The following is a 72,089-nucleotide window of genomic DNA, read 5'->3' on the forward strand; positions in this document are numbered from 1 at the left end:
TTATTTGCTTTCACTTTCATCACTACTGTGAGGGGGTTTAGTGTAGAATAAGAAGACAGTGCAATTGTGAGATCCAGAGATAGTTTTGTTGGATTTCTTAAGTGCTTAAGCATAAGCTGAACTGTATGTTTTAGCTATCCACCTTTTCCACTACATTATTTTGAATTTTGTAATCAGCTCAGCATGACAATAAGTCAAAGAATCAGAATGTGAGATTCAGCAGTAGATCTACAATGAAAATTGTAATTAATAAATGAAAGGCTGCAACAGAAATCTTTCTGGGCTAGTTTTTAACATCTTGCTAATGTGGAAAACCTTGCTGTAAAATAAAAATCAAGCAATGGTACATTGTTATGCTAGATTAAATATATCTTTCAAATAATTTTCTTAGGGCCCTACATAGATAGTATGTCTTGACATTTAAAGTGCGTAATCTTTTCATATTTTGTATACTTCAAAATGTCTTTTTTAATTATTCAGACCACTAACATCCACAGTACAGTGTTTTCAATGGCTTTTCTGAATTGTAATATTGGATATGCTATCAGAGAAAGATTTTAGGTAAAACTGAACAATTTAATATTTTTTAACTTACTAGAAAATCTGTTACTAAAATACCCCTATGAGCAATGAAAACCTGTCTGCATGCCTTTTTCATGCAGACAATAGTGCAAACACATCCAGATTATGAAGGATTAATGCCAAGGACTGAAAAAAATTTCAAAAAATTGTAAACTAGTCAGTTCTCAAGACAGTGCACAATTTTAGCCTAAATCAGAACTGATTAAGGTCACTATAATGCTTACATGTTCTAAATGGAAAACACAAATCAGATGGAAAATATTCTTCTTCAGGAGGGTTCATTCCAATTTTAAGGAAGACTTGAATGATCTGAAATTTCCAGTGGATAACTTGCTGACATTGATAGAACAGCTGATGTAAATGCTAATTTTATACCAGAGTTCTGAGAACATTTAAGACCTATTATTTTAGAGAGTTTTGTACATTCATGATGATGTCAGATGGCACTCAGAAAATAGGCCTTCTCTTTTCTTGGCTACTTTTTAAAAAGCGTATATTTAAATTAACTTTAGAATTTCCAATGATTTCAGTGGTACAGAATGAGACAGCTAAGCTGAAAAAAAAAATCAATTAAAAAAAAAATCAGTAATGCAAGAAAAGGATCATAGGCAAATGGTCGATCATATCAAGATTCCTTTATAGAAATCTGCCTAAAATAGTACAGTGCATACATATGAAAAATAATTAAGAGATAATAGAGTTGTAAATAAATAGATAATCTAGTTGTAAATAACTGTGACTGAGCTAAAAGATTGGCAGAGCCCAGAACTGAGTGATGTATAAATATCCTACCCCTTCTTTAGTACTGAGGAATGCTGCAGCACAGGGGTGGGAAGATCAAGAAAATTACCACCTAATCCATGTTTTCCCAGTTATTAGGTGCTTGATCACCAGAAACAGACTGATGTGGACAAGAAAGGCAAGGTAAATCTTTCACTTCTTAATGTGCAGAAGCCTCAGGCACTGGCAGTGAAGCACCATCTGAGAGCTGAGGGTAACTCCTTCCCACTGCCTCTGTCTGCCAGCTGTTTCTATCCTTGTTGGAAGCTATCATTCCCACAGCAGGGTCAGTGGAAGGAATTGCCTCATTTGCTTCAGCCAGATATGGAGTCAACTACTTTATTTTACAGGGCCTTCAGAAGTAAATTCAACTTAGGAAATGAGTTTTTCACTGACGTGGATGGGAATTGCTAAATATGTCATCTCTGGGTTCATCTGCGAAGGGGCTTGTTTCCAGCAGAAATGTGATTTACAAAAACTGCTTAAGGTTCAGAGCATGGGCATAACAATGTGGCTTTTTTGTGCAGTGACATTTGAGAGTGATCTTACTGGCAGCATCAGTCTCAGCAGGCATGCACTGTGAAAACCAGTGTAAAATGGCAATTAAAAAAAACCCTAAAAATCAGAGCATTTTCTTTGTGGCTTTTCCAAATATTTTCAAATCTTATTTCCTTTGGCTTTTTTTCCCATTATGAAAGGATAAACAATATTTCAGAATATGTGAACCAAAAAAGGCACATCATATAAGAAAACTACTTCTTCAACTGAATAATACACAATTGGGCATCAAATAGTGGAGTGTTTGCATTAATTTTATTACTTCTATGATTAATTGTTTCTAGGAACATACTAGAAGAATTATGAATTGTAACCTGTTATTTAGATTTATTAATCATTGCAATTTTCATGCTATTGTGCTACCAATATTCCTGATAATAAATATATCTAGCATAATAAATTCCTGATCTTTAAAATGATCATTCAAGAGAAGACTCATGTCTAAAAAAATAATATTTGCAAAAGGAGGAATACAATTTTATATCTACAAAGACTAGACAGGAGAAAAAAAAGCAAATGAGCTGGTAGCAAAAACCCATTGTGTGTATAAACTATGGGAGTTATAGGGCTCACAGTTCCTCACTCCAATATTTCCATGCTTTGACAGGCCATTTGTTTATACCTTTTTGAGTAGGTTTGGCCAATATTGTTGCAAATGTTTGGTGGCATAAATATTCCCCGTCCTGGGGGATTTTAATTTTTCTTTCTCATTTCTGTTTTTAGAAATGAAGTAGTTTTTCCTTCTGCTGATCTGTAAAATAAGAATTATAACTTATAAATTCCAGACACTTTTTAACATTATTTAAAATGTACAGTATGTTGAAAATGTGGACATTTTCTAGGCAGTGTTCACCTTATTTCCAGACAATCCCAGAATCCAAGCCCCTCAGTGATCAGGATCCTGCTGCTAAAAAGACATAAAAAAGGGTCCTTGGAACATGGTATATTTAAAAAGGTAGGAGAGGAGTTGAGATGTGCAGTCACTTGAGGATTGATGCAGAGCAGCAATCTTAATCCATGCAGTGTTTTGCAAGTGCTGTTATTGTATTTGCAAAGTTCATGATAACATCTTTATAAAACAGGAAGATTTTCTCCTTAAATGAAAAACTGGAAGCTTGTAATACTACTGAATTTGCTGTGTAATGAATCATTTGTACAAACTTTATAAATGTAGCAGCAAAACTATACCATGTAATAGGAAGTAACAAGCCCTTATTTTCAGTGCTCTCTTAAGTTTTGCTATCTTTAAAAGTTCACATCAGTGGAAAATGTGAGTGACTAAGTGCAATTAGCATCAGAGTATGCCTAATTCATAATTACCTACTATGTGCACAGCAACAATTTACAAGCCCTCTATTCACTGGCAGTTTGAAAAGAACTTTCAGATAGGATATTTGGTAAATTTCAATTACACTAGAAATGCCTTAGAGGGCCAGTTACATACTGTGGTATTTACACAGACATCAAAGATTTAGCTGTTTAGACAGGGAAAACTAAGGCCATCTGTCTATTCAGATTATTGAGGAAGAGTTCTGTTTATTTCAACTTAGAATTTTGTCAATAATAGATGTCCCAGTTACAAAAAGCATTACCCCTTCTGATAATCCAAACTTCTACATTTATTGTGTCCAAAAATTGAAGTCTTATCTTAATTTTTCTTTTTTTTTTTTTGGTAACACACACTACATTATCAATAGAACAATACTGAAGAAGATCCTGCACTGTCATTTTTGCTGCAGCTTACACGAACAGAATACGTATCAATGGAGTTCAGAACAAATTCAGGTAGTGTAAACCTTGGAAAACCTTGGCTTTGAATTTTTCTGGACTGTTTTCATAATGATCAGAGTGATCCATTTTCTAAACTATGTGGATGAGTTGCATTTGAGTTTCAGAAGAGTCAGCAAACAGTCGGGATTGCCAGTAAATAAACTGCTAAGTTAATAAGCTGTTAAATTTTTGGGAAAAAAAAAAAGGAAATAAAAGAAAAAACTGAAAGAAACCAAAGTAAAAAGTTAGTCAGCCAGGTGTTAATTACTAATACACAAATATTGCATAAAAAATAAATATTTACATTGCAAAGTTTTCAGGCAGAAAACTGTATCTTGCCTTTATTAGAGGTCACATGCTTTCATCATCAGTGTAGCTCAGTAAAGTGAAATATGAGTCATTACTACTTTTATAGTGGAAATCTGACCCTAAATCCTTAAAAACTGAGGGAAAAGAAATCTGATCAGTGAAATAATCGAACCTTAGTCCTTCCCAGCCATCCATTTGTCCTTGCGATTGCATTTTTGATACCTCTGTGTGCTTGCTTCTTTAAGGAAAGCCTCCTTTCACAACTAATTTGAACGTGGGTGACTTCAGTTGCATTGTTATAAAAAATACTAACTAGAAATAAATAGGCCATATCCAATTGTAGGTTAAGGGAAAGGTGCTATGAATCGCACAATCTGTGATATCCAGGCATTTTGAACTGTACAGATGCTGAGTGAGTGTATTTCATGATTCTTTGTAACCCATATATTAACACGTCCTTTTCTGTGTAAGGAAGTAGACAAGAATCACAATTATCCACGTGTCACACAGTGCAGATTTTCTTCTTCAGCTGGAAGAATATCACTTAAGTTGATAAGTATATTTATTTTCTAAAAAGACACATCAATAAGATACTTAAAATTTGAAATGTGCCGTTTCCATTAATATTGCTTTCAGAATAAATGCTTGCTAATATCAGGGATTAAACACTGAAAATATTATAGAAGAATTTGGTTCCCTGTGTTCCAGCAGCCTGTACTCCTCCATGAGGTTTTCTTATCTTTGGCTGGTACAGTGGGAGCTCCCTTTTCATAAATATAAAATTTCCCAGAAAATGAGTGAGAAAGAGGGAGAAATATAGCCAAAATGAAGTACTTTTATTTTAGTTAAGTATATTTGTAAAATATTTTGTGGTATTTTTTTGGCCCTATTAAATCATCCAATACATTTTACTGACACTGAATGTTATCTGTAAGATCAGTATAGCTGCACTTTGAACAGAGATACTCTCAATTATTGCAGCCCAAGCTCAATGGTCATGATCAATTAGCAGGGAATTAGCATACTAATTAATATATTAACAGATGCTCTCAGTAGTACTGAACTAGGGGCTCATAACAAAATAAAAGGATATGTAAACAGATACATGTTCTATATTGTCTGTTTGTTTCTTTTACTCCCTCTGGTGATTGCCCATTACCACTTGTAGAGCCTGCTGTCTGTTTTTTTTTCATGTAGCTGTCATGCCCTTATTCACCTAGTGTGACTATTCTATTGTTTTGCTCTACTCTTTTAAATTCACTTTATCTTCATGCACTTTCCTCTGAACTGTTTCTCTGTATATTCTTGATCAGCAATGATCAAGAAAACATCATACATGAAAACACAAGGACAGTCATATCATGCTTTTGATATGCACTCCACTTAGAAGCAACAATCTAGCCCTTAGGTTTGCAACACTGGCAAAGATTTGATTTTTTTTGCAGACCAATGAATGGAGAAAGGTGTCACTGGGAACTGCATAGCACCAAGTAGATTCTTGGATGGATGAAGACCATGACAATTTACCAAAAATAAGTAGGTTATAGCTCCCTCTTCCACTGTTCTGCACAAACTCAGTGAAATGGTTTCTTTACAGACAGTGAAATGAAGACTTAGTCTTTGAAGAACTCTGTGGTCAGTGGAGTTGGCAAATTAAATCTCCAAAAAGATCTAATATCAATTTAATAAAAAGAATTGTGAGATAACATTAACACTATTCAGAAATGTTATCACTTGAAATCACAAGGAAAATCTATAGCACAAACTCCAAAGGAGGATACAGCTAGTCATGAGGAGTTCCAAACTGCCTCAGTATTCTTTCTGTTCATCAATTTCCCATCTATTGTATAGGGAAATGAGGAAAGCAGATTTCAGAATCTTAGAATAATTAAGGTTAGTAAATCATGGAGACCAAACACTGCCATGTGAACTAAATTATAGCACTAAGAGCCACATCCAGTAGATTCTTGAATATGTCCAGGGGTGGTGATTTCACCACGTCCATGGTTAGTTCATTCCAACTTGACCACCCGTTCAGTGAAGAAATACTTTCTGATGTCCAACCTAAACCTCCCCTGGTACAGCTTAAGGCCCTTTATTTTCATTCTTTTACTTCTTGCCTGAGAGAAGGGACTGATCCCCGTCTGGCTACAGCCTTCTTTCAGAGAGCTGCAGAGAGTGATAAGGTGTCCTCAGAGCCTCCTTTACTCCAGGTTAAACAGCCCCAGCTCCCTCAGCTGTTCCTCAGAGGACTTGTGCACCAGACCCTCCACCAGCTCTGTTGCTGTTCTCTGGACTCGCTCCAGCCCCTCAAAGTCCTTCTTATACTGAGGGGCCCAGAACTGGACACGGCACTCAAGAGTGGCCTCACCAGCGCTGTGTACATGGGGACAATCGCTTCCCTGGCCCTGTTGGCCACTATTGCTGACACAGGCCAGGATGCTATTGGCCTTCTTGTCAACCTGGACACACACCGGTTCATATTCAACCATCTCTTAAACAACACCCGCATGTCCCTTTCTGCCTGGCGACTGTCCAGCCACTCTGTCCCCAACCTCCATGCACTCCATGGGCATGTTGTGACCAAAGTGCGGGACATGGTACCTGGCCTTGCTGAACCTCACACAAATGATCTTGGCCCATGGATCTGGCCTGTCCAGATCCCTCTGTGGAGCCTATCTGCCCTCCAACATATCAACACTCCCTCCTAACTAGGTGTTGTCTGTGAACTTACGGAGGGTACACTTGGTCTCCTCATTCAGATAATCAATAAAGAAATTAAACAGGACTGATCCCATTGCTGAGCCCTGGAAAATCCCACTACTGACCAGCTGCCAGCAGGATGCAGCACCATTTACCACCATGAATTTTGTACCCATTTGTTCCTAAACTAGTCCTAGGAGCTGTAGAATTTAACCCTAAGATGAAGAAATACGGCCTCTTCTAGATTCATATACTTTTCAAAGCAGTAAAAGCAATGAAAGAATTCTTCCTAGTGTTTTTGTATGAAGACCATAAATTCTGTTTGAACTAAAAGTGTAGCTTGCAGTTACTCTTGTAACTCTGTCCAGATTTAAAAAGCTAATATAAAGCTAAAAGAAATATACCAAAATAAATATCACAAGTCAGAGTCCCAGGGTGACAAGGACGCAGTAAGAGGTAAGAAACTTAAGAAACAAATATATAAGTAAGATCTAATTGCAAAAGTATTACAGTAATGAAGCTATCAAGTTCTGCCTTCTGAGATAGGAGCAGAGTTGAATTAATCTGCTAACTGACCTAAAAAACCCATGAAATTCTTCATGTCATAAATTTGTAAGGGTCTACACAATTTTGTTATCTCACCCACTTCTTGTCAATCTATGTGCAATCTTTCTAATTTTCCTATTACACAGCTTGGAAACTTTTTAGAACTTAAGACAAACAGTTAAGAACCTTGAGGAACTAATAGAAGGTTGCTGATAAAAAATAGGATGACATTTCAGCTTTCAGCATAATTGAAAACCACTGAAACTGCTCTGAGATTTTAAAATGTCTCATTATTATGCTGTGTCATTTTTGTTTGTTTTTCCTCTTTTAAGCTTTGGCCAGGTCCTGAAGCTGAACAAGCTTTTGTGGAACATAGCTTAGGTTTATGACATATTTTATAAGGTGTAGTGAAGTGCATTATAATTATACGATTTGTCAAGTGAAAACTTTCAAAGCATGCTATTCTTGCTTGTTATTTCAAGTTCTGCAATTTAGACCATATGTGACCTAATAGCAGGGATTTGAGCATAAATATCCACTTACTGTAGCCTATTTCTAATTAGTTTTGAGATGCGTTGAAATGCTAAAGAACATCACAATGCCCTTCAGAGATATAAAATAGGAAGCATTGCTTGCAAAGGAAAATATCCAGCTTGCAAAAAACCCACAAACAAACAACAAAACCCCTCAAAACCCCCAAACAATAAAAAAACCACCCCAAAACAAACAAAACAACCAACAAGCCTCAACTAAAAAACAACCCAAGAAACCCCTCAAAAAACAATGGAGATTCCACCTCTACCAGCAACAGCTCTCCTTTCAGTATAGAGATATGGTGAAGAATCTTCCAAAAGATGAGTCTTTCTTGTCTATAGAAGTGGCATTCAAAAGCTGGATGAAAAGAATCCTCTAAAATCGATGTTGACAAACAGCACATGAACAGTGCCAGAAAATTATTTTTAGGCCCATGGGTTTGCAGAATTGGAGACCTATTAAGAATACTAATGCCCTGACCACAGATGAATATATGATCTGAAAGAGAAACCTTGCTCTCCAGTAAGATTTTTCTATTCTACTTTGGGATTGGAATGCTCTGTATTAAGCACATCTCTAGGGCATACATAAAATGTTTTCTCTTACCAAAGACAAGATTAAAATGGCTTCTTCAAGACTGCTACAAAGCTTGAAGAAAAACCAAACCATATATATAATATTTATGGATATGCAGCCTAATTCCTAGGTTATTATGGAAGAAAGATAATATGACTGATAACATGACAGTATTAATTATAAAAATGAGACTTACAAATTAGGTAAAATCACAGATGATAATTAGGGGCTCTGAGCGCAGGAAAGTCCAGTGTAACACTGAATCAGATTGATAGGCTGTGCCAAGGAGCAGAATTCCAGAGATTCTTCTGTGCTCAATATTTCTTATCAGGCAGCTCTAGGTACCTTGCAGTTCACAGTGAATTTGTCTTTTTGAGGCAGGTTGTGGGATGGGGATGTCCTATTTTTGAACATCCCCTGGTGTTCTTTAGTCTGAGTTTCTGACATAGACTTATGAAAAATGTTTTGAAGTGATCACAAGTATTAGTGATATAGATTATGCTATTAGCCTTGCTTCTCTCTCTTGAGATACTATCCAGGTTTTTTTAAACTAATATGTAGCATAAGTAGGTCAAAAGATGAAGCGAGAATATTTCCATTAAGTTTTTCTGATAACCTGGTTGAATCCATTGTTTCTCAAAAGGAGACATTTGTATTTCTTTTATGCAATACAATATCTTACAAATATTTTATAAAGTCCGGATTCTAAAATGCAGTATGAACTGGAAAGCAAGAAGCAGAATCTTTTCACAAAATTTGAAGCTTTTTAAATACAATTCAACACTTGGTTCACAATACTTCTCATTGAGCTTCTTTAATGACTAAATTTCCAGTATTCATTACAGTAATCCTTTGCATTTTCTGCACATCTCTCTTTTTTTTTTTTCTTACCTTGCTCAAAAGGACATGGAACAGGAGATAAGCAATTATATGCTACTATGGTAATTTAGTTGACATTAATTCTGAAAGCAATTTACAGCAATTGTAATGGATTTATTGTGTTACTGGTATTCAAATAAATTTTATGTTGTTAACCCAACAATCAAAGCCACTTTTGTGTCTTAAGGCTAATAAGAATGACCATGCAAAAATGCAGCTCATGCGAGTCTTTGTAATGTCTTACGATGATATGTACTTCTTGATTTATCTTTTGATTTCTTGTCATTTCCCCCTGCAAGGCTGACAGCAAATGTGATGAAATTGCAGGGCAACACAAAAGTGCAGACTAATGGTGAAATGTAAAGCAACAGTTTTTCAGGTAAAAATCTCTAGTTAAATTGGTAGATTTCTCACTGAAATTTACATTTATCTTGATTTTTCAGTCAACATTTTTGAGGAAAAAGTAATTACACTTCATGACCTGATATACAGAAAAGTTAATGCAGTAAACAACACAGCAAAACAAGCCTTTCCAAAATCTCATAACAAGGTATTTCACTGGGCTATGGGTAGTAATAACTTTACTGTGGAAACAGCTGACTTAGCAGTTGCAAAATGCATTCACACATTCTTTTGCTTGAAATGAGCAAGGTGGCCAGAATGCGTTTTGTATGTTTCACTTAAGCTTGCCCAATGTCTGGCCTCAGCCTCATAAAACAGGTAAAAACAATAGTGAAAACAGGAATGAAACATGGGGTGATTGAATTAGCAGCTAGAGAGTCTCAGAACTTCCTCCATGTAGCATGAAGTAGGGAAATAAAAAGTTAAATGCAAAATGGAAACAAAAGAGGACTGGAAAAAATTCTGCCCATTTAATGTAGGAATGAAGATCTTTCCTTAAAAATATTGCACAAGACTTCTGAACAGATTACTTGCTTTTCTCTCTGGAGACTATTCTGAAGTGGAATCATTTTCTCAAAATGCAAAGGGTTTTTTATTTTTAATTTCTAAATTTTAAACAAAATTATCATCACAGATCATAAGGCAATGGTCCTCTACTTTAAAAATGTAATGTTAAAATGTTGAAGTTCTTCTCTGGCTATTATTTGTAACTGTGTAGGCCACTGAAATATTTTGTAATAAAATGATGATGGTTATATCTGTTCAGTTGAATAAAAAGTGCCAGGAAACACTCACAGTTACTGACTGTCTATATAACTAAATTATGAGGAAGGTTCATGGCGCATTTTTCATCCACAATAGCTAGTTTACTTTATGACAGCTCCTGGTGAGGTTCAGGGACTAGACAGACCAAGGGTCATTCCAAACAGGTTTTTTGTCTTCAGCTGCATAATTTCTCATAGGCAATTTTGGACATGGGCGATTGAATGCCAGCTGGCCTCATTGCCAAAAGAACAATCTCAAGCATCTTTAATTTACTGCTATTGACATAGCAATTCTGACTATCCAATAATTTTTGCCTATGAGATGAGTTCAAAATCAGCTGTTACCACAGGGATGATAGAAAGTGTCAGTTTTACAGATTTGCCTTCTTGCCTTTCTCCAGGTCCCTCTAAGAAGTGAAGTTTTCTACCCCTACTCATACCAGTCTTGAGCTTTCATAGCTTTCCCACTTCAGGACTGAAGTTTGATGAAAAATGGATTAAAATTGCTTACTTGTGATTAGCAGTCAGTACAAAGCAATGTTACAACAACTTCCTTCTTGGCAAATGCTGCAAGTGCTATTGCACCAGCTATGTCCTTTAAATAAAAAGCTCTGTTAAGAAATGGGCAAAATGTTAAAATGTAATATACCCCCGCAAAACAACATTGTACACACTTGTTGACAATCAGTTTTGTGTGTTCAGACACAAACTGAATAAAAAAACCCACTGCATCTCTTCAGAGTTGCAGCAACAGCAGAGGTGCTAGATGTCTTCTTTTAGCAAGGAGCATTGGGCCCCATTGTTTCTGGTTTGCCCTCCTCTTTCCTCAAGTCTGCAGTTTCTTGCTCAAGGAAAACTGTCTTTTTTATAAACCTCAAGTTTCTGAGTTCTCTTTACCATGAATCTTCTACAAGCAGGGGTAGGTGTTCAGCATTCTTTTACCAGTTACACAGCCAGGACAAAATTACTTGTTTGAACAGCCTTTGTGGGTTGTAATCATGAGCCTTGTGTCTGTAGAAGAATGCTGTGAGACCTTATCTCCTGCTGCTTGCTAACCATGGAGAAAACACATTTGAGCATATGGATGGATATTTTCACCCAGTATTCCTCTATTTCATGGCCATAAGGATGTGTACTGAGTTCAGTCCAAATATCACTGCAAGCAAAACTTGTTAAAACAAAGGAAAACCCAAACATACTCAAGTAACACCAGTAATGCTTCCCTAAAGTATTTTTTAAATGTTTCACAAAAGAAAGGATTGGAGAATTTTATATTATTTTCAGCACTCAGTTGCCCAAAGGAAGAGGTGAAAACTCTATTATTTATAATTTTTGAACTGGAATGAATAAAGTGCCAAGAGAGTAAGTGTAGAGAACAGTTTAACTTTGAGAATAGGATGAAGAACATGAGCTTCTCCATTTCAAATATCTACAATTTTTGACATAATTATTACCAAAAGTGAATTTTTAGTAGAATATTAAAGTATTATTTTAAAAGATTCATTCTGACTAGAGACTCCTGGAGTCCTAGAAATTATAGTTTTGGAAATCATATGAAAAATAAAATTTGATTTGGAGCAAAAAAGGAAATCAATATATCATACAGAGAGTTTAAAGTTGCTTTTGGTGCCCTCAGAGGTATTTATGCTTGCTAAGAACTTTATTTCTTTCAAGTAAGTTTTGAGGGTATAAGATGAAAAGGATGATGGGAGGATGATTTCTCAGATGTCTGGTTGCTTATAATTCATTCTAGGTTTATGTGCAGGTTTCGTTATGAAAAAAAACCCCAAAACATGTACCTACTTGTGTATGTAAAAGGAATCTGGATTGTGGTAAAAAACTTATATTGTGGTAGAAGGTAGTTAATTTACACTTCAAGATGCCTAGGAAAAAGGTATAGACTGAAAAATGAAACAGAAATGCTGAAAGATCAGTGGCTATCAACAAGGAATGCATTTAAAAAAACCAAAAAACAAAACAAACAAAAAAACCCAAACACCTCCAGAAAATTAGTTCTAGAATGTCTATGATACAGTAATGTAGTATAAACCATGAAGTCAGTAAAAGGGAAATTGCATTATGTTAAAAAAATTGGAATAAAGGCAATATGGTTAGACTAGAGGTTTTCAAACAGCATCTTGTGTATATCATAGTTACACTTTCAGACACTGAGGCTGCTTTCATCTGTAAATAGGATAATGAAAACAAACTCCAGTAGGAAAAAATTATACTACTGTCACCAGGTCCCTGAAATATCTTGGCTTGTATAGTGATGATGGTGTTACTCTGAATGTCAAAGATTATTTTAGCTAGGGTTCTTGTTGCTATTTCATTATAATATTTTTGTGTGTGAGTTTGCCCAGCTGTTTCCTTGACAGAGCACTTGCACAGCTGAAGTAAATGGGTAAGCCAGTTCAAGGGAACATCACCTTAGCACCTGTCCTTTATATATTTGTTTGTACACATGAGTGTAGTTCCTTATTGCCTCTCACAAGTCAACACAAACAGTCAAAGACAGACGTATCTTTTTTGTAAGGTACACTGAATCTAGTGTAAAAGCCTCTCTTGCTCCCAGTCTTCTCATTTCACTTGGAAAATGAAGTGTAATACAATTTGAAGTATCTGTTTCTCTTCCTGCAAGCTGTGATACATTATTTTTGCAAGGCAAATTAATGGTGGTAGTATAACTACCTCTTCTACATCTTCTTAATGCAATATAGAGGAATGAACCATGTCACCTGAAGGCCAGGATGTGACATAGAGGCCACACATTGATCTACTAATAATTTTGTAAATTATGAAAGGACACAACATGAAATCAATGAGAATGTCACAAAATAAGTAATATAAAGTGATACTGGATGGAGTACAAACTTTAAATATGCCTGCATATAGTTCCTTATGAAAAGTAGGGTTATTTAATATATTTTGTGGATATAATCTACTTGGACTTCAGCAGAACCTATGACACTGTGTCCAACTGCATACTCCTGGAAAAGCTGGCAATCCATGGCTCAGATAGGTCCACTCTTTGCTGGGTTAAGAAATGGCTGGATGGCTGGGCCCAGAGACTGGCATTGTATCTAGGTAGCCAGTCACTAGTGGTGTCCCCCAGGGATCTGTGCTGAGCCCAGTCCTGTTTAATACCTTTATTCATGATCTGTATGAGGGGATTGAGTTTACCATTAGCAAATTTGAAGATAATAGGAAGGTGGGAGGGAGTGTTGATCTGCTGGAAGGCAGGAGGGATGTGCAGAGGGACCTGGACAGGTTGCGTGGATGGGCCCAGTGCAATGATAGGAGGTTTAACGAAAACAATTGTCAGATCTTTTATGTTTGCCACAGCAATGCCCTGAAGCACTACAGGCTGGGGACAGAGTGGCTGGACAACAGGCAAGCAGAAAGGGACCTGGAGGTGCTGGTCAACAGCAGCTGAACATGAGCCACTGTGTGCCCAGGTGGCCAAGAAGGCCAGTGGCATCCTGGCCCGTATCAGCAGCAGTGTGGCCAGCAATAGTGTGACGGGGCAGTGATTGTTCCTCTGTACTCAGCAGTAGTGAGGCTGCACAACAAATCCTGTGTCCAGTTCTGAGCCCTGCAATTCAAGAAGGATATGGAGATGCTGGAGATGCTCTGTGTCCAGAGAAAGACAACAAGGAGTGACTGAAGCATCTGGAGCACAAGTCCTATGAGGAGCTGGGGTTGTTTATGTTGAAGAAAAGGAGGCTCCAGGGAGACCTTATCCCTCTCTACAGTTGCCTGTCAGAAGTGGGAGTCACTCTCTTCTCCCAGACAACCAGCAATAGGAGAAGAGGACACAGCTGTGCCAGAGAAAGTTTACATTTGACATAAGGAAGAAGTTCTTCACAGAAGGGGTGATTGGGCATTAGAATGAGCTGCCCAGGGAGGCAGTGGAGCCACTGTCCCTGAAGGTGTTTAAGAAAAATTGAATGTGGCACCCAGTGCCATCGTCTAGTTGACAAGGTGATGTTAGGTCATAGGTAGGACTTGATGGTCCCAAAGGTCTTTTCTGACCGAGCTGATTCTGTGATTCATCAATATGTACACTTACCACTTGAAAATGGAATTGAAAGTCTAAAGCCTTGACTGTGAAAGACAATGAAGTCAGACACAGATTTCTGCCTAGCACTGCAAGATTAGGGGAGGGGGCCAATACTTACAATAACTGCTGAGGTTTTAATTAAATTAATCAAAGAAGAACAAATATGTCTGACACAGTAGTGAGTGATGCCAGAAGAACTAGGACATTGCTAACAAAAAAAAGCAGATATAGGTAAAGCCAAATAAATAAACATATCAATAAACATACCTGGAGTTCTGAACCGCTGACTTTGTTTCCAAACAATGACTGTGCCACTCTTCCTGTTTCTGATGGAACTGGTGACTGCAGAAAAGGAAGTTCTCAGAGGCAGGGTTTAATTAAAATTCTAGGCTTATGTTTTATTCATGTTGTCATGCCCTTATTAATTCTTTTCTAGATCAGGTCCTTGTCATGAACATATCCTGATCCTTCCTGAGCCACTCATTTTCACTTCCTTAGCACAGAAACTGAGGTCTGGAGGAAAGAGGGAGAAGAACCTCCCCAAAAGCAGTACCTTAGATGATTGCAAAAACAGGAGGTAGTTAGGGCACGCACACCTGAACCCAGGTTTCCCAGATGGGAAGCATTATTGTGAGATAGATGCAGGTGTCTTACATTACAAACAAAAGGTCAATGAGTCTGATTATAGTCTGGATTACCCTGAGTCATCTGACCTGTTTGAGTCCAGGAAAAAAGTCCACTGCAAATACCCATAATATTGGAAGGACTTAAACTTAGCAACAACAACTATTTTTGCACTAGAATTGACTTTTTTTCTTAGAATCCATAGTTACATTTAAAGGGAAATTAAGATTGAAAATGAGTGTTCTTAACATAGGACATACATGCAGCTTCAGACTAAAAATTGATTAAGTCCCCAGAAAAAGTTTCCAAAATTATTAATGCATGTGATTGCAAGGAGGAGGGAGTAAAATTCTGTTAGCGAGAACCTCCATTCACACACAACTTAGAAGATTACCTGGCTTTGCACGTTTGGCTTTACTGCTTGTTTCAACAAATTAATGAAAGGGCTGACTTCATTACTGTGGTTCTTTTAATTTGGCCACAGCTGTTGTGCAGAAATTCTGATGCAAAGGGCTTAGGAAAGATTACCAGCTTGTTAAAGCTGGCCCTGCAGTCACATGGATCAGACTGCAAAGTACCCACTGAGGCTGTGCTTTTGTGAGCCTATCTACTGCTGTTGAGTCAGGAAGCATGTCTAGCAGTAAATTCACTGATTCCCTGCTTACTTCTTGGGCCTTCCATGACTGAAGAACATTTTATTAGACAGTTTTGAATAAGAAGTCAGGAAGTGATCTAACAAAATGTTTAAATATAGTTTTTGTTTCTGACACCTGATTGTTGGTCTTTAGAAGTGATACTCACACATAAAAAGGCAAGTATGTGCTGAAGGGCTTTTTCAGGACTCTCTACCCATGCTATCCTTGATGAGTTTTAACTTGACACCTCTCTACGGAAGAGGATCTAGGAGCCAGGATGTGGTACCCTGGAGAGGAGACACCCTGAATCCTCCTTTTCACTACTGTTGGACTCATTAATGTAATTGCGTTGAGACTCTATAATAAATGGCATTTCAGTGGAATTGTTAATGTATTACAGAAGTGTCTTGATCAACTCAGTAGGAGAGTTATGCATTATAACCTGCCAGTGTGGAAGGAAAAGCTTTAAATATATTTGCAAATATGCTTTAATTATGTGTCATATCTTCCATCTTTTCCTTTTCTGGTTAGCTCACGCCTGTTTGTGTTGGCAATCCAATTGTGTAAATCTCATTACATGGACTAAATTAATCCAACACTCTGAAGCTCAAGCTGTTGATAGGTCTAAAGAGAAAAATTCTGGCAGCAAAGAGCAAAATATCTCATTTTCCATAGCAGAAACACACGGCACCTGCATTACCCAAGATCTTTTTCCTTCAGGCTGGTAATTCTTCCCTGTAATAGTTGCAAGTGTTATATCAGTATGTATCAGAGCAGGCCTTTGCAGGTGCCTTCCAGACCATTTCTCCATCAGAGCGTGTTCCAGCCTCTCCAGGGAAGCAGCACCTTCAGTGACAAATGGGCTGGGAGCTGACACTGAGTTCTTACTCTTTCAGTCTGGCTCCTGCACAACTGAAAAATTAAAGTGGTCCAAGTCTACAGTGTCTGCCAGGCCCTTTTACACATTAAAATGTTCTGCTCATCTCTCAGTTTCATCATACAACTGTGGACCCCTTGGGGTATAGCAAAACAAAATTCCTGCTGGAGTGATACTGGGATATTTTCAGCTCCATGGCAACTGGGAGCTGAAACTCAGGTCAGAAACCATATAAGAATAATTTGTTGTCTTTTCATTTTGTTCTTTTAACTTTTACTTACACATATGTTTTCTTGCAGTGTGATTTCATGGTTTACCACAGAACCCTGGGTTTCTCTCCTGAAGATGTCCTCCCAGGTGTGTCAATCACCCCTCCTTTCCCCACCCTGACTCTTGCTGAGCACTGCCTGTCACTCCTGGCATTCCAGAAGTGTGTGGAGTGACTGGGCAGATTCAAAAGATGCCCTCCACCCCCAGGGGCATTGGGCCATCCAGATGTCCTTTGTCCCTTGAGACCTCCTCTCCCGTACCTGGTTGGTGGCTCCCTGTCCCTTCCCCCAACCCTCCCCCAGGTAAAAGAGTTCTGGTGGAGCTGTTGCTACATTCAGAGGCCTGCGGGCCAGAATAAAAGCTCTGGATTAAAACCCTCCATCCTTTCGTTCACCATAGCCTTAAAGGCTTCTCCAGCAGGGGAAAACGTGAGGAGTGGATACTCTGCAAGAGAAAGCTCCATCCCGCTGCGACCTGAGCTCTGGCTTGCCTGGACTTCTCTCCACGCGCCCAGCTGCAGCATCCAGCTAGCCAAAAGTGTCTCTGGGTTGAAACACCACAGTTGCTGCTATTTGGTCAAGCAGCAGGGGCCAGACAAGCCAAGGCACGTCCCATTCTCAATATTGGTAATATCAATATTTGCTTCCCCTGCTTCTTTTGTTTGCCTGCTGTTTCCCCCAGAGTTATGCCAAAGAGCAGGAGAAGGCAGGACTCCCAGGAGCAGAGGACAACTAGCAGTCTGGAGGACAGTCAGAAAAATGGAAAAGGAGCCCTTGAGATGACAGCAAGGGCCTCTCAATGCAGTAAGATATTCTGGGCATTAAGTGCCCTGTTAGGGTGTTTAAACAACACACAGCATTTATATCTAGTCTTGGCCTTCACTTTTGCACGTATGGATTGATCAGGAAACTTGTCTCAAAAGTGGAATTCCCTAGAAGTTTGAAAGGACTCAGGCTTGGGTTTTGGAAAAAGACTAAATGGAAGATTAAAATCCAGCTTGGATTTCCTGAATGCCCATACTCAGGGAAGTACTTGGATGTAGCAATATTTTTTCAGTGCAAATAAAATACATTATCATTGTGGAAGCTCCAGCCTCAGGTACGTTTGGGTAGGGACTTCTCAGTATAAATAAAGAGCCCTGTTCCATTTCAATATTGAAGCTGGAACAAGAGTATTTATTATATTATCGTCTCTATTACACATCATATTAATAAATTTTTGAAAGCAATGGGAACATGAGAAAGCCCTCCAGGAAGGAATTTTTTGCATCAGGGCTAAATGATGTGAGAAGATTTTAGAGATGCCAAGAGGCCCTTCTTTTTTTGTACATATGAATGCTCAGTGGTAGACACATACTCTGCCAAAGTAAATGACCTTTAAGTAAACTAAGAAAACAACATTAGCAAGGGAACTAAAGTGTTGCAGACACCTGAAACCTATGAAGATACACACAGAAAAGTCTTTTTTTTTTAAAAAAACCACATTCTTTAGCTGAGAAATGTCCACAAGGATCTGTGTGTGTAAAACATCTGTATAAGCTGAGCATAAATGACTATGAATTCTTTATTTATGAAAATGTTTTTTTAATGAACACTTAAGTGTGGGAGGGTTTTGTAGAAGTTCCTTTCTGCTTGAAAAAGATACCACAAGGTGGAACCTTCTGAAGAAAGTACCTAACATCTATATTTAAAAAATAAATTGCCATTTAATAAAGGTGCCTGTTATGGAGCATGTAGTGGATGTGAAGGAAAAGAGCAACTGGATCTAAGCAATAAGATGGGGAGGCATAATGTAATCTTTGGCATTTATCCAATCCATGAGCGAAAACATCTATATATTTTCATTTATGACAACCACTCTAGGAAAAAGCATATGTGTATAAATTATTAATGGAATCAGGGACAAACAGAGAAATAAAGAAAAGCAAGAGCCACAGCCTTGAAGAAAAATGTGGAAGAAAATACCCACTATATTCCTATCAGTCACACTGACCCCTTCACAAACTTGTAAATTATGTCAACCTTTAAAAATTGATTGCTTTACTTTCTAGGTAATTCACTGATATGTGAGTTCACTGGACACAATACCTTTATAATAGCCATTAATTTTCATGGAAAAGAATACTCTATGTTCTCTGGAATGCACTGCATTCATTTTCCTTAAAAACCTGTCTTTTTTCCTAGTGATTGCCATCTGTTTCTAATTTCTGACATTCTGTGTCGGTGGCAGCGACTATTTGAGCTTCTGTACACAATATGAGCTAAGATAGTTAATATATATTTTATATAGTTAGGCCATTTTTCTAAAAGCAATAAATAAAATTTAACTTTTAAAGTAGATTATAATATACTTCTGCTGATGCCAGTTGAAACAAAAGTAGGAACTGGAGACCATTTACAGGTCTTGCTGGGAGCAGTCTGCACATTCTGCTTGCATGTATGCCAAAATTACAAAAAGTCCTTACAATGTCAACCTTTGTTGTAAGAACAAGAGAAGAAAAAATGCCTATATCAATATGCTTTGCAAACATGGACCATTTTTTTTAAAGTGAATAGCATGCATAACTAAAGGGACCAAGTTATGTTTTGCTCCTGAAAGAAAAGATTGGATACTTATTAAGAAAACTCCAAGATTTTGCACTTTGGTCTTTGAATCCACTTATGCACTTTTTTAGTATCTATTTTAACATAAATCAGATTTTTAAAGAATCACACTGTAGCAGTTTTGCGGCATAAGCTTCTCTCTAACCTGGCTTTGATTTAAACCGTTACAAAAATCACAAATTTCTGGCTTATTTAGAAGGATGAAATAGCTTGACTAGCAGGTGGGCTCTATCCCAGGGTTCCTTGTCCCACTTAAAGGTTTTGTTTTAATGCCAAATGGTAAAAAAATAATGTTCCTTTATAATCCACATGCCATCAACTTTAAAGTAATGACATCTCTACCGACTAACATATAGAGTCAAGCTTTGAGGAAAACAGTCCCCTTCCCAAAGAGCTGTTTGCATGTCTGCAGATTCTATAAGAAATTCTAAAAGCTAAAGAAAACATTTCAACCATATTAATGCTGTTTTTTTGGAGGAGTGGGTGAAAGAATTTATCTCTTGAAGAAAGGTGGCCAATACTTCCAAAAAACCCCGCCTGTTCCTCTGTCGAATGAACCAAGAAATTGTGTCACTTTGGGATGTCAGGTGTTCAAAATGCACTGAAATAAATGGAAACAGTCCAATTATGAATTTCCAGGTTGGCTCAGTAGAGCCTGTTTAATACTGGTATCTCACAACATCTACAATCTGTTCACAAACACACATGAAAAGAAAAAAAAGTAAAAAACAAAGGACAGAACAATGTCATACCTTCAACTGAAAACATTTGACTTGTTCTTACAAGTATATTCATTTTACACAGGCCTAGAATGCCACAGATGCCCTATTTTGATGTGCTGATGGCCCTGAATGCACCTCTGTCTCCCACAAAGAAAAGAATTCCAAGGACCTTCTGCAGGATCCTCTCTGGCACCTCTTCCCAATGTTCAGGAGCACTAAAATATTGCTCTTTGTATGAGGGCAACAATGAGCAGGATGGATAATATGCATGGGTTAGGAGATAATAGGTGCTTGCCAGCACACATATTTCACTTATTTGCCCCAGCTTGACAATGAGAGTATTTTCTTAACCTGCCAAGATATCAGTTTATCTTGGGTTTCCTTTGAATTGGGATCTGTATAGTATATTTTTGGAGAAATACAATTGTAGCTAAAAGAAATGTTTGTTTTTTTCCTTTTAATTACTGACTATGAATACATCAAGAGATTAAATAATGTGGAAAGGGAAGGGATATCTAAGTTAAAGAACAATGTTGGCACAAGAACTATTATGCATAATCCAGCCAGGAATTTGGTCTGGAAACCATAATAATTCAAATAATCAAAGCAATCCTGTTCTGTAATTACTTTCCTGGGGCTGTAGCATAGACTAAAAATCTGACCAATTTTAAGATACATTTATGAGCAGGATTAGATGAAGTGGCTTAGGTAGCAGGGGACTTGAATCAATGACGCAAGAAGTATTTTCCAGTGCTGGATCATATGATCGTAAATTAAACTACTGTTGCTCTACCTCTCTCCTTCAAGTAGCAGCATGGAGCAAGGAATTTTTATGTCTCTATGGTCACTTCTCTGTTACTCAATATGTTGTGAGATTGAGTTATCCTGGATAATGATAGTGGAACATGCTGGCCAGACCAGATTAAGGCTGAATCTGGCAGAAACTTCTGTGTTGAATCTCCTGTATCCATATTCCAAGCAAATAAATTCTGACAGACCAGAACTGAGCCCTGGAGCCTGCTGGTGTTGGGCTCCTGAATATTCCAGGTTGCATGGAAACTTGATGTGGGCAAAACACTTAATGGTGTGAAGCCACTACCCCATTTGATGCACTATCATGTTCGAAAGCACTCCAGAGCTTGGTGTGGAGACCTAGGCAGCTCTGCAGGGCTGACCTTCTTAGCTTTGGCTTAATGCCTGCCATGCCAGAGGTTGGTAACTCAGTAAACAACAACCCAGTTGTGCCTGTCTTTCCCTCTTCCAGCTCTGAATTTCAGGAGCTGTTTTTGGCCTGAAGCAGGGCTGGAACTGACCTGCTGTGTGCAGCTACTTGGCTGTAATGAACCCTCTCAAAACACAGTCTGTTGCAAAAATGGAACACAGACCCCAGTGCTGTCCTTCAGGTGATAGAAAACCCCTGGGTCCTTCACAGATTTTCCTGGTGTCCTGTGAATCATGCTGGGAATAGACAACTTCATGGTCTACAGGTAATTATGTAATTCCCACAACTGTGATACACCTATTATGCACCATAATGCACACAGTATTTAAAAGCTGATTTTAAAGACATTCAGCTCCTAGGCAACATCTTAAATTTGGTTCTGACCAGTGGCAGAGTCTTTCTTTCTCTGCTCCAAGTTATTTTATTTTGATTTTTTCCATTTAGTAACATGGGATGTATGGGTACAAATATGGGGGAAGTATAAACAGCATGCATAAACATTGATTATTTTTCTTCATTCTCTCTCCTGAGGAAATGAAAATGAGAGCTTTTAAAGCTTTTTTTGGGGGCCCTGATTTTTTTTATTAGTGATGAATAAGTCAGTATTTTCTGTATCTATTTTTGAGCAAGAGCAGAATTATTTTGTCTGATATTTTATAAACCTATTCAGCTAAAGGAAGACACCTGACATAGAAAATTTCACATATGTGGTTTACATTTGTAAAATTATAAATCTTTACCCATTAAAACGTGGAATGTACCAGAAAATCTGACAGTCCTCCCATACCCATTTTTCCCTAGCACTTCCCTCAGTTTATTCCCAGTTATTATTGCTCAAAACTTCAAAAGAATGTCCTTTTCTCAGGAAACCATTTTAGTGTTTCTAAAGGTCTTCTTTATAACACAGTAAGAAAACTTAATTTTAAAAGCATTTCCCTGGAAAGAATATTTCCTTTCTACAGTCAGTTCCTCCTCATGGACAAAAGTGCCTGGAATCCTTGAGAACCCTGGCCCTAGGACCAGGAGAGAGATACTGAAAACCCAGGAATTCCCAGCCCTTCCATATGGCAGAATTGCTTGTGAAATCTGGATCTTGGAAATTCAGAGTTCTTGAACATGATTTGACAAAAGAAATACTTTTACTGGCAGAAATCCTTGCTGGCCCTACTTTTACTGGCAATTCAAGGCACTGGTCTGAACTGTCCAGGAAGCAGGTGACTGGAGATTTTCCCTCCTGTCAAGACACACAGAGCTGGTTATTTATGAGATTCAAACTGAAGAGTAAGGCTGTATGTCTCTGCCTGGGAAAGCAGCAGATTAAAGGTTATTTGACTAGAAATATTAGGCAAAGGTGGTAGATGGACACACTCCTTCCTGTGGCTGGTCATCCTTTTCTAAAGACGTGAGTGCTAACTTCCGTCAATAGCCTCTCGGTCCTAGGTCACAGACCTGAAAGGAATTCAGCCTCAACTTCCTAGCTCCCAGAGAAGTACCTCTAGGAATGCAGAGCAAGGGCAACCTCCAAGGACTGATATGACAGGAAAAAACAGTCATGTGAGAAAGGATCAGGGTTGTCCTTCTCAATGAATGGCAGTAACTCCCTGGTGCTACTCTCCCATGTGAATCTCTTGCCACTACATTATTTGATGCAGTTGCTTTCAGCTGGGGCAGGTCAGAAAGCCTTGAGTGGGTCTCCAAGGTTGACTAATGCCTGATACAAACCAATAGTTGGTGCATTCTCACAGAAGTAAACTTTAGAGAATCACAAAATCTGTTGGGTTGGAAATGACTTCTGAGATCATCAAGTCCAACTTGTAACCTAACTCCACCATGTCAATTAGACCATGGCACTAAGTGTCACATCCAGGCTTTCTTTAAAACACTCCAGGGGCAGTGACTCCACCAGCCCCCTGGGCAGTCCATTCCAATGTCTAATATTACTGTCATCCAATCACTCTAATCACCCAATGTCAAATCTTCTAATGTCTAACTTAAACCTCCTCCCCTGTCACAAATTCAGGCCATGTTGACACCTGCCTGGGAGAAGACATTCCTTCCAGGTAGTTGTAGAGTGATAAGGTTACCCCTGAGCCTCCTTTTCTCCAGCACAAACACCCCCAACTCCTTCATAAGACTTGTGTTCCAGACCATGCACCAGCTCTACTGCCCTTCTCTGGACTCGCTTGACCACCTCAATGTCCTTCCTGAACTGAGGGGTCCAGAACTCTGCACAGGATTTGAGGTGCAGCCTCACCACTGCTGAGTAGGGGGGAACAATCACTGCCCTGCTCCTGCTGGCCACACTATTGCTGATACAGGACATTGGCCTTCTTGGCCACCTGGGCACAGTTGGCTCATGTTTACCTACTGTCAACCAGCACCCCCAGGTCCTTTTCTGCCAGGCAGTTTTCCAGCCACTCTGCCTCCAGCTTCTAATGCTGTAGGAATTTGGTGTGACAAAAATGCAGTTCTTGTGACAAAAAACCTTTAGCCAAATCAAGTCCCTAAATCAGACTTCGGCAATGCAACAGGAAAAGAGTTGCAAAAGATATGTCTAGTTTTTCATCTGGCTAGGGTCCTCTCTTCAGTAAACAATAGGTTAGTAAAGCTAAAATTCTCTAAGCAAACCTGATGGGTTTTTATACATTTCCAAAAAGAGGAATTTTAATATGTGTGTCTAAGTGGCTTCATCTTTGGTAGCTCATGAAAAATGATAGGTGGATGGTTAGCAGCTGGTGCCAGAAGCAACATTCTTTCTTTTCCTAGAAGCTGAAGATTTAAAGATTTTCCCATCAGAAGGATTTATGCAAGGATTTATGGATCCTGAAAAAGTTGGCTTAACTTGTATTATTCCTCTGTCTTTTGGACATTTGGTTTTAAATAACTGGTGTTTTTTTTAATATACAAATATAGTGAGCACTTCTCCATGAAGTCTATGAGACTTCAATGTAAGCCTTCTAGTTATCTTTTTTTAACACTTTTGCATGCTTGATATAATCCTTATTACTGAAAATTTGCTAAATGACACAAATTGCATACAGTAGTAATAATTCATTGATCAGTAATGAAACCCAGTCACACTAAATCCTACTTGTTAACTAGAAATGGTTAGTATTAGGAAATTGTTATTCAAATGAGTTTCCTTTCTCTGGCAGCTGTTTTTGTTTTCCCTCAACTGAACAACAGTGATGAGCCCTGGGTCCATTTTGCTATAAATTATATCTGAATTATGTCTTAATCTATTTATTTTTAAAATGATTGCTTTCTTGTCTCTTCTGAAAAATTTGAAAAAGAAGTAAAACCTCTAAAAATCTTACAAATTATGGCAACATGAAATTGAGTCCATGAGGGGAGTGGTTTCTATGCAAAGATTAACTGTGGTTAGAAGTTTATCACAATTAGTATCAGTAATGCAAAGAGAAGAATTGCAGATAGACTGGGAAAACCCACTCATTTTCATGAATAACTATCCAACTTGGATGTTGGCAAATCAGACGACCCTGTCGTAACTCACCCTATTAAAAAGCTGACTGAAATAATTTCCAAGATACTAACTGTTTTTGAGAGTACACTAGGGAATAGTGAAGTTCAAGAGGTTGAATTTTAGTAAATATAGAGCCTATGTTCAGAAATGGGAAAAAGAAAGTGTCAGAGGTTTTAAGATGAATAATCTTAACTTCAGTTCCTGAAAAAGTGCTGGTACAATAATCAACTAAGCTATTTGTAAGCACTTGGAAGATAACAAGGAGGTAAGTAACAAACATGGATTTGTTGAGAATAAACCTCTCCCAGCTTTGTTTCTTCTTATGATGCAGTAGTAGGGGTTGTGGATAAAAGAGAGTCAATAGATGCCAGATACCTGACTTTACTCATAATTTTGACAGTTTCTCATATAACATTCTCATAAGCAATGTTAAGAAACTTGGTCTTAGCAAACTATAGTAACATCAGTGCAAGACCAAAGAATAATGTGTGATGAGAGTAAAATTATTATTTTTATGAATAGCACCAAGTTTGGATGACACTCAATCACACTAAAAGGAGTAGCACACAATCCTTACAAAATGGAAACATAGCCAAAAAGCTAGGATGTAAGTGAATACATACTCAAGCATACTGAATAGTCTGTGTAAATAATCTGATCAACAGATTGGGCAACAATTCATGAGAGACTCAGAAGGTTATAAAACATCACAAAATCTGCATGAAACAACAATTTCATGTAGCTGGGGAAAAAGGAGAATATCATTCTGAGATGTGTAAACACAAGTTTCATCTGGAAGGTATGTCTACTCAGTATGATAAGACCACAGCAGGAGCCAATACTATGATTTCAAGGTCTTTATTAAAGGGATGTATAGAGTCTTTGGAAAAAGTACAGAGTGGAAGAATGATCAGAGGTCTAGAAAGTATGATCTATGGAAAAAATATGCTGAAGGAATTTGGAATGTTTAGACTGGAGAAGGAGTGGCTGGAGGGGGTGATAACACTCTTTAAATATGTAAAAAGTAATAAATAGAACAAACTGTTCTGTCTTTAGCAGGCTGAGATTATAGGCATTGCAGCTCAGTCCCAAGTGGCAAAACACTATCCGTGAACAGAGTGAGGACTGGAACAGGCTGTCTGAGGACATTGTGGACTCTCTGGCACTGGAAACTTAGGAGACCAGCATTAGACAATCACCTGCCAAGAAGACTTTGGATGTAGTCAGTCTTCTTGTGGAGAAAGATGTGGTGACTGTGAGGTTTCTTTCACTCTCTTTTCCATGGGCTATGATAAATATAAGCTAACAATAAAACACTGTATTTTTACCCTTTAAATTTAGCATGGGGAAAATTTTTCTGAAACAAGATTTTCATAGTATCTTGTTGTTAAAGAGACCACATTTAAGGCAAGGAAAATGGAGCAGTTGAAAACATCTAAATGTCTTCAGTGCCTGCTGTGTTACACCGAGAAATAAAACAAAACGTTCTTAAACTATAGAGTGTAGCACATAGTTTTGTTATTTGGATGTGGCTTTCAACAACCACATACTTAGTGGCAGTTTCTTACAAGCTCCAGTGATAACTGGACTTTCTTATTGAAAGAGATAGGATCTAACTGGCTAAGCGAAGCCATGGGCTGTCACTTTGGTGAGGAGACCTCTAAATTAAGAGTGACGGGGGAAGGAGATGGTAATCAACAATGACATGAGGAAGTGGTGGATTGTTAGGCAAGCAAAAGTTATGGTGTGATATGAAGCAATCCAGGAGGTTTCTGAAGTGTATTGATGATGTGGATAATCAATATGGGTATATGGTCTGCTGAACTTGCAAACAAAGACCTTCTTGGGAATGTGGAAACTGGGGGCAGCTTCTGCTGCAGCAAGCATGAAACAGAGTGGAATAAGGCAAAAAGCAGAGTCACAGTCCTGAACTTCAGGAGAAAAACGTTGACCTCTTCAGATATCCACTGGGAAGAATCCTCTTTGAAGAAAAGAGGGGTTCTGGTGAGCTGGTAGATATTCAAGAATTACCTTCTCCAAGCTCAAGAAACTTCCATCTCCATGTATTGGAATTTAGGCAAAGACAGCAGTTGGACTGAATTGCTGAGCAAGATGATCTTCATAAAACTCAAACACAAAAAGGGAGACTGGAAGCAAGGGCAGGAAGGAATATAGAGACATTTCAAGTGTGTAAGGAAAGAGCAAGACAAACCAAAATCCACCTGAAGTTGTGAATTTAGAGCTTTTTAAAAAGTGCATTGTCTATTAGACACAATAATTTAGCTCTGAAGAGACATTTAATCTCAAGGATTATGTCAACTAATTTGTGAGACGTGAAAAAAATCTCAAAATCTATGAAGCGTCACTTCAGAACAGGATGATACTGAGTTTTAACTTCATGAGTGTGAGTACATGCCCTTTGGACATTGCCACAGAAATTAGTTATTCTGAAAACACCTTTCCTTTAATATATGGGTACAATGTACAATTCTTGCTCCACAATTTAGCTAGTCCATGGTACTCATATTCAGTAGGAAATGCAGTTTATTTTCTTATGACCCACGAAATTTTTCCAAATGCAGTGTGAATACAAGGTCCCCCAGCACATGTGTTGTTCAGACCTAAGACCACTATCTCTTCTTTCCAGAAAAATTGTTGGAATAAGGTCCAGGAACCATAACAGACCACAGTAAACTGAACACTTTTTATTTTTCCTTTGTGCATTAGAAGCACAGAGTAACAAAAAACTTATAATGTATTTGGTCCTGGAGCAAAGACCAGCTGAATTCACTATGTGCTGAGCTGTCTGATAAGCTTCAGGAACAGATTTCCTAAAGGAGGAGTATAACATTTTTTGGTCTTCCTTTGACAATTAACCTGTTTGTGAACTAGAATGTCATGCAAGATCTGTAATTTATTTCTCATGGTGATTTCTGTACATATGCAGCATTAGATTTTATGATGTCATCGGTAAGTCATTGTTCTACTGCTTATTGTGTTCAGATTGCTAAATATGATTCACTGAATCATCAGTGACAACTCAGGATTTGCAAACAGTGTTTCTTATGAGATCAGGAAGCATTTTCTGTGCCATCACAGGAGCATTATTTTAAACTTGTGGGTGGTCATAAACAGTTTTGTTTGTCTTCCCAGTCATTTGTAAAGCAGATTTTCTGAAGATTTTAAAGTTGAAATCTTATGAGAGTATATGAATATTAATTTAAAAGTTTTTGTTTCTTTTCTTGATTTTGAAGTAATTTCTACACAAGCAAAGTCAACAGAGTACTTTTCACTGATCTTTCTCATATGACATCAACAAATTATTTTAAAAGCCTGTTTGGAGATGAATTATGTGGAATATATATTTTTTGTACACTTCTCCATGGTGTTACAACATGTCATTTGTCTTAATCACCTTCAGTATTCTGAAATGACTCTTTAGATGACAGTTACTGAAGACATGTGTGAGTGGAATATGGAAAAGCATGTAAATTTTCCAAGAACTTATCTAGTTTTTGAAGTACTGTTATTCGTGTTAATCCCTACATTGTTATTTACTCATATAAAGACATTCTTCAATTAATTTGTACCATGTTAGTCACAGAGTATGTAACTTGCAGTCTTGCCAGAATAATATTTTCCTTTTTTATTTTCTTGCCATAGTTTGAGAACTGTTCAATATGCTCCTCCTGTTATTCAGAGACAAAAACCAAGTCTGTCATTTCTCTGTGGAACACTTCTGCTTCATCTGAGATACCACCAGAAATGAAGGTTTTATTTATAATATCCAACCTTCCTTAGCTCAATTGGTTAAAGCATGGTGCTAATAACACTGAGGTCCAGAGTTAGATCCATTTACAGGCCATTCACTAAAGAGTTGGACTTAGTGATTCTTGTGGGTCCCTTCCAACTCAGAACATTCTATAAAGATATCACATTTACTCATTAGTGATATGTAAATATCTAAACATAAAAAAAGAAGTGCATTTTTTTCAAAAAGAATAAGGGTCAGGTTCTGACAGCAGGTGAAAAGAAGATAACAAACTGAGGCACACAAGCAGAACATTCTCCCTAGTGGATAGAAAACATTTATTAACTGTATGAGTCCCTCACTGACAAACACAAGTTCCTTAGAAGGGCTATGAAGGGACATAAGGCAAAGATAGACTACAAATTCTGTACACAGTTATCTTTTGGCAAGGGCTAATAAAATCTCACAATAATATTTTTGATGTACATTTAAATAGGAGTGTAGTCAACAAATGCAGAGGACCCAGCAGATCTGATCACTGAAGAAAATATGAAAGCAATTGATGAGGAAACTGCCTGAGATACAATGCACTAGCACCACATGTGGCAGATACCAGGAAGACTTGTTGTGTAGTCAGGATAGTTAAGAATTAAGCCACTTAACCTTAGTATCAAAATCAGCACCTAAATCTTGACCTGTATTATTCAAAATCTTGTCCTTATACAGCAAGGTCTACATCAATATTGTTTGTTTTCTTGTAGTCTCTACTGTGTTCAGTATTAAAACCAGATCCTCATCTGCTGAAACTGCTCTAAAATGAATCACCATACCTCATTAAATACAAATGAGAATCTAGCCAATAACATTAAAGACAATAAAACAGTTATCACATTTTTCTCATACATGCCTGAGAGAACATAGTGTCCCTTTCTTACATTTTAAATTTTTTAAAACATAAATATTATTAAATCATCTTTTACAATTTTGCCTCTGAATTAACTAACATTATTTGTCATTATGTGCCATTGAAATTTCAGTTTTACTGGTGATCTTGCCAGAGACTGGTGTCATCTTTAATTTTATTGCACTAGGGAACCATACTTATCCTCACCAGTATTATTATGCAGATGCACTGGGGTATTTGCTATACTGATATGCTGAACCACTCTGCTTCTTTCCCAGGGAAGAGTGGGGATTTGGTCTGTTCTGGAAGTTCTGGGCAAATGCTGGAGATGTAGAATTTTTTTGTTTTAATGCATTCACATTAAAATGGGGAAGTGTTGCCAGTCTTACCAGAACAATAGCACTTGCCCTGATCTGAAGGATCATTTGACTGAGAGATTTGTTTGTACAGTGAAAGCAAATCTGAGGACTAGCACTAGAGAAAGAATATATGCTACAGAGGCAGAAGGGAATATCCAAGGGAATAGAAACCTGTAAAATTATTGCAGATAGCTTTATTTTTATATTTGAACTCTAGAAAAACTTCATTCCAGCCTAGAAAACACAACATGCCATTTTTCTAAGCTGTGTTGGGTTCCTTTGGGCTACCATGGCCACATACATTTACAAGTAGTCCAGCCAGGGGGTTTCTTTCTACTTTTGCCAACTATTGGGACATCACTTTGAAAACAAGTTGTCAGTGAGGCTGAGACAAAGTCTATGATGTTGGTTTTCTTTCTCCTGTCTTTGAACATGAACTACAGCTGGCTAGATGCACACACATGGTACTAGTGGAAAAAAAAAACAAAACAAACCAGTTTCACCAATCTGAACTAACTATATAGGGAATAAGTAGGTAAACTCCAGCCAGTAATAACTGTAATTGACCATAATTCATTAACCACTGCATAGACTAATGCAGGCACAATCACTGTGATGGCTTTTCTTTGTCTCCTAGACATAGAAATCCAGACAGCCACAGAATCAGTGAAATGCTGAGGAATGTGTCCATTTCAATCACTCCTGACTGCCTAACACTAGAAGGATAACCTCGTACGTAGCCTGTGAGGATCAGAGCAAGAAGGTAAGCAAAGGAAATTCTTGGCAATTATTTCAAACTAACAACATTTTGGGAAATAGCATGTCTGGATAGGTTATTTTCATGGAGGACTCCACATATAACAATTTTGCTGCTGACCTGCTGGTTCATTTTCAGAAGGTCATTTCAGTTCTCTGTGATATATTTGCACCATCTGTACATGGGGATTAAAATGTCTCTCCAGAGTGTTTTAAGATTGATGAGAACTGTAAAAATGACTTTCACAGTGCTTACCCACAAAGGATACAGTTCAGGCAAAGAAAGATGCCTCAATCCTCCAGTGATTTCATGCTAATCAAAGGACAACTTGTTCCATGGGTTCATAAAAAAATCAGCCTACCAGACAACTGAATGTATGGACCATGTGCAAATAGGCACCCTTTTTCTCCCTTTATAGTGTCATTGCTTGAGATTTATTGAATAACAAAGTTATATTATTATAAAATCATATCCTAGCAATTTTTCTCAACAAGACCACCAGCTAGGGCTAAGATGACTGTTTGAAGCATCATCTTCACTCCAAATTATGACATGAGCATCATCATCATCAAAAGACAGAGGCACATAACTTACCAGGTGAATAAGTTTCAATAGCTGCTACATACCATGAGTTTTCAAAAATTACTAGGCAGAAACTTGGTGGGTATCAACTTGAAAACACAATATTTCACAAACAAGAAATACCTTGATACTGTTTAAAAGCATTCATTGAGCAGAAATAAACTTTATTTAAGAGTCACAGAAAACCTATTTCTTAATACTACAAATATAGCCCTAAAAAAATATAGTACTTAAATGTGGTACTGAGGGCCAGGCACAGATTTATTCTAAGCACTAAGAGAAATACTCATCCATTAATGTCAGCCAGTGCACTCACAGACTGGATGACTGGATAGGAGAGCAGCTATTGAGTTTTCCTGTTTATTCACAGCTGCATCCAACCTTTCTGGATACTTGCTCTAATTTATAAAGTGTAGCTCTTTCCTATTAATTTAATGCCAGGTTGTGTTATTTAAGTCAGTTTGCTTTTTCAGTTCTACCAATGTACAAGTGCAGAAGTGACACAATGTACTTAAAATGTCAGTAGTAACTAGGTAACTGAGCAGGTTTTGCTTTGGACTAATAAAATAATGAAACATTTAGGATGTGCCCAGTTAAGTGAATACAGGTTTTTATTCTAAAGTGATCCTTCATCATAAGAGAAGACTAAACTCAGTGCCCTAGCAAGGCCCATCCTATTTGAGGTTATCATGAGACAAGAATCTAGACCAAAAATTTCACCAAATATGTAAAATGAATGTTGTCAAAATTCTCAAAATATTTCTCAAGCCAAGCATTTACATACCCTTGTTTCATCATTAATTACAAACTAAATGATATTTATGACTTTTATGTCTTGCCAAATACTGTTCATTCATGAAATCCTGGCCTATATCTCTGTAATTTCAATAGGGGTGAGGTTTTACCCCATATTCTTACATGCCGTAACTAAATCCAAGGTATATCACAGAGAGCTGTCACTTAAAAAAAAAAAAATAAAGGAGTCTTGTCTACTGTTCTGCATTAATGTGTTCTATCTTTTAAATTTTCCCATGATAAGTGGAATATTTCTGGCCATATTTGCTGAAGTACAAATAAAACTGATTAATAGCAAGAGTGGTTATTTTGAAAAATCTAGCTCTAATTGGAAGATACCACTTCATATTATTTGGCCGAGATTTTTACAGCAAATAGCAAAGTTTCTGTAATAGAGAAAGACTGTAAAATGTGTGCTTTGTAGACCTGTCACCAAAATTTATTTTACTAATTATATAATGATCAGACAATAATACTACATTTGGGCACAATGTTCACAAGTGTCCAGTTTCTTGGTTTCTCATATAAGAAAGCCACGCAAAACTTGAGAGCAGTTAGAACTAGATGAAGAAAACTCAGACAGAAGGCATTTTCCAGGTATTCCAGGCCATTTGTAGGACACTGCTGTGGTGCAATAAAGATCTTACCAGAAAGAGGTGATAGATCTAAATGCTTTAATGCATGTAACCTACAGTGGCATCAACTTGACTGTCAGAAGTTTTTAAATTGTGTTAGGTGGCACTGAAAAAACAATCTGGTTGAGCACAGCACACCATGAACTCAGCCTGGGTGATTTGTCCTAGAGCTGACATATCACTGCTTGTTTACACACAGCAGAACCACAGTTTGAGACCGAACAACACCTTTGGAAACATCCAGTGAACCTGGGGTCAGCTACAGCATCTTGCAGAGGGTTATATCCAAGTTTTAAATATCTCCAATGATGGAAACTTCACAGTCTCTCTGGAAAGCCTGTTCCTATGCTCAGTCAGCTTCATATTAAAAAGAAAATGAATTTTCTACACTTAAATGCAATTTCTTCTATTTCAATTAGCTCCCAGTGTCTCTTGTCCTGCCATTGGAAATCCCTGAGAAGATCCTGACTCTGTCTTTGTAACTACTCTTCAACATCCTGTTCAGAAGACCCACCGGAGCTTTCTCTTCTCTAGACAGAACAGCTCTCTCCTCCTCTCCTGGTATGACACGTTACTGCACAGCACTGTCCTGTACTCCATAGCATAGCTGTGCCCTGAAGGATATTTTTTTAAAATTGCATCTTACAAGATTCTTAATTTTGCAGCCATATATGCCCTGATTGCATGAAGATCCATGTACAAAAGCATTATAAATCCATTTTCTTAAAATATCAGGAGAGTATTATGTGAAGAGGAAATACAAGTTCAGGGCTCTTCTATCTAACAGACCAATATCAGGAGCTGCACTGGAAGTTAGTGATTTCCTGAGAAATGCATGCCTGAAGCTGAGGATGTTTCATCCTGTGCACATCTGTAGACTCCTTAGTCCATATGTAAGCAAGGCTATTTTTTCTTAACTGATGCCCTGAAAACTCCTTTTCTCTCCATCTTCTTCCTTCATTCTCTTTATTATGGGCTCTTTCTTCAAGCCATGTCTGGCTGTGTCTTCTGGATTGAGTTCAGAGTCTGGGAAATGAACCAGCTATGCTGGTTGGTTAAATCTTTATTGTTCTTTCTTTTGGTTTCAAGTCCATGTTACAGAGGCCTCAAAATGCATTATAAACATATGTACTGTATGTGAATGAATGAGGCTGGGCAGGCAGTTATCCAACAATGACTGTGCCTAAATGCAATTCTGACCCTAACCACTTCACTGCAATGCTGTAACAGAGCTGTATCCTGTTGGCAAAGTGCCACAACTTTAAAAAAAAAAAAGGAGTGTGTTTTCAGCTCTTTGGGGATTTACAGTTCCTACCAGCCTTTAGTCACTAGATGTCAGGGCTTTCTCTGGCAGTACCCATCTTAACTAAAATATTATACTTCTGTAGTTCAGTAGGCATTTCTTATTAGGTTTGAGCGCCAAATAAATTAATGGAGTATGTTGATAAATATTGCCAATGTAAAGCTAAAGTAATGATTTTTGATTATGTAGAAAAAAATGGGAGTTTTTCACACAAAAATTATACAACACTTTCAAGCACAGTGCTTAATGAACTGACTAAAGAAAATAATTGAAAATATTGATCTCTTTGCAGCAGCATGCCTCAGTAATTGTAGTGGGTCCAGTGGGTCCATCTGAAGAGCACAGCATGTGCTCTGAGTCAAAAATCCAGAATCTGACATGTTACAAGACCTGCACTCTGTAACACTGAATTCCCTGAAAATTTAGAAAGACAACAGATGACTTGTGAGGAGTTTACTTTGATCAGATGAGTAAAGCTAAAAAGAAAGAGAGCAAGGACCATTCTCCAGCCACAAGAGCAATAGCCCAACCTGTCACCTGTGCCCAAATCATCGCCTTTCTCCTCTCCCCTGAACCAGGGAGCCCACAGCGTACAATCCCTGGGAATGGAGCCTGGCAGGGGAGATACCCCTGGCTGGCAGTGGTCTGAGAGAAGGATGGTGACAACAACCAGGCATCATGCAGGGTGTTATGTTGTAGGGCCAGTTATAGGGCCAGCCATGTCCTGGGATGTGATCATGTGCCTTTAATTTACCCAGTTAGCTATGTAGAGGCATCAAAACATGCCTGGTGTGACAGCCTGGCAAACAGTCTGATGCCTGATGTCAGGAATGTGTCATGGTGGCCTTGCCAATTTCAGGCTGCCCTTCAGAGACAGATATGCCCACTGGGTGTTAACTCACTTGGTAAGTGCAGGAGAAGCTTGACATGCCTCTTAAGCTGTGAATCATGGAACTGGGTGCCCTCCTGGTCTATGCATTGACAGCCTGTTTTTATGCTTCCATCCTGTCTCAAGCGTGCACAACCTGTTCCATGGTACCTCAGGCACTGCACCATCCCTCAGTAATCCTCTTTTCTGCTGTGTCTGTGTCATTGAGCAAAGTTGAGTTGTTCTTTGAAAAATATGAATTTCATCTGTTAAGATCAGTGAGCTCTCTGTCTGTATGTCAGCAATCTTTAATCCTATTTTGGAATGTTGATCCTTCTGTCCCTTGATTGCTGCTATCACTTTATTACAGTTTGCTGTTAGATTTATGTTTTAATCAGAGTCACAACCTACCATTATATATTTACCATTATAGATGTAATTGCTAAAATTACTAATAAACTTTATAGCAGTAGTATAGTTTGAGCTTCATGCCTATCCAGACTCACAATTCCTTTTGCAAAACACATTATTAAGATCAAATTACTCTAGCATGATTTGTACATTTGTTGAGAAGAGAGCATAACCCGAAATTAATTTCATGCAGGCTGCTAAGCAAGTGACAAAATCCTCCATGAAGCAAATTCCTTGACTGAGGTGTAGAAGATTTTGAAGGCTGGTGTCAGTCCCAGGAGTAATTTACAGTCTAAATATTTGATGTTTAATATTCTTTTATATTTTTAACATACACCCACATATACACATATTCCTATCTATATGGATTCAAGCTGTGTACATGCTCAACATTATATATGTTCTTCTGTTATTAGTTCTTGCATTAAATTTAAAACTTACTCTTTTCCTGACATAATAAGATATAAATACAATAGTCAAAGAAGAGATTAATAATAATATAGGAAGGAGTATTGTGAGCTTTAAAAACACAATCCAAAAACTTTCTAATAGGCAGATATGTTTTTAAAAGCCTCTGAAATTTGGGAATGGAAAGGCAGCCATCAGGCCTTATGGGACTGTCATCACTATGCATGGGTTTCCCTTCCCTCTCTAGCACATGTGGTCCTAATTGCTGTGTTGGCGAGACCATGGAGCTGGATTCTTCATGAACTGGCTGTAACATTGGCAGACATTTACTCATCCACTGCTAGCAGTTTTTAATGGAAAATCTGTATCCATTCATGCTAGAAAAATGCTTATGTTAAAACAGGAAAACTAAACAGAGAAAACCAGATATCAGTAGCTTTTCTAGCTGCCAATAGTGGATAGTCTACTACCTCATTAGCGTTTACTGTATTAAATTTGAGGACAAACCAGTGAATATGATCAAACATTAAAAATATTTTGAAGAATTGCACATTTTTAAAACCATATTTCTGAACCTGCCTATGCCAAAATTGAAAATTATACAGCATGTGATAATAAACTGATAACTTGTTTATACTTGACTCAAACTTATAAGCAAGACTCACTGGAAGCTGCAAAATTGCAGCTACCATATAGGCTGATTAAGGCACATCTCCTTAGAGAGAAATAAGCACTTCACTCGTGGTTGTGGTACATAATATACAGCTGTTTGACCAAGGGAATAATAATTCTCAGTTAGAGGCCCCACTTTCCTCCAACTTTTCAGGAGTTCTTCACTTAGCAGGAGTCTTCCTGCACTTTACAGCTCCAAACACTCCCTTGATATTAAACAATTCTTACCTTGTCTCTGCTTAGAAGGATATTTATTCAACCATAAGAAAATGGGAATTTTGAAGTCAGCATTCTTCCAGGTCTGTCACTCACTGAGGTGTAAGACATCACATTCAAATCTCAGATACATTAAGTTGGAGCAGAAGCTCAAGTCTTGTAACAGGAGCAGAGGTTGAATCTAGATCTGAAAATAACAGAATAAGAAAGAGTAATTGCACAATAGTGCAGAAAACTGTGTGTGTGACAGGAAACATGAGTAGCATGTGTTAAAAAGGGCAGATTGGTCTGAAAAGGATTTACAGCTGGACCCCCTCAAGAATCAGCCTCCAGGACAATTTATTATTTCATTATTTTTCACATTTTCAGTACTGAACTTGGCACAGCTAGTAAAAATAATCTAACAAAATTTGTTGATGAAACAAGCATCATGAAATACAGATAGATAGATAGATAGGTAGATACAGATAGCTAGATAGCTAGCCAGAGAGATAATTTTCTATACTGGGAAAAGCTGAGGGATCCTGGAGTCCACGCAGCAAAGTATTACCAGAAAAAGATGGGGAAATATGCTACGTGATGAAGAAAATTCACATTGGAAGGTGTCCAAAGCAGGTCAACAAATCTGGTAAAGGGTCTGGAGCACAACTTTTATAAGAAGCAGCTGAGAGAACTGGGGTTGTTTAGCCTTGAAAAAAGGAAAGTCAGATGAGACCTTATTGCTCTTCTACAAATATATGAAAGGAGGGTGTAGTGAGGTGATAGTTGGTCTCTTCTGCATAAAAAGCCACAGGATGAGAGGAAATGGCCTCAAGTTACCCTAGGTGAGGTTTAGATTAGATATTAGGAAAAATGTCTTCATTGAAAGGGTGGTCAGGCTTTGGAACAGGCTGCCCAAGGAAATGGTGGAATCCCCATCCCTGGAAGTCTTTAAAAGGTGTGTGGAAGTGGTGCTTGGGGATATGGTCTAATGGTGGACATGGTGGTCTGGGTTGATAGTTAGACTTACTGATCTTGGAGGTCATTCCCAAGCTAAATTATTCTAAGGTTATTTGTGTGGAGGAGGCCTACCAGATTTTGCAACTGAGATAAACTTTATTTACAAAGGGATTGTAAAAACCTAGAAAAAACAGAATTTAGAATAGCTATGATTCTTAGCTCTAGGTGACCAGGTACACAAATTCCAGTGAAGAAAGAAACCATAGTCAAAGGACATCATTGCCAATGAATGTAAAATGGTAAATGAATATTTTTCAATTAATGGATAAAAAAAAAGCTGTTTGGCAGTCAAAGCAGTGAGATTCTGAAACTTCTCCCAGTCTTATAGTCTCTTGGATAAAATAGCTGTAAAATGCAGCTTGATTGATCTGCAAAATGGATCAGAAGACAAAGCTTCCAGCTACGTCAAGGTTCAATTCAAATTCTGCAGCTTTGGGAGCAGAGTGTGAACTTGGAACTTGACTGCTCACTTCTTTTCAACATCCTTTGCTACCAGTACTCAATCATAATGTATTTGCTCCCACCACCTCTAAATGTCAAGTTATCCAATGATGGTCTGTAGTTGTTGTTCCCGTATCTTGTTCTAACATGTACTCTGGCCTCTTTGCAAGATTAGACCATGCAGTTAAACTGGAAAAAATGTGCATACATAGTGGGTTTAGACATTCAATTCTTTTAAACAATCTGAAAAAAAGCAACTTGTCCAAGATAACATGGGAAGCCTGTCTCAGAATAGGAAGTCAAGTCTAACCTAATGGCCATTTTTCTGTGAGAAATCACTGGGGACTTGGAAGAATTAAGTTCAAATCCCTTTGCAAGGTCACTCTTACAACTTAAATGAGAAATGTTGCTTTAGGTCTAAAATTTCTTTTAACAATATAGTGATAAACAGATTTGTTTCCCATTCTAACAAACTGCTATTTCCCAACAAAATACAATTTATTGAAAGTCTTCCAAACAGTTTTATTCCAGCATCCTAACCACTGGGGTGTAGGCTGTTTTGTATTTTAAATTAAATATTTGAAAGGATGTTACTTTTATTCTATTTTAAAATGAAACCAAATGTTCAAATTTTAACATTTTTCTTAAAACAGTGTTCTAATTTTCCATCCAGGAACATTCCAGCTGCCATTTGATTCACTAGGACATGCTTCTTATGAGTAGATGAAATGAATTACAAAATTCTCAGCAAAGATTGTATCAGTATTTCTACAGCATTTTTATGACCAAGGTTCAGCAGTAGCTTCTCAGTGAAAATGAATTGTTCACTTGAGGTAAACAGATTGCAGTATTTGGTACTGATATTTCTTTTTAAATTCTGTTATTCCTTTTACACAATCACTTTTGCACAATCACTTTCAAATGATAAAATATACATATGTAAAAATGGAAACATAATAAAAGTCTTCAGAACAAATAAAAATACTTTTTTGTGTCTCTTCATTTTGTCTCCTTATAAATTTACGGCTAATCATCAGCTCTTTTTTTGCCAAAGATGAAATGAAAACATATTTAGTAATGAAAGAACTCCAACAATTCTTCAGCAGAAAGTTGCAGTTCTCTCCTTGTACAAATTAAACATCCATGTCTGCTAAGTTGCCAGCAGGTAAAACTCCACTTGGACAAGAGGAAACAAGAAAAATATATTCTGCTTTTGCATTAGCAGTTTTTGCATGGAATCCTGGGATACTGAATGCTCATTTTCAGGAGTAATTTCTTTAATTGTGAGGATTTAATTTTTCATTTATAATGCCAGATCTAGCCTTCATGTGAACTAAGTAATTCTTATTGCTCAATGCTTTCTTAGATATTAAACTTCATTAAAGGTTGTGGCATTTTCTCTTTAAGATAATGTACCTATCTTTCAACTAATTCCTTGGAAATTACACACTCACAATAATGTGTCCTTGCTGCCTGCAACAGCACCTTTTTTGCCTTAACCACAATCACATAAAATCATGTGATATCTCTATATGGAAGTGGATAGGTAAACTGTCTATTCAGTAATTAATTTCTGTGATTTTGAAATATTTAGCATGGTTAAATTTATTTTATTTTATTTTTTTTTTCATTCTTAAAGTCCTGGCTTTCCAATGGTATGCTTTATTTTTGCATTTTTCCTTGTGAATCTTACCCTCTAATATTTGTGTAGTGGGCTGACGGTGGCTGGACACTGGCTTCCCACTAGTGCCACTCTCACCTCCCTTCTCAGCTGGACAGTGAAGAGAAGATCAAATGAAAAGCTCAAGGATAAATGTAAGGGCAGGGAGAGATTACTGATCAGTTACAATCAATTTGTTACCAGTCAAGCCAGAGAAGGGTTAAAAAGAAATAAATTGAAGGCTTAAAATGAATTCCTCCACTCCTCCCTTCTTTCCTAGACTCAATTTCACTTCCCATTTTTCTACCTCCTCCTACCAAGTGGTGCAGGGGAGCTGGGAAAGGCAGGTGTGATCAGTGATATGTTGTTTCTGTTGCACCTTCATCCTCAGGGGAATGACTCCTCATTCTCTTCCTCTGCTCCAGTGTGGGCTCATCCAGGAGCTATAGGTGGATCTTTGTTCCCCCTTAGTGCCCCACTTCCTGCAGGGGCACAGCTGCCTCACCATGCTCTGTGCTGCAGGCTGCAGGGAATCTCTGCTCTGGTACCTGGAGCAACTCCTTGTACTTTTTCACTGACCTTGATGTCTGCAGAGTGGTTCCTCTTGTTTATTCTCAAGCCTCTCTTCTCTGGCTGCAATTCACTCCTGCACAGTAAATTTGAGGTACTACGACTGCCACTCAGCATTGTTTTGGAGCTGGCTGACATTGGCTTTACTGGACACAGAGGGAGCTTCTAGTATCTTCTTACAGAAGCCAACCCTGTAGGCCTCTTCCTCTGAAAACCTTTCCATGCAAACCTAATACAATTTGATACATGTTTTTACCCTCAGCTTTTCTTTTTGAGCAGCTGGTTGGGATGCAGCACAGCAGTGCTAAATAAGAGGTGGTAACCCCTCTAAGGAAGGGATGTTGTACTAGTGAAAGAGGTGTCTGCTACCTCCTGCAAGCACTCCTTTCAGTAGGCCTGGTGACAGTGGTGGGTCATAGGCATGTGCTCGCTCTGTTTTGGAAGCTTAATGCCTCAACAGCAGCGGAAAGAAAGCAGTTCTAGCACTTCAAATCCAAGGATGAGTTTGAAATTTGAGACTGTCACTCTTATGTCTCATTACACTAAAATTATCAGCTCAGAGAAAGAAAAGGCTTCCCAGGAAAACACATCTCTCTTACATGTTTCTAAGTCTGAACCAGTAGAAAAATACATGTGCACAAGTAACATGGCTGAAAAGTCCCAGGATAAGAGAGGTTTTTCTAGCCCAGTTATGGATGGCAGATTTTTTCTACATACAGTGATACTGCAAAATTATTCTGGAGTATAGAAGCCAAAAGCAAAGTCCCTTAGCACCCAAGATCACTCCCCATCAAATGGAAAAGATAGTGAGGCTTGTATATAACCCACATTTTGCAGTCTTGACATCACTTTTCTGGAGTATTCATTGGTATGCAATGCTCATGTATCATATATTTGATGATATGGATTCTATATCTGGTGATGTTGATAACCTTGTGTTCTAACAGGACAGCCACAGATGGGCATGGAAGAGTAAAAAAAATTCAAAAACTACTCAAAAACTTAGTCATAAAGGCTTTGATAGAAACTATGCAAGCCATATTTCTCTTTTCATCTTTGTTGAAATAATTGTGAGTGTCAAAATTAGTGAAGGACTTTCAAAATTATGGCGTAGCTGTAGAATGTAAACAGCTATGCTGCAAAAAATGGGCAAAGATCATGGTTAAAAGAGAATAGTCAACACTTGTCAGCATTAACTGGGAGCTACAGCTCATTCCTTCCAAGTTCACAGCTTGGCCTTGCAAGGTGCTGAATATCTTTGTCAGTGCATAAGGGTGGTGCTGAGTAAATTATATGCTGAATTGGTAGCACTGCTTAGTATTAAGGCTGCAAACATTTCCTGTTATAAGGCCTAGCTGCTTATACTTTTGCCAAACTAACTGTTTAGGTTTAAATTTTCCATGCGCGGCATTTGCCTTGTGAAGAAATCTTTTGGAAAATTTCAGCCAAAATGTTTCTGCTGTGAAGCAAGAGAAAAACATGCTATTTTTTGCACTTATGAAAACAGTCCCGTAACCTTTACTTTGGCGGCTCTTGTGCCCTCCTCATATGTTAAGCAGGAAATTGACATCTGGCAAAAGGGTGGTCTGTGTGTCACTGATGCACTGTTTGCTATCCATACCAGAAGCCACTTATAATGTAAATCTTGGAAAAGTCCAATTTGTATGAACTCACTAGCAGTTTTCTAAAACTTGACCACAAAAATCCCAGAAACTTCTGATCTTATAGAGTGTACTGACATTCCAGGCCTGTTTAATTTCCTTATTGATGGTCTGGATGAGGGGATCAAGTGCACCCTCAGTAAGTTCACAGATGACACCAAGCTGGATGAGAATGTTGATCTGCTGGAGGGTGGGAAGGCTCTGCAGGGATCTGGGCAGGCTGGATTGCTGGGTAAAAGCCAATAGAGTGAGGTTCAACAAGGCCAAGTGCTAGGTCTTGCCCTTTGATGATAACAACCCCAGGCTGTGCTACAGGTTGGGGGCAGAGTGGTTGGAAAGCTGCCTGGGAAAAAGGACCTGGAGTGCTGACAACAGCTGAACATGAGCCAGCCTGTGCCCAGGTGGCCCAGAATGTCAATGGCAGCAATGGTGTGGCCAGCAGGACCAGGGCAATGATTGTCCCCCTGTGCTTGGCACTGGTGAGGCCACACCTTGAGTGCTGTGTCCAGTTCCGGGCCTTCGATTCCAGAGGCACTTTGATGTGTTGGAACGAGTCCTGAGTAGGGCCAGGGAGGTGGTGAAGAGTCTGGAGCACAAGTCCTGTGAGGAGCAGTTGAGGGATTTATACCTGGGAGTGTTTAAGAAATGACTGGATGTGGCACTTAGTTCTAAGATTTAATTGACATGGCTGTGTTTGATCCAAGGCTGAACTCTGATCTTGAAGATCTTTTCAGCCTTAAAGATTCTATGAGTCTATTATTTACATTATTACTTTGCAGGCTGGGCTGAGGCCAGACATTAAAAGGGAAAGAAAGAAGTTCCCTTCTGCACTATGAAGTCATGTGTCAAAGAAAATATGCCCTATGCAAAGACACAGGACAGGCAGCGAACATAGGGTGCCTCTGAAATGAAAGTGGAACAAGCAAGAGAGGTGGATGCTACTGTGGGGCAGAGACTATTAGAAGAAGGGAACTGAGACTGATGAAAAATCTATGGCTTGAAACGAAGGAAGGAAATGCAGAGTCAAAACAAAATCCATATGAAATGTAGATTAAAAGAGACTGGATGGCAAGGCTGCATTTCTCGTAACTAAAAATCAGCAAGAAAAATCAAAGGATGCTTGTGTTACAAACAAAAGCCTATGAAAATGAAGCCTAGATGAAAGTCTTATGAAAGATTCAGACTTCTGAGGAAATTAATGTTTCTGCTAATAAAACTTTAGTACCAAGTCTCCTTTACAGCATGGGCAAAGAAGTTTTACAGTGATCTGTCAAGGCTACTGCCATTGCATGTCATGTTTTTATACATTTGGTCTACATATTCATATATTTCTAACACTGAAATTCATTGTTTAGAGGTATAACAGATTTAGTTGGATGCACCTTTTCTTGTCCTGTAGTTTCATAATTTTGTATATTTGTAAACTGCATTTTTTCCGCAATCTTTGAGGATTAAAGAACTTTCAGTAGTGAGGGACAAAAAAGAAACATCACATCACTTGTGAGTGTTATCTAAATCCTATATGAAATTTATGTTAATAAGTATATCATTAAATATTGTAATAATGAACCCTTTCGAAAAGTATTATGAAAAAGTTAGGGGGACTTATAGTAATGATAAGAATAGGGATTTTTGCAGTGGTTTCCAATAAGAAATGTCACTGTCTTGCCAATAAATGTTACATTTGATTAATTTAATCTCAAAAAATATCCTGGTGTCAATGTGAGACATGATAGATGACTATTGTATATGAATCAGTAATATACCTTCTTAGACTTCTCATGACTGAATATTTATCTCAGAACTACAGAAAGGTTTTGAAGAGACTTCTGGAGCTCATCTGGTCCAAATATCTTGCTAAATAATAGCCAGCTACAGCCAGTTGCTCAAGCTGGTATCCAGACAACTTTTGACTATGTCCATGACCTCTCTGGGCAGCCTGTACCAGTGCTCAGACACCCTCACAGTGAAAAAGTGTTTCCAGATCTTCAGAGGGAATCTCCTATATTTCAGTTTCTGCCCATTGACTGCAGTCCTGTCACTGGGCACCACTGGAAAGAGGCTGGCTCCATCTTTTGTATGCTCTTCCATCCCATAATAAATTTATATACATTTATAAGATCCCCTTCATACATATGGAAGGAAGAGTTCTCATTCATTAATGTATGAATTAAATTATAAATTATATATATATACCATGCCTGATATGTTATCCCCTTCAAATGCTTTGACAATTTCAGCCATTAAGTGAATGAATTTCAAATGCTAATAACAATATGCTACTTCTGGTCACTTTTTTATAGCAAAAAGTAACCAAACCAGAAAAGCAAACCTATTTCTATTTTTTCTTCTTAAAATTATTCAGTGTTTGCTTCTGCATTTTTAATAAATATATTGCATACTAGCTTTCTGCCTACATTTTTCTTAAATAGCCAAGTGAGAAAAGTTATTAATAGTATGAAGCTAAAAGAAAATATTACTCCATCCAAAAAGATGGTATTGTGCTATGTGTCTGCTTTCTAAAACAACATGATTTGCTACAAAAGAGCTTAAATATGATTTTCCTAGATTTTATACTAAAGTGTTTTAAATAACACTTGCATATGACCACTATTGTATAAACCCAGAAAACCATTTCTAACTACAATGAAAATACTTTAACACTATTTTTCTTATTAAAGAGACTTTCAACAGGTGGAGTCACAAAGCATCCTAAACAAAAAAGAGGCATTGCTCCAGCATCTGCTGCCATCCTCAGATTTGTTTTCTGTGATACCTTAAAATAATATCAGTAAATCATAATTGGCAGCCTAAATTTTCCTATGAACTTCTCTTTTTCTCTTTCCTATTAACCTCTCTTTTCCTGAGAATGTTGTGTCATGCTCTTTAAACATGACCTTTTCCATTTTTTCCAAGAGACAATAAATTCTTTTACCTTTCAGAATCAAACTTTGTATTATTTTTGTGGTCTGTATGACAGTGAGTCACACCACAAACTTAGCTCTTCTATGGCATTTCTTGGTCTGTGCTTGGATTTGCCATTAAGCAGACAAAGAAACTCAATCCTAGAAAAATTGTGAGTCTTTCTCACATGGGTATGGGGATTGAGAACCTTTATCTGATTCATAAAATCACCACCAGGCTCTTAGTGGAGAGTAGAGCTGACAGTGGACTAGTAGTCATTCATACACAATAGCCAAGGACTTTGCTGAACAAGCTCTCTCTCTTGAGGGGAAGCATGTATGAGTACAATCACCACTCACAGGTCAGTGTGTCTGAACAGCTTCTGGACCAAAGTTGGCTTGGAAGTACCAGTCCAGATTGGCAGAGCTTATTCTGTCCCTCTCTGTACCTAAGTATAGATGCACCTTAACTCCAACTTCAGTAAAGTTGGATTTTGAATAACTGGAGAAATAGTAGTATTTTCTCCAGTAAATTTCCTATTTTTCTATGCTGCTGAGTCAATCAGGCTTACTCGCTGTTCCAGGCCTCCATCTCAATAGGTACCCACAACCAGATGTAGAACGCGCATCTTTGAGTCAATAGAAAGAGATGTTTCAGTTGTCAACAAGCAGTCATAACAACAATTGAAGTTCAAACCCTTTTATTGAAGTTTTATGCTAAGAGTAATCCAACACATGTTCTTCATAGTGGCTTTGGAATTTTATTTTTCTTAGGCACTTGAAGTTTCAAATTAAATTTATTTATACTTAATTTACATGTGGCATTTGATGGCAAAGCCATGTAGAGGCTCTTTGAGTTCACTGAAGTGCAAAACAAACCCCACTCTAAGGAAATGAAGGGGAGCACGTTAGCTTAGCTAGAGAAAGGGCTACTCTGAATGGGTGGTGCCTGGTGTTACATAATAACCCATGCACCCTATATTTATTACCCCCTTTAATTTCTAAAATATCTGTTTCCAGGTGTGAGCAAACTTGGTGCTCAAGGACATAGATAAATGTGCCAATAAATCAGATATAGTATCATACGTTGGGCTGGAGGTTGGATACTCAACATGGATAATGGGACATTATCCCTCCTCCTCTGCTAAATGGGAGAAGGATCATTATGAAAAATTAGCATGTCATCATAGTTTCAAATGCTACATCCATAAGCAAGAATAATCCTGCTTTTTCTAACTTCTAACTGCTTGGCTTGGCAATAATATTCTTTTGAAGTTTGAATATATGAGTAGTGCACATGGGGATATGCATATTTACCACGAGTCATCATAAATACATATCTTTTTATGATATGTAAAGATATCATAAAAAGATATGTATGAGGAAATAAGTGTAACTGTGTTATGTTCAGTATAGATACCAATGTGTACATGTGGTTTTACATCATTTAAAGGAGATACCTTTGATGTTACATAAACAAGAAACATTTTGCATCTGTGAAGTCACTTGTATACATTTAATGCAACCTGGGGCTTAGTAGGGCTGTCTGTGGAAATAACCCTATATTAAACCCATCTTTTTACATTTTGGAAAGTTTTAAAATTATTCAAACAGAAGAATGGAGTGAAACTGCTCTGTGGCTTATGAGGAAAAAATATTGCCAGCTGAAATGCTTGGCAACCCAGCTAAATTTGGAACACCAATACCAACCACAGGCATGCATTTCATCTTCCCCAGGACTCTTTGCTGAAGAGGAAAGATTGAGAACTTCTCATGAGACTAACTTTATATGACATTTCTTTTAAAAAAGAAATCAATATCAAGCTATCATGTTGTCACAACCTGAAAAAGTTATGATTAATCAGTTTGGGATCATCATGGTCTTCACTACAGATTTTGAAGTGCCAGTATCATTAAATATTGTGAGAATTTTGTTTAGTCTAAAGGGAAGTGGCTGGCATTAAGGTTTTTTCACTGTTTTCAAGTAGAAAGAATTTAAATTGTAAGAAAATCACCACACTGCTATATAGACTTCTTTTTCCATAGAAAAGCCCTTCAGGCATGGGTATTATATTTTCCTATCTATATGAACAAGAGAAAAAAAACCACTAATGATGAGAATAATATTTAGTGCAGTGACATCCTTCAGACAAGGAATTAGCTACCCAGAGCTATTTGTTCTTAAGTAACACTTAAATAATGAGTAAAACTCCCCTTATCCTCTGCTTCCTCTCAAGAGGGGAAGAATATGACTATAATACAAATGGATTGGATACAACATCATTTTCTCAGGTTTAGAATGAAGCTAGTTTAGCACATCTGAAAGAAAGCACTCAACTCTTCATATTATTTAATCTAATACTCAGTTTTCTCTCAGAAGTGGATTAGGGACAGATTGCCTATGCTATTGACCTGAAAGATTTGGTGTGGTATCAGTGATGGGAAAATTGTGTTCAGCAAGAAAGAATCAAGCACCAAACATCAACCCAAATGCAGACAAAGGAGAACATCTGACTGTATCTGACACCAGTCATTGCCTATACTCTTTTCTTGCCCTTCCCCCTTACAATGTGATTCATACAGTGCTGGCAAATACAGGGTACCTCATCTGATATGCTTTGCTTACCGTTGTAATTGCAATGTTTGTTGAACAAGTAAATACACTTTTTCCTTTTTATACTGATTTCTTTAAACAAAAATAATACTGTTTTCTCCAACTTTCTGACATTTGCAGTAGATGATGGCTAATCATTCTTTCAACCCCACAGAAAATGAAAATCATAGACATTTTCTTTTACCTTTTGAGCTGTGATTCCTTGCAATCATCCTGCAGTGCCTAGAAGTGAAAATGGCAACATTTCCTTAAAAAATGGTCCATTATTCTGTAAAGGCAAATTAATTTTGACTAGAGAGGTTCTTATGGCAGAGTGTTAACCACACTTTTCCATTATCCTTTTCTTCCACCAGGAAATGTAGCATGCCAGGGCAGACTTTTGATCTTTGAAATGATGAATGTGGTACTAAATATATAAAAAATATAAGGCTCATCTCAGTTGATACATGTGTATTACTTTTTTTTCCATTACACTCTAAAATTAGAAGTCAGTAAAAACTTCTACTTTTTTGAAGGAGTATATATGTATTTTTAGGAAAAACATAACATAACATAATGTATAATTAGATTTGCCCATACATGCATAAAAAGATAGTTTTTATGTTTATGTTTTTGGCAAACTGTTCAATGAAAAAAGGCTAAATTTAATTTTAATGAGTATGCTGACAGCAAACTATGTGATTCCTCTGCCAGGGTATCTATGAGAAAACATATAATTTTTTACTTCTCAGTACCTTTAAAAGTAGAAAAGGTGTTTCTGAAGTGGCACAAAAGTGGCACAAAAGTCCAATATACAACAAATTTGGAAACTAATTATTTTAATTATTTTCCTAATTGTGCTGGAAGGGCAAAGGAGTATATGAGAGATTGATACTCCTATGCTCTGCTCTGTACAGTATTGAGTAACAGAGGAACCTTGGTCTGAGCAGATTATGCTTTGAAGAGACTTGACAGACACAACAGTAGGAAATTGTTTATATCTGAGCCGTGATGTGTGATGTTGGAAAATGCCTCATCAGTCTCAAGACATATGTTGCACAAGTGAGTTTCAAGAGGAGTGAGTACTGGTAAGAAGATAAAGCAGTTTTTGTAAGCAAATTCTGCTAAATGAAGAAAATAGAGGTATTTGTGGTAATACCACATAAATCAGACTTCATCTGGGCCTGAAGGTTTGTCTAGCCTAGCTATTTAGCTAGGAGCTGGAGGCCTCTTGCCTTCAGTGGCATATGCAGGAATCATAAAGTCATGATTAACAAATGTTTCTCTCCTCTCAGACCAGGCACAGAGTAGTGATGATGGTTCAGGTGATGGCAGAGAAGATCTGGCCTGAGTACACTTCAAATCCATTTTATGGACCTGCAAGAAAACAACCATTATATTACTGTATTTTATAAGTGTCTGGTTGACAGTTCATAATCAATAGCCCTTGCCCTTAGGGGGTACATAACTAGTCAGATGTCATCTGGAAACTCAATACAGTGAAGAAGATGGAGTCTAGGAGGTTGCTAGAGTGTGTAGAAGATAAATTCCTGACATATCTAGTAAGTCAGCCTGCCAGGAGCAGTGCCCTGCTAGACTTACTGTTTTACAGAGAAGGGCTGGTAGGACATGTGGTGGGTGTTTGGAGGTTGTCTTGGGCAAGGTATGACTCAGTATTGGGCCAGTCTTGTCTATTTTGTCTATTGATTATCTGGATAAGGGGATCAAGGGCACACTCTGTAAGTTTGCAGACAACATTAAGTTGGGTGGGAGTGTTGATGTGCTGGAGGGTTGGAAAGCTTTGCAGGAGGATCTGGACAGGCTGCATTGATGGGTCAAGGCCAATAGTGTGAGGTTCAACAAGGCCAAGTGCTGGGTCCTGCCCTTGGATCACAGCAACCTCAGGCTGTGTTATAGACTGGGGGAAGAGTGCCTGGAAATCTGCCCAGTGGAAAACAGCCTGGGAATGCTGGTTGACAGCAGCTGAATATAAGCCAGTGTACACAGGCAGCCAAGAAAGCCAATGACATCCTGGCCAGTATCAGCAATAGTGTGACCAGCAGGACAAGGGCAGTGATTATATCCCCGTGTACTCAGCACTGGTGGGACTGCACCTCAAATCCTGTGTCCAGTTCTGGGCCTCTCACTTCAAGAAAGACATGGAAGTACTGGAGTGCAGAGAAGAGCAATGGTGAAGGGTCTGGAGCATAAGTCCTATGAGAAGCAGCTGAGGGAGCTGGGGTGGTTTATGCTGGAGAAAAGGAGGTTCAAGTGAGACTTTTGCTCTCTATAACTGCCAAAATGAAGGCTGTAGCAAGGTGGAGGTCACTCTCTTCTCCCAGGTGGCCAGTGACAGGAAGAGAGGAAATGGCCTCAAGTTGCACCAAAGGATGTTCAGGTTGGACATCAGGATAAATTTCTTCAATGAAAGGGTGGTTAAGAATTGGAAGGAGCTGCCCAGGAAGTGGTGGAGTGACCATCTTTGGAAGTGTTCAAGAAATGACAGGGCATTTCATGAGGCACTTAGTACTGCAGTTTAACCAATTTGGTAGTGTTCAGTCAAAAGTTGGACTCAAAGATCTTGGAGGTCTTTTCTAACCTTAATGATTCCATGATTCTATGATAATTCAATGTATACATGCTTTTCTGTCTCTTTAGGCATGTTCCCTGTAGTAAATGTAAAACCATCTCTAGAGAAGGATTATATAAAAGATTTTTTCTCTGGAGTTGCTACATATAGAGACCAAAAATGAGAACTGGATAAGTAGAAAAAGCAGAATAGTGTCTTTAGTCCTCTTATGAGCAACCCAAAATTTTAGCTACCTATTTAAGCAGGGTTTTCTCTAGTTGTTTTCATATTATTTTACAACCATGCTCTTTGGAAAACGAAGCAAGAGAATAGCACCAGAAATTAAGCTGGTGCTATTCAAGTTAAATTAAAAGCATATGCATGAGGCACACCCTGAGTAGGGAGTTAATTTAACTAGTAACAATATGTTGAAAATATTTTAGTGAATAGTTAACTCAGTTCCTTCTTTGTATACCCTTATGTTAAATTAAAATTCTGGCAGGATTTAATCTTTTAATCTTTGTGATTTATGGAGTTGTTGCTGTCCAATATGATAACCATGTCCTAAAATCTTGAGAACTGTACATTTCCTCAAATTCTCCATCTTTTACTTAGACAACACTCAGATGATGTCAGTGGAACTGTTCATTAGGGTAGGCCTGTGTTCCTCAAGGCTTTTAAAACCTGGCCTTGGTTAGCACGTTGGTGAAAGTAATCCTTTCCAAGAAAAAATGGAGATGTCCAACATAAGTGAAGCAAGTAGAATTTTACTCTTGGAATTCATACATATATATCTGGTGGATTTGTTACCAAGAAATTTACTAGGCTATTAAACATCAGGCTCAATTGCCTTCAAAGTCTGACAATTGCTCTCAGGAATTAACATATGTTTTAATCCAGCACAAATTCATTCTTTAAAAAGAAGTTAAAAGGAGAACTTATTTCAATTTACAAGCATGTTGTATTATCAAATATTAGTTTTCTGAAACTGAAAATATTGCTGCTTTTGTTAATTAGAGCAATATTTCAGAGTAATTTTTTAATTCTGTACTTCAGCCAGGAGATCTTTCTGCTCTTTATCAGAGAATCACACCTTTATAAACAATGCAGTCTCAAAGGATGTTTTCACAAGTTGCCTGATTAAGTTTTAGCACTTTGCCCTGTTTTACTTGCCTACAGATAGGAACTTATATCCACTCCTTTGGAATCAAACTCTCTTGCTTTCTTTACCTCAAATTGAACATTTTTTAACTTATATAAAGTAGAACTATTTCTAAGATGCAGAAAACATGACGAATAACTGTAATTCAATCATTAAATATAAATTTGGAAAAATAAATAGAACTTCAGATCCCTACTCCAAAATATACACAACAGGGATCTTAGCCTGGTCCTTACATTTGAAGTCCCTAGTCATTACACTGTTTTTTATTTATGATTTGGAAAAAAAAAATTGACATACTGAAGTGTCTTTAGAAGAGATGCAGAGGTGCCAAAATAGTTACAGTATTAGAGTACATGAAAGGAAAGGAGAGCTTGAGGAATCTGATTTTCTTCATTCCACAGTGGAGACTTTGGAGGAAAACTTATTGATGTCTACAACTACCTGGAAAGATGGTGCATAGAGGATGAACACAGACTCTTCTTGTGGGTGCACAAGTAGGATGAGAGGAAAAACTCAGAAGACTTAAATTTTGCATTGAATATAAGGGGGAAGAAAAATCTGAGAATTTTCAGACTCTAGACTGGGTTTCCCAGAGACAATTTTGTTCCTTGAAGATTTTCAAAACCCAAATGGACAGGGTACTCAGAAGCCTGATCTGGCTGAGCCTGCCCTGACCATGTTGTTAGACAAGATGATTTTCATAGATCCCTTCCAACCTAGGTGATTTTATGGTTCTCTGTGAAAGAAATTACAATAGAATTGAGAAAAAAATCTGATGAAAAAATGTTTCACTGAAGTATTTCTGTTCCTCCTACTGAGATATTAAAAAATATGTAAGAGAGAGATGTATTTTATAAATCGAGTAAACCCTACTTTCCACAGTGTTAATTCAGTAAAGATTTTTTTTAAAATTAAATAAAATTAAGTTATTCTTCCTGTAAACACTATCTTATTTGCTTTTTCAGATAAGCATGAATTTAAGTAATGAAATATACAGTTCTTAACCAAAAATTCTTACATAATTGAACATTAATTTGTCATTTCAGATCAGGTTTATGCCTTAACATTTATTGTCTATTTTAGTATATTTACATTCTTGCTATGTCCTAAAACTGTGTCATTCTATGATGTATACCACATATGCTTCACGTGTGCAACTTGGTTTTGTTCAGGTTCTAATGTATTTTTGTCCATATCAAACACAAAATAATGAAATATAGATAAAACTAATGAAAATAAAATTCTTAGGCCAAAGCTTTCATCAAGTGTTAGCAATTTATGGAGACCAAGTTGAAAGTGAACATAGGCAGAATTATGAAAGAGTAGCATTTTTATTGGAGCATTTAAAACTTTTGAAGCCAACATTCCTTCACTCTGGTGGAAGTGGATTAATTCCCAACTCTTATTTTAGTAACAGATTTTACATCCAGCAATATTAAAATAACTCCACACCTCACAAATCCTCTGCAGCAGAATTTTTGCCCTCCTCCTCTTTCCTGGCATCAGCAGTGTACCTTTTTCTCTACTGAGATTGTGAACTACTTAGAGAAAATGAAAAGGAGACTTCATTCACCCCCTGAATTTTCATTTGAGTGATCCCAAATTCTTATTCAAGGGCTGGTTTACACAAGATGGGGTGGGGGAAAGATATACAACAATGTACAGAATTAGATAATACTTTTTAAATGTGTGCACAGCATAAGAAATCAGCACTCTGTTGCACAGCAGACCTTCCTCCGTTGCCAGGTAACTGAAGCAGGGGGACATTTATATTCTTACTGAGGTCAGAGATGTGATCATCATATATTGTAGAACTATCTAGTCTACCTGTAAATCCTGTAGGCTGCTGAGGGATTTAAGGGTGATGCAATGCAAAGAGACAACAGCTGTTTGGTGCATAATTTTTGAGAGCTTCTGAATGCATCACAGACTTTCTGTGCTATTTTTTTAAGTGTTGGATGTCTTTAAGTCTAAATATGCTTTCATTCTTGCAAAAATTCAAAATTTAATCTGAATTTACTGATTAGTTGTGAATAAATTTGTTTTGCATGTCTACATCCACATAAAAGTTGGGGGGCAAAATGTTAGATTGGGAACCTTCAAGTCCTGGTCCACTCCAAGCATTTAATTCAGTGTCTTCCCCCTCTCTCAAATGCCATCAAGTTGGAAGGTTCTGTAAGGTGATGTGTTGAGTTACTTCTGTTTTAACTGCTCTGCTGTGCATGAACTACTTTACATTTCCATGTTACACGTGTGCCTTTTGGAAATACCCATTCCATATTCAGAAAAAAGAAGTAGAATTCTAAGTTTAAGTCACCTAGACTGTTGTTACAATACACCTAAGAAGAAGACAGAGTCTTCAACCCTGTGGTTATTCCAAAGTGGAATAAAGCATATAGGCCATTATCTGGTCCTAGCTGAGAGTCTGAAACAAGTTCTATTTAGATGTTAAATCATACAAATAAGTAGAATAAATTATATTTGCATTTCATTTTCTCACTTTTCTCCCTCAAATACACCTGCAGTTTTCTATGTTAAATGCTATTAATTACTGACTATGATTGCATTTTATTTGCCCTGGCTTAAGTCTAACTGGAAAGTAGCAAAGCATTCCTCAGACAAAAGTGTAAGGATAAACTTCATATCGTGCACACTAGTAAAAATACTCATACCTGGCCAGCTCATCATCCATCCATTATTTTTGCACAGTAACAGAATGTCTGTATGATCTATGTATATCATGAGAGCTGGCATTGTAGAGGACAATGTAGGCAGAAGTGTCCTCCTCGACATTAAAAGTTATCTGGCCTACAGTAAGAGAGCTTGGTGGCATAAGGCAGGAATGCACATTTACATCTTGAAGGTCAAATAAAAATGGCATGCTTATTTTAGCTCTAAAGATAATGAAACCTCAGAGTACTTATTTCTTGCTATTATTTAAAGGAAGCTGGGGATATCTAGATGTAAACATCTGAATTTGATCAGATTATTTTGACTTGTGTGCAGCAATTAATGCTATTTCAAATGGATAAAAAAACATCACAGAAAACGAGATCACTTTTTCTCTTAGAATGGCATATAGCTTGATTGTTTAGGTATTGTCTTGAAATGTGTTCAAAAATGCAGTATCTGGACCTGTTTTTCCAAGTATAAGTGAAAAGTCTAACCTTGAACTAGTGACTAAAAGGGAGAGGAAGAGAACAGCAGCAGCTTAAGGAATTTTTATTTTGTGAATCCTCCCTTTTTTTGTTTTACTTAGAATATATGAAACCTTTCATCTTAGGCCAGTATGTTATATTGTATTAAACTATTTTTACTACATTTTCATCTCAGCAAGGATGAAAAGCAAAAAATATTCATAGTTTGATCCAAAGTTTTTTTCATCTTGGCTATTAAACTGAGAAAGCATATATTCAAACAACATTAAAGTCCTGATACTGATCTCATACCAGACTAAATCAGGAATCTCTCCAATATGGTTATTTGGGTATGCTGATATAAAATGGTACTATATAAATGAAATAAGAATCAGGCCTTGATAACAGCCCCATGTAGAAGAAACATGCTGAAACCTCATCTAGTCAGAAGGAAATGAGCAGCAAACCTTGTACCAAGAAGGTATTCCAACAGAATTTAAATATTCCTTGCAAATTCCCATGTGAAAACATTCATTCCCAAAAAACAAAACAAAACAAAACAAAACAAAACAAAACAAACAAACAAAACAAAACAAAACAAAACAAAACAAAACAAAACAAAACAAAACAAAACAAAACACCCACAAAACCCACAAAAAACAGTTGTATTTCAGGCTAAAGCTTTATTTGCAAATTAATTATTTGGAGTTGAAGTATTTTCCAATAGTGTCACAGACTGTTTTGGGGACAAAAATACCTTTAAAATCATCCAGTTCCACCTTCCCTGCTGTGACCAGGGACACCTTCCACTAGATAAGGTTGCTCAAAGCCCCATCCTACCTGGCCTTGTCACTTCCAGGAATGGGGGATCCACAACTTCTCTGGACAACTAGTTCCAGTGACTCACCACCCTCACAGGAAAAAAATTCTGTTTAATATTTAATATGTAATCTAACTTCTTTCAGTTTAATGCCATTACCCCATGTCTCATCCCTACATGCCTTTGTGTAAGTCCCTCTCTGGCTTGCTTGTAGCCCCCGCTAAGGTACTAAAAGGCTTCTATAAGGTCTCCTTGGAGCCCTCTCTGCTCCAGGCTGAACAACCCCAACTCTCTCAGTCTTCACAGAAGAGGTGCTCTCACCCTCTGACCATCTTCATGACCCTCCTCTGGATCTGTTTCAACAGGTCCATATCTTCCTTGTTTTGTGGGCCCAAGAGATGGACATTTTCCAAGTAGGTGTCATGAAAACAGAGTAGAGGGGCAGAATCGTCTCCTTTGACTTGGTAGCCACACTGGTTTTGATCTAGCCAGGATATGTTTGGGCTGCAAGGACCTGTTGCTGGGTCATATAGTGAGCTTCTCCATCAACAGGCCAAACTCCTTTTTTTCAGGACTACTCTCAATCCACTCATTTTCCAGCCTCTGTTTGTGCTTGGGATTTCCCCAGTCCATGTGCAGGCCCTTGCACTTGGACCTCATGAGGTTCACACAGGCCACCTCTCCAGCCTGTCTCTGGATGACAGCCCCTTTCTTCCAGGATGTTGGCTGCACCACACAGCTTGGTGCTGTCATTTGAGGGTGACACACCACTGCAACAGGTTTTGCAGAGAGTCTGTAGAATCTCTTTCCCCAGAAATAGGCAAAAATCTTGTGCAAGATGGTCTTGGTGGACCTGTTTTACAGGGTGTTGGACTAAGTGAGCTGCAGATGTTCCTTCGAACACCAGCCATTCTGTGATTCTGTGGACAAACTTGCTGAGAGTACTCTCAATCCTACTGTTCATGTCACCAGCAAAGATGTTAAACAATGCCATTCCCAATACCAGCCCCTGATGGATGCCACTCATCACTGCTTTCTCTTTGGACATCGAGTCATTAACCACAAGTCTCAGAGTGTGACCACCCAGCCCATTCCTTATCCACCAGGCCCTCTAGTTAGAAAATCTATGTCTTTCCAGTTTAGAGACAAGGAAGACATGCAGGACAGTGTCAAATGCTTTGCACAAGTCCAGGTAGATAATTTCAGTTGCTCCTCTCTTATCCACCAATTCTGTAACCATGTCATGGAAGGCCATTAAATTTGTTAGGCACAATTTGCCCTCAGTGAAACCACACTGACTGCCACCAATCATCTCTTTATTTTTCACATCTTAGAAGAGTTTCCAGGAAGAGCTATTCCATGACCTTGCGAAGCACCAAAATCAGACTGACTGGTCTTTAGGTAATTTTTCCCTTTTTAAAAAATGATAGATGTTACCGCTTTTCCAGATGGTGAGAACTTCACCAGGCTGCCAAGACTTCTCAAATAGGATGGATAGTGGCTTAGTCACCTGCCATTTCTCTTGGGACACACAGTTGCATCTCATCAGATCCCATGGACTTGTGCACCTTCAGGTTCCTTAGATGGTCCTAGAATTGACCTTCTCCTGCACTGGGTGGTGTGTCATTCTCCCAGTCCCTTGCCTTCTGTGAGTTGGGTGGTGTGGCAGGTGCATTTGTCTGTGAAGACTAAGGGAGAGAAAAGTTATTCAGTACCTCAGCCTTCTCCACCTGGGTAACCAGGCCTCCTGATTCCCTCCAGAGGGAGACTACATTTTCCCTAGTCTTCCTTTTGGCACTTGACATACCTATAGAAACATTTCTTATTGTCATTGACATCCCTGGTAAGATCTAATTCTCTCAGAGCTTTAGCTTTCCTAATCCAGTCCCTGGCTACTTTGAGCAGCTTTCTGCATTCCTCCCAGGCTACCTATCTCTCCTTCCATCCTTTGTGAGCTTCCTTTGTGTGCTGAATTTCTCACAAACTTCTCATTTGTCCATATGTCAAACTTCTACCAGTTTTGCTTGCCTTCCTCTTCACTGGGATTCATTGTTCCTGAGTTTAGAGGAGGTGATCCTTGAACATTAATCAGATTTCTTGGGCTACTCTTCCCCCAAGGTCTTTATCTCATGGTAATTTACCAAGCAGGTTCTTAAAGAGGCCAAAGTCTGTTCTCTTCAAGTCCAGAGAAGTGAATGTGTTGTGCACCTTCCTTACTGCCCTAAGGACCTTGAATTTCTCCATTTTATGTCCTCACAGGAGACATTAAGTAAAGGTTATTGTGAAGTAGTTATTTCAGATAGCTACCAGTCTGACAGTTACCAAAGCAACCCTTATCCCATGCACATTCCTTTCCTTTTTCATCTCAGCTTCTCTCTGCTCTCTTTCCTTCTTTTTTAGCAATTTCCCTCCTTCCTTACTTGTCTTAGATTACTTTTTCCTCCCCAGCTTCTTCTAAGTCTTAATTGTAGAAAGAATTCTACAACATTTTTATTTCACACTCAAGGCACATTGCAAAACCAAAAGATAAAAAAAAAGTGTGAATAGACAAATAAAAACCTAAAGATATTAATGACCTGTGATGTCACTGTCAAAAATATAAGGAGCATTGACATAGCTAGACAAAGCAATGCTCTGTTTTGAAGGTTTGGTCTGACATACGATCCTTCAGAAGAAAAAGAAGGATTTAAATAAAAAATAAAGTTCAGATAACACAGATGAGGCATAAACCCCAACACATTGTTTCTTTCTGGTTTGGGCAGTTTATCTCCTTAGCTACATCTTCCCAATAACAGGGAAAACATGGAAAATTACCATGGTCATGTATTCCTCATTGATGAAGACTTCGAAACCAATTTGGAAGGAGTCATGGGAATATAGAACTGTAAGAGTCTGAACAGGACATGAATGAATGACTAGCAGCTGAATAGAAACATGAGACAAGCTACATGCATTCAGATTAAATGTCTGTTTTGCTTAGTAGCCTTTCCCCATCAGTGGCCCTTTGAATGGGCTGCCTCTCTCCTAAATGTCTTTGTTCATGTTCCACAACCACCTCTCCATCTTTTGATCCTGATGACAAACCCTGAGCTATTTTACTGGAATGGCAGTCAGTTTGCCCTCAATGCCACTCGTGAACATGTGGACCTTTCTTATATCACCAGCAACTTGTAAGCACAGACTGGCAGTCTGTGTGGCAAAACCCAGTCAGCAGCAGGAGCCCCATATAGCTACAAAGATAATGTTTCCGTCTTTATGTTTAAGTTGGCCTCAGACATCTCTTCAGGGGGCAGGAGGGAAATCTGCTGTCATCGTGTGAAATCAGACAATGAAGAAGAAATCGCTCTTCAGACCATGAAGTTCCCTGAGTTGTTTTAGTAATTCTTGCACCCGGAATGTTTCACACCATTGCTTCTTTTGCCTTTCATGTGTTTCATGTTATGTAATGCACCTTTCCTGGTTAATAATAATCACTAGAAGATATTTCTTTCTCACAGTTTCTTTTGTTACTGTCTCTGAAACAATTCATGTGGGGCAGGGAATACTCCCTGCTTTTTTTAATATGATTTGGGACGCTGGTCACCCTACACTTTCTGATCACAGCCCTAAAAGAACAAAGTTAATACAGAAAAAACATTCATTTACAAGAAGCAGATTTTATAAAACAAAGCAGAGTAAACAAAAAATAGCAAAAGAAAACAACATTGAGGGCCTCTTTCACAAAAAAAAAAAAAAAATAAAGTTTAAGGAAACTCTAACAGGATAAGGAAAAAAAACAGATTCAACTGTAATTGAGAACAACTAGAATGGTATATATGCTAAACCTTTCTAACTTCCTTAAGTTTGTAAGAAACAGATTTTTCTTACACAGTGATGGTGTAAGAACAGTTCAGTGTCTCAGCACTCAACCTCTACACAAATTTATAATTTGCTAAAGAGTAGTTACTGTATGAAATTATCCACTTTATAACAAATTTTTGTATTTTCACTAAATTATAAAATATATAGCAAACTTTTGAAAAGGTTTTGACATTAATACAGCTTTCTTTATTCAAAATAAAGAAACTCAGAAATGTTTTTAGGCATATCAGTTAAGATTTCTTGAGACACAGAAAGGAAACTCTCAGATAATTTTTACACATTTTAATTTTAATCTAAAAAGAAGCAGTTAAAAACATTCTTATAGGTTTGGGTTTTTTTTTGTTTTTGTTTTTGTTTTGGTTTTGGTTTTTTTTTTTAATTTCACAGAGCTATCAGACAGTGCTAGCATACACTCTTGAAGTATGCTGAGATTACGCCAATTTACATCAGCTGACAAGATGATCCAGTGTTCTGGAAATCTCATTCAACTTTTTCATATCCACAGCACAGATTTTTCCACAAAAATACATTTTCTAGTCCTTCAATATAGCTAAAAATAGAAGCAAAATCACACATTCAGACTTTATGATAATATCTGTTCTGGTAATTTTAAGAAAAATAAGTATGTATTAATTGCTTTCTTCAGATGCCAACTTGAGATTTCATGAACAAATTAAAATATAAATATACCTTATTTAGCACCTCATTCTTTCCCTGTTATGAAGATTTATAGATGTCATCAGAGCTAGGATTGCTGTCGCTACATTGCTCTAAAACTGACTTTATACAACAATTTCAGTTCTGGAGCTCTCCCATATTAGCTGGGCCTCAGAACTTTAATGCACAGAGAAATCAGTGGAAAAGAAGTTACAGATGTATTTTGGCTTTCCTAGCAAGTATCAACCTGGTATTTATAAAGGCCTATGTTTTCCAGCAACAGATGCCTTCCCAGCAGTCAATCAATCTATCCTTATACTGGGAAACAATAAATCCACAATCCAAATGCATTGTCACTGTCATCTCCCTTCAACTATTAAATAGGGTGTGTTACTTAAAAATTCTGTTAAATTGATAGAATTGATAAAGGCCAATGTTTTCTTAATAAACATTATCAGTTTCTATTTCAGACTGTCAGCAGGTAGCTAAGTAAAAGTTATTCCATTCCAGTAGAAATAGTGCTGGTAGGGGCAAGTGGCTGGGGCAGCTACGTGATCTTCGGTCAATTCATAGAACAGAGAAGTGAATAAAAAAAGCTTGTTTAAGGGCTAATTTGTCACTTCAATTCTTATCAGCTGCTGCCATCACTGACAACAGTTTCTTATCTAAATTATTGCTTTGCAGTGCTTCAAAGTGCTTTTTAAAAGCTTATGGGCATTTTGGTACAAGTATGTCTGCAGCACAGTAAAATTAGTGTCAGTGGTGCTGGAAAACTAGAGATGAATTGAACTCTCATATTAATGGATGCAGGGTTTCTCTCAGTGAAATGAAGCAACCTATTTTCCTTATTTCTAATAAATGTAAAAAAATTCTCTTTGTGTTGTACAAATTCTATTTTGTCAAGTGCCTGTTAATGAACAGTGTGTTTTTTATTGAGTCATGAATTGGAAGAGTGCTTTTTTGGTTTAAAATTTTCTTTTTACAGAGTCAGTCACAGACTAGTTTCTATTTGAACTTTTCTAGAGTTTACCAGATGTTCTGTTTGGATTCCATGTTACTGTGTTATGTTCACTGAAGTTCACAGATGGGCTTTTCACTGAACTAATGAAAACTTAATTAAATCCATATATGTATTTAACATTTGAGAATACAGTATAATATGTTGCTTTCTGTTGCTGTTTGTCATTCACACTTAAATTGGCAGGACAAATATAAGCCTCTAAGAGACTGTAAGTTTGCAAGCAGCTGGAAAGTTTTGTTTCTCTTCTTTCCTACTACATGCCCCTTGCTATCTTGTGGCAGCAGATTACTTTCAGTGGTGACTAGGTTTTGGTTCCGTTTCAGCTAGTAAAATAAGAAAGCAGAGGGTCAGATAAGAGATGTGTTCAAAAGCCTGTGTCAACAGAGTTGGTTAAACTGGAGGGCTCCTAATTTCAGAAACAGAAATTAGTGAATAACAGAGCTGGAAGACAGACCTGGAAGACAGCTGAAGACAGACCTGGACCAACTAAAGAAATGGGCAAAGAACCTCATATAGTTAAAAAGAAATTGATACAAAGTCCTGCATCTGGGATAGAATAACCTCAGCAGTGCAGGCTGGGTTCTGTGTGGGGGAAAACGCAGCATTGTAGATGTTCTGAGTTCCCAGTGGTCAGCAAGTCCAGCACTGATCAGCAGGCGAAATTTGCAAAAACAAAGTTTAGTTAAGGCTGAGCTATGTTAGCAAGAGTGTGGCTATCAGGTGGGAAAAATAATTTGTGTATTTCCTTCTAGTCTGACTTTGTGAGCTACTTCTAGAAGTGTCTGGGCTTGGACTCCTCAGAGCAGAAAAGACATTGACAGACTGGAGGGCAAGGCAGCAGTGCCGATTAGGAGGTGTGACACACACAGAGGGATTGAAGCAGCTGGGTTTGTGCTTCTTTGGAGACAAGGTTAAAGGAGAAACCTTAACAATGACCTCATCTGTCCAAGAGATTTATAGAGAGGATAAAGTCAGACTCTTCTTGAAAGTACATAGCAAAATAATGTGGGCCAATGACCATAAATTGCAAATTCCAGTTAGCTATTGGTAAATAATTTTTTACAATATAGTCAAGACCTAAAATAGATCACCCACAGAGGTTGTAGGACCTCCATCCTTGAAGACAATTGCAATGAAATTGGAGGTAACTGGGCAACCTGGTCCAATTAGGTGGATCCAGCTCCAAATCTGGACTCACTTCAGAACTCCTTTCTGAATCCTATCACAATGATTCTGTGGTTAAATTTAGGTCTTTTTAATGCCTTATAGTGACATTGTCCTTTTCAAAAATATATTTATTATGAGAAAATAATTATTAAAGTCATAACAAATAATTTTACTCTTCTCTATCTCCAAAGGTACTTTGAATCCTCCTTGTGGAGGAAAGCAGTGTTTTGAAAGCAGACTATTGACTTGTTTGACAGGAAGATTATTTCCTAATTAAAGTCTTTGGAAAATTCTGGAATAAAATATTCGCAAACTGTTCAAGTAATGAAAATGGAGGGTCCAGTAATCATACCAAATACAGCACATAACTTCTTTTCTAAAATACTCACATATCAATTGCATTATATTTTCACTAATAGTAATAGAAATTTCTGCATGTAATCTTGGGATTGTGACCCTGTAAGATAGAGATGCAGCTGTTTTCCTTTATAACTGAAGATGGACTCTGGGCAGAAAAAAACAGCTGTATCACTTTCTTGCCTCATCATAAAAAGAAAGAATTTTTTTCTTCTAGGAAGGTATACTTGAAATTTTGTAACAGATCATTTTCCCACAAGAAAATGGGGATTTATGAGTACCTGGCTTCCCAGCTTCTTGGCTGCTCATGTGACAGAGTCTTATAGAGCAGGTCCTTGTAGTTCCCTGGTCCCATTACATCCTCAGGCAGATGCAGGCAGCCATGGCCCTGGGTGCTTCCCAGCTCCCAGGCTACAGTGCTCCCCAGGAGGCTGTCAGAGAGCAAAGGTGCCTGGAGAGCACAATGGATTTCAGAAACATGGACATGTTCCTGTAGTGGAAACATAGAGCTTGACTTTTCATCCCCTTCCCAACACTTTTCAAAGCATAAAATCTTTTCCAGAAATTAAGTTAAGCTTCCCAGCCAGCTGTGTGTCCATGTTGAACATCCATCCAGTCTTGACTAAGCTTTTCAGTCTGGTCACAGGGAATGTAGTAGTGGCTGTGTAACTTAGAAACACTCTCCTATGACAGAGCCATTTTCAGATTTTCCAAATAAATGGGCAGTGAGCATCCCCAAGATGGTACAGGTGTCAGAAAACTGCTTTCTCTTATTTTTTTTTTAAACTAATGACTTCATAATACATTCATCCAGCACTGCCTCATGGAAACACAAGACAACCTGAGAAAAAATAATGAAAGTAAATGGATATTACAGTTGTGTTACATTCCCTGAAGAAAACACATGTGTTCTGTGTTCTTTGGTCATGGAAGTATGGCTGGGGGAAGCGAGCACATTTGACTCCATCCATATATCAGTGTCTGAATCCATTCTTTAAAATGTTTGCTACTTTACTTTATACTGAGAGTAGCTTTTGGAAAATATTAGGCAATATAATATATAGTGCAGATGATACTAAATATGATGAACATTTGAATTGTTGCAGTCTGACAAGAAGAATTGCCATAATGAAGAGATAAAGATGTGTAATACATAAATCAAGTCCAAGCATCAACATTTTTAGATCTTGGCCAGGTCTAAAGAGAACATGTGTTATTCATACATCTTTCAATTACAGACATGTGTTTGCACACCTCTGAGAAAACAGATGACATTCCCATATCCAGTTTGAATAATGGTATATATATTTTTTGTCTTTGAGCAGGACCTTACTTCAATTTGCCCACAGCATTTTTCTTCTTTCTTTGCATGTTTGATATGTAAGTTACTAGGGCCCATGCAGGAAAAAGACCCAGACAGGTATTGGACAAGTGGAGATAAGAGCTTCTTCCCTGAAAGGCTAATTCTCTAAAAGGATGAAATACAGAAATGAAATATAGATTTGAATCTATATGAATGATACAGAATGAAAGGTAAAGATATAGCTGATCAACAGAACATATGAGCAGATCAGTTTCAAACACCCAATTTCAATACATTAACTAATTTGCTCTGATTTTGTGCTTTACATTGTTAAACAACTTTCAGCAGAATAACATCCACAGTGCTTTGTTAGATGGAAGATGGTGGAAAAGTGTTGGAGGTGAAGGAATATGGGAAAAAGAAAAGGGCACAAAGAGCTGGCATGCTGAGTGGGAAACCCACAAGGGTAGCAGTGCCTGAAGGTCCCTGCTGAAGATGATTGCCTCTTTCCCTATTCCAGTTTATTTCCTGAGAGTTTTCTGACTGGAAAGGAGAGGAGCTGTATAAGACCTAGCTCAGTAGAATTTATTCTCAAGATCTGCATTCAGGCCCAAGAAGATATTTTTAACTGTTCAGGAACTGCTAATGCAGTGGATGCTCTGGCTTCCAGGGCATGCACCACAGAGAACAGCCAACTTTATGTGCTCCCCTGCTGCCAGAAACAGAGTGGTTCCTTCATGGGTCACTGATTTGTACCTGTCAGGCATTTGTTAGGTTCCTGAGAAGGTAGGGAGGGATAGCATATCCGCGCCAGAAACTCCTGCAAATCTGGAAGAACGCTATGTCAAAGTGGCTGGTGGCTGATGTCTCATCTATGTCATTTGTGTCACCTGGCACTGAAGATTCAGAAGTGCTTGCTGCCTTCCATTAGACCACCATTGCCTCAGTTTTGAAGTACTTCAGTGAACTGCCCAGTTAGGACAGAGTAACTGCACTGCTGTCTTTGGTGCTTCTTCTGGGAGCAGAGGCGGGTGATGCCTCATGGGAAGAGGTGCTCTGATTTGCTGTACCTCTGCACCTCATGCTGACATTATTCCTGGAGAACTGCATCACAGTGGGTCCCTGGCCTGAACAGGACCATGTCATTCCCTTAATCTCCTGGCTGACATTAGTGCTACCACTGCCTTTCTCTTTACCATACAAACTATAAGCTTGAAGGACCAGAAAAAGAAAATCTTCCATTACTGTATTTCTTTTCCTCTCAGAAAAGAAACAAAACCTAAGTGCTATAGGGCATGCTTACATACATTATCTGCCCATCAAAAACATTTTAGAGAATCCTATTAAGTCATTAAGTCACATAAAAATTATGGCTAGTTTGATGTTATCTCTCCACTTCAACTGCAAATTTTGTCTGTACAGGTAATTTGTTCATGGCAATTACATGAACATGAAAACAGAGACAATCATCATTAAATAAGATATAAAATTTCATCATTAATCAGCTCCTATTCCTGGCCATTTAAAAGCATTTAGACTACCTTTTCTCTTTTGATTTATTCTTATTTCCTTAAAAAAAATCAGTGGTGATATTTTCCACTTAAAGCAGTGGTGGAGTAGAAGTGTTGCCCGTTATTAATCTCCTATTCTTGGTCATCATGTTTGCTGGCTCCCAGCTTAGTTGGAGCCAGCTTACTGACTGGCCTAATGGGATTTCCAGACCTGCATCCTCTCCTTATGGTGGCTGTTCCTCACACACACTCAGAGCTCGCAGAAAGCATGGAAAAGAAGGTGTTGTCCTTCAGAAAAGCTTATAAAAATGGATTTTAAGGACGAAGAGAAACCTGTACTTCTCTGGTCTTTAGAGTAGGGCAGTGACCTCTCTGTCTCCAGTGACCTCTCTGTTTCTCAGCTCAAGCACAAATGAGTGATCTCAGTTTCAGCACTGAAGCTGTCATTTGAGAATGGCTTGGACAGTGCAATCACATAAACCCTAAAACATATTTTCCTGTGCCAGATTTGGACTTTGAAAATATGCATATTGAGAAATTAGACTGACTACATGCCAATTCACCACTATACTGAGACACATCCAGAAACTCAAAATTATGAGTCTGTGAGGATTTGTGAGATTATGAGAAGCAGGCAGCAACAAAGGAGGCACGATTTTCCATATTGCCTTCAAAACCTTTCATAACGAGTTTTGAAAGGAAATATAAATTTTTAAATTAATGTACCTTTTGCCAAACTAACTAACTTATTCCTGGGATTTAAAGACAGACATAATTTTCCACTCAATGATAATAAAAATAAACTCAAAAATCTGAAGATCCTTTACTTACACTGAACTCAAAGGACACTTCAGATTTCTACCAGTGGCACAAACACATCTTAGGTTTTATTGCTTTATCCCTCCTAAAGATTTTATGTGGATTTAACAGACTTCACTCAACATGCAACCTTACAAAAGGTGACATCTTGATGTCTGATAGTTTACTTCAACAACTATGAACTCTTGAATCTCAGCTGAATGTGACCTGGCACAAAGGAAGGGAATAAATCCCTGCAGCCATTTTAGTAAACATTAATCATATTAACTCATGATTGTCCAGAAACACAAACTACATGGTTCCACAAATAGGAAGCTGAGACTCAAACTCATGAATTATCTAGTCAATGAGAGTCTCAGAAGACCCAGCACATCAAGAATGTTACTTTCATTTGCATGTAGCAAAACAGATGTGTAGCCAAAAAAAGAGTATATTTTTAACCTGCAAGGGTCCTTCATAATTTGCTTAATTTCTATTTCCACATTCTTCATTTTACAGCACTACAAAGTAAAGCTGATACTTTTGCAGCAACCTGTGCTATTTTTTCCTATATGTGTGAAATAGTGACAAGATATCATTAAGAACTACATTTCTTTTCTAATGGCTGTGAACAACTGCAGCCTTCCAATAAATTGTTAACTCTGCAGAGCTTAATCTCTCTAATTTTACACTGACTAATTCAAAGAAAGAAATCTGCTCTCAGTTGTTCTCATTTTACTGGTTTAGATTATGAGAACTAAATTATTAATATCTTTCAAAAAAAGTTTGACAAAAAGTGATAACACAGTATCCATTAATAACATTAAATAAAAAAGACACTAATGAGAGACATCTTATGGAGTTAAAATTTACTTGCCTTTTTAGAGCTTTTTTGGTCTTTTAAGGATTATTTCACTTTCTAAAAGCTATAGGTACCCAATAACATCTCCTCAGCTCTACAATATCAAAGTTTGTCAGAAGAATGATAGGCTCCTAGAAGCAAATGAAGGAACATTTTTGCCCATGAACAAATGTACACAAAGGATTTTCCACTGCATAAACTGTGGCCAAAGCAAAGTTTTTTGAGAAAGTAGGGCAAAGTACTTGAAAATTTTTTCTAGAAGGTCTTAGAAATTTTATAAGTCTTTCAGTCATTCAGGGGGAGCTGATTTTCAGTGGCTGCTCCACATTATTATGTATAGACCTATACCTGAATTTCCAACATTTGTAAAGAAAGCTGTATACTTTTTTGTCTTCTCAGCACTCCTTTCACATATTTGCATCTCTTCTGAAGTCTCACTCTCTAAGACTGAAAAGTGTTTTCCAGCCAATATCATACCAACCCTGAAGGTAGCAAAGTATTAATTTCTTTATCTTATATATGGTAGTCTTATATTTGCCCTGTTTTTAGATAAATCACATTTTTGATGTGTTGAACCCAAATATATGTGTCTGTGTGTATGTGTATGTGTGTGTAGGTGGGTCTCAAATTACATGTTTTAACCTCATGTTAGACAGGAAAGGTAAATTTCCTTTAGTGTGCTGCTGCTGACAGCATTGCTACAGCAAAAAGAGCTGTCCTTTGTAGAGTATAGATAATCTTATTGGTCTGGACATTTTTATCTGCAGACCCAGTGGGCAGCCAAGTAAGTGTATCAGACCATAAGTGACATTTCCTTCAACAGACACTTTCCAGAATGAAAACATCAGGAGTAAAGTGGCTGTGTTTGACACTACCCCAGAGAATGAGCCTGGAAATGATAAACGCTGAACTTTCTTCATTTCTCTCTTGCGATCACCAAAAAGGATCTATAATTCAGATTTGTCACTTCTCGTTCTTTTCACATCAAAAAGTTACCTTTTCTAATGTAACTGGGGCCATATTGCCTCCCTGTCTAAGGAAGATGAAGTTTACACAAGAAAGGCTGACTGACAAAGAAAATAGGGGCACAAGCCTCTACAAGGCAATGTAGCACAGTGGTGAAATGAAATGCCATGTTGAAATTATTTTCGAGTTTTTCTTAAAAATATGTCAATATTCTTTAAACATTACAGACACAAGGGTAACATTGAATCAAACATATACAATTTAATTTTGTAAGTGTATCTGATTTCAGCTGAGGATCTCCTAGTGCCATCAGAAAGGATATACTTCAGTAAGATATACTCCAGCATCTACCACGTGAGCTACTTTGATTTTGGCCTTTTCCATATATAATGAACATAAATCTGCTATATTTACAACATCTTTTTAAAGAGCATGATGTCCTGTTAAACCTTTTTGGTACAGGGAAGCTGGACCACCTGATATATTTGTAACCTGAGAATCAAGGGAAGGATTGAAATGACCTTGCAGTTCTAAGAGCAAGATGTAGGTATCTAGTTCCCCATAGAATGAGTGGAAAGCAGTAAGCACCTCTACATTATTTAGTGAGTTTTTGGTTAAATATCTACCATAATTACAATTGAGACCATGAATACCCCTTATGAAAGGAATACAAATAAGCTTTCCAGTATGACAAAAGCTCATACTGGAAAGATTTTGGAAGCTAATCAGAACCAACAGAACAATTCAAAAGGTGGTTTCATAGAAGCTCACAGAAACAGTCACCATTCCATTAAAATAGATGATTTAGAAAGAACATATTTGTGCCCTTGCAATAAATTTCCCATGTCCTGCTGTGAGTGCCATTCCCAGAAAGGATCCCTCCAGCCCATATCATTGGAATCAAAAACTCAAGAAATGTGATGGGGGGAGGTAGAGGTGTCAGCAGATGGCAGCTCGCTTAACCCAACCGCTGGATGAAAAGCAAATGTATTAAGAGCTCTGACGTCAGATGACAGGCATCTTTCCAAAAGAAATTTTGTCAGAACTTCATATAAATCAAAAGGCAGATTGCAAAGCTTTTTATTGGCACTTGCACTTGTTCGTGAGGTAAGATAAATTAATAGGCAGAAGAAAGGTAAGCCAAAAGGCGTCTTCATTTTGTAGACTTTGCCTTGCAGCTCTGGAATTTCCTGAACTGACAATTGTTAAGAAAATCCAGAGATGGTATGTTCACATCCAAGATTAGTTGCATAGTAAAATAAATTGCAATCAAAAGAAGGGCTTCCTAACTGGATATTTAGATGGAATTCCAGACAAAGAAAAGCAATGGAGAACATTTCAGCCAGGATTTTTGCCAGCTTTGTTCTTTGCCAACCAGGACCTTAAAGCCAGGGAAATTCAGAGTAGTTCTAGACTACTTGTGTCTTTGGTTGCATTACTCTGAGTTTTATAGTGGCATATAGTTCAGCCAGGAACACAAATTGTGGTCTTGTGTTCAAAAACTCTCTGGAGAGTTTTCCATAATGTTGCTGCTATGGCCTATGTTTCAGTAATAGTCCAAGGGACAGTCTGCCCTCACAATCCCTGCTGTCAATGCTACTTCATTTGCCCAGAGAGATAACAGAACTCAAAGATAGCAGATAAACACTGCAGTCTATACATCAACGATTATCTTGAATATCACAAAATTTATTGCTTTTTGAGTATCTACTCAGGCCTGACAGTTTTAAAATACTAAAAAATATCTTTACACAGAACTCTCTAATATTTTTCTGTTCAAAATGATATCAGTAAACAAAATCTAGTAAAGAAATAGTAGGCAGACACTGCCAAAGACTGAGTTATCTTTTCCTCACAGACATCCACTCAAGGTGCCTGTGTCTCTCCTTTGACTAAAAGAAATCTGGGAAAAACCCCTGAATTTAGGCAATGAACTTCAGGTCTGAGGTATGTCTTTCCACTATGCCCAAGGGTGTTGTAAAAAGATCATAACACTACTTTCAAGATATGCTCACATGTCTTGCATATATCTGTGTTTTCACATTTGAGTTTCAGTGCCTTTGTTGCTTCTGTTAGGTTCTGTGAATGAACTTGGTTTTCTTCATCTAATCTAAACAAACATAAAAAATTGCATAAATTTTTTACCTTTACCTAGTTTTCCTAAGTATTTTTTTTTTGTCCTAAATTGCAATGAAATCCTGAGTATTGAAGAATAAACCAACACTTATCCAAATAATCAATGTTTATTAAAAAATCCCCAAAGTAGAGAAAAGTGAAGAAAAGCTTTATATTAAAAATTTATACAACCAATAAATATATATCTAAAAATATAATTTTTATTATTATATTATTCCTATATTTGTTATTATCTTATGAGCAATAAATCTGTGTTAGAGTTAACTTACATCATTCTCATGGGAAGAGAATATGCAAGGGAATACAATATAGGTGTATTCCAATATTGCATACTTTCAACTGGAAGATTACTATCATTTAGGTGCATGATATAAAGATGTAATTAAAAACTAAAAAAGGAAAGCATTTTGGTCAACTACTCAAACGCCAAAACAAGGTGTTTTCTACAAAATATTCTCTATGTCCATGGTCTGCCTCTTGTATGAGCTCATCTGGAGTCCTTAATGTAGATATGAAAACTTTCTAGCTCCTTCCAACCTCTCCAACAACATGAGGAACTGGAATGCCTTAGCTGGGCCAAAAATACAAGACTCACTCAGTGGTGTAGTTTTTGGGCTTGCTTGCTGAGGAATGATGAAGTTCACAGTATCAGCATCTGAACTCTGATCAAAAACCCTTGCTGAGAGGAACAGACAATTTGTATTTTTGGAACTCTTCCCTGGAGCATTTACATTCTTCACAGTTTCTTAGACATTTTTACATTAGTTGTAAAATATGTTCACCACATATGTTTGGTAACTTTGTACCTTTACAAGGTAGCTACCTTTGGTAGCTTTTCACTTTAGCACCTGTGATGCTAATCTGGTCTGGGAACATAAAACATGATTTTCTGGTGTAGATAAAATCCACCAGGAAGGGTGAGATATTTCTAGTCAGCCACAAAGCTCCTGTGCGTTAATGCTGAGACAAATGGAACCACTGGGAAGAAAGCTTTGGCTTGGATGGTATGCTGGGTGATAGGGGAGACTCAGTCTCCAGGATGTAGGATGCAGGTCAATTAATTTGTCTGAATTTTTGTTTGTTTGGTATTAACTTACACATTTGAATTGTTCAGAGGTGTTTGAGTTGGTGTGGTACTGGAGACTCCAACTTTTGGCCATTCAAATCCAGAATATGCTGAAATGCATGATGATTTCTTTCCAATCTGCTCAGCGTGATGCAAGTATGCAGTGGGGCATAAACAGAAGCCCAGGACCTACAGCACAGAAAAGCCATAGACCAATTTTCCTTGGGAATAGATATCAACTTCTAGATCTAAACATTTTTCCAGACCTCCAGACATCAAGTACAGCCATGCTGACATACCTATTTCCGTTTGATGCCACAGCCTCAACAGCTAACTCTCTCCTGGGATTTACAAAAAGTACAGCTAATGTTCCAATCTTGCAGATAGGGAAGTGAGGGGAAAAAAATAAGGCTGTTCTCTAAATCTTTCAGGTATTAACTTTCCACTGTTATGCACAAGCAAAATTGACAGATTATTATATCTTAACTACAGTGCCATGTTCTTGCCTGCCTGCCCATTTCTTTTTGCTATAGCATGTTTTCTCAGCTATGAGAGATTGGTTTCAGCCCGTTTGTGGCCATTGACTTTGAATCAGGTTTATGAATACAAAGAAGCAGTCTGAAACCTCTCAAAATTTACAGAAGGTTCTGCTGAGTAAAACACCTCTATTCTGAGATGTAAATACAGCATTCTACAGTGATCAGTACAGTTCATTTTGGAGTTGTTTGCTTAATTAGTTGGATGAGCATAGTTTACATTTCTTACAAAATTGCCTTTTCACGCTTACCACCTCAATGCAACCAACATGCTACAAACATAGAAATGCTTCATCTTCTTTATTATATTTATTTATTGTACATACTCCATACTAACTGCATACTCGTATTTGTAATCTTTTTTTTTTTTTTTTTTTTTTGACAGACAAGGAGTAAAAGCTGCTGGAATGTAAAATTATATTTAAAAAAATAATTCAAACCAGATGAAACATGAGGAAAACTAAATAAATTGGCCTTTGTTTCATGATGAAAGCCCAGTTCCTTGAGATGAGTTAATAAAAATAGGAGGGTCAAGAAAGATGCAATAGTCTTATCTTAGATGTACTGACATTTGTATAACCACCCATGAGAAAATTTCATTAATAAAGATCCATCACTGTGTTCAGCATTTGAGTTTAAGAAACTGTAGACTGGGCTAGAAACCTCCCAGGGACTTTTCCTGTCTGAATTACTCCACAATCGTTCATCTTAGTAATGAAGTAAATTACAAAGAGTGGCATAAAGGAAATGTGATCATCTAACAGTT

General features: G+C 37.7%; 1 long non-coding RNA gene across 1 annotated transcript; it reads left to right on the forward strand.

The window, feature by feature from the left end:
* The first annotated feature begins 3,192 nt into the window (after positions 1 to 3,192).
* LOC146767828 (uncharacterized) lies at positions 3,193 to 41,193 on the forward strand. Its single transcript, XR_014953639.1, has 3 exons — positions 3,193 to 16,821; positions 16,902 to 16,959; positions 17,272 to 41,193. It is a non-coding gene; the product is annotated as an uncharacterized LOC146767828 (long non-coding RNA).
* Positions 41,194 to 72,089: the final 30,896 nt, after the last annotated feature.

The sequence above is a fragment of the Lonchura striata genome, chromosome 3 (assembly GCF_050655825.1).
Source record: "Lonchura striata isolate lonStrDom1 chromosome 3, ASM5065582v1, whole genome shotgun sequence".
NCBI classification, from domain to species: Eukaryota; Metazoa; Chordata; class Aves; order Passeriformes; family Estrildidae; genus Lonchura; species Lonchura striata.